The 72,089-nt window shown below is 34.7% G+C and overlaps 1 protein-coding gene across 1 annotated transcript; it reads left to right on the top strand.

Annotated features, from left to right (window-relative positions):
• The first annotated feature begins 21,439 nt into the window (after positions 1-21,439).
• LOC149559347 (cysteine-tryptophan domain-containing zinc finger protein 5-like) lies at positions 21,440-69,152 on the top strand. Its single transcript, XM_089828397.1, has 12 exons — positions 21,440-21,740; positions 54,901-54,973; positions 56,270-56,403; positions 56,542-56,892; positions 57,006-58,345; positions 58,540-59,000; positions 61,570-61,680; positions 61,789-62,492; positions 62,633-62,796; positions 63,792-63,952; positions 68,626-68,783; positions 68,964-69,152. The coding sequence occupies exons 1-12, from the start codon at positions 21,558-21,560 to the stop codon at positions 69,150-69,152; spliced, it is 4,029 nt and encodes a 1,342-aa protein (XP_089684523.1). The 5' UTR covers positions 21,440-21,557.
• The last annotated feature ends 2,937 nt before the right edge of the window (positions 69,153-72,089 follow it).

The following is a 72,089-nucleotide window of genomic DNA, read 5'->3' as shown; positions in this document are numbered from 1 at the left end:
CTGTTGTTTATTTTGAGCACGCTCTTTCATGTTCCTGTCTTGATTAGGCATTTTTCCCAACTTCTATTCCGGACTCAGCTCCAACCCAAACCTTCCAATTTGCTCAAATAATGTTGTCAACAGTTGAGGGGGCACACAACATCAGTAGAGTGCTTCAGCAACCCCACAATCCAACTTTCAGATAGACATAAGTTTTCAGTGTAAGCTTTATCCTCTATTCCTCTATTCAAATATTCTGAAATTATGTCAAATAATTTGATTTGTATTACAATTATATCACCGTACTAGTGATAAAAAATGTTCGTCTTGCATGAGGTTTGCAGCTGGTTCCCACCTAAGGAGATTGCACAATGTTTCCAAACTGTCTATTTTCACCGTACACATTACCGTGAAAAGTAGCTCTGTTGACCTGAGTTACTCTCAAACTCCAGGGCTCACAACTTCATCCCTCCATCATGTGAGTAATTTTCCTATGCCTGCAACTACTTCCAAGAGACATTTATTAACCTTCAAACTTATCACTTAGCCGCAACAATATTTTATCAACCTTTTGAAGAATATGTAGACTTAACAATTGCGAATTGACAATATTGATTTCCCAAACTGCCAACTAGTAATTGCCCTGTTTAAATCTTAATATATATTCCAAAATTACTGAAAGGGCCTCCCAGTTTTTGTTTTCGTATAACAATAGCTTTGATTTAGTATAATTTCAAAGTAATGCTCAGAATTGAGAAATGACTTTCTGATATTGTTACTACCTCCTAATGCTAGTACAACAGTCCGTAATCCACTACAGCCTTATACAATTAAGTTCTGCTATGTTTATGACTACTGCAACACCCTCACAAAGAACACGAGCCTGTATAGCAGTTTCCAATCATGTACAACACCCCAGCTAGAAGTCTAATATGGTATGGCAATCCAACAAGTAGTTTTGGGCATGTAAAGCCATGCCAAACCTCTCATAAACATAATAGGGGCATGGACATCTAAAGCTCTGATACCATGTCGAAGTTGATGAAGGATCAACCCCACAGCTCCCAAGAATCACTCACATGCAAACACCTGTCAATAGAAAGAGAAGCTAAAAGCTATGGACGTTGAAATTGCCAAATCTATATATGAGACAGTCTTGATGAGCAAAAAGAGAAATTGCTATTATCAAAAGTGAATGAATAATTTACAAAGAGATCAATCCTTATAAAAGGAGATCAAAAACCTAATAGAAATCTAACCTAGGTTGCATAATAATAATTAATTATTATATGCCTAAAGTTTAGCTTAAGTAAAATAGAGATAATAAGTGCATTAATAATTAAATCAATATGATTTAATTAATAAAAAAATACTTTATTACTCTAACATCTATTCCATCTCATAGACATAGGCATACTTACTCAAGTGTCAGTGACATATAACATGTTGTAGAAGATCTTGATATGTATGATGGACATTATTTATTGTGGACTCAAATAGACACTTTGTTATAGTTTTGATATCATTAGTTATTAGACTTTGGACTTTTTATTATTAATTATGCATGGACACTATATGATGGAAATTTAGATTTATGTGTTTTTATCTAATTATGACACAATATGATGTGTGTGTGTGTGTGTTTGTGTGTGTGTGTGTGTGTGTGTGTGTGTGTGTGCGCACATACATATATACATACACACATATATATACATACATATATGTATATGTGTGTATATATACACATATACATACATATATAGATATATATATATGTTATGTATATATATGCATACATACATATATAGATATATATATATATATATGTTATGTATATATATGCATACATACATATATATATATATATATATGTATGTATGCATATATATACATACATATATATATATATGTGTGTGTGTGTGTGTGTGTGTATGTATATGTATATATATACATACACATATACATATATATGTATGTATGTACATATACATCTATATATATGTATGTATATATATATATATATATGTATATGTATATGTATATGTATATATATACATACATACATAGATATATATATGTATGTATGTACATACACATATATACATACATACATACATATATATGTATGTGTATACACAACCCAAGCACAGAATGGACACAACAGGAAAAGGAAAATTGTATTAACTGTGAAAATAAACTAGTACATTCAGTATAGAGAAAATTGACTTCAAAACATGTCCTAAGGGCTTACAATAGCATAAATCTGGAGATAATTTCTCCTTTTCGTACCTCCTCTCAAACTCCACTCCAAACTGCCTTTTACAATGCCAGAAATCTCTTTAAATAGACCCCAGAGGGTTAAGGACTAGGAATACATTCTAGAAAATACTAGTTGGCATCCACCAACTGAATAGAAGGCTCTAGAAGCTGCATTAGAAGTCGACACAAATCCAAAAGAATCCAGAAATGATAACCGAACTTTTGGGAGGCATAACTTTTGAATTGTAGCTCCGATTGACGAACCGTTTACATTTTTGAAAAGCTCTCAAAGTGCTCTATGGCCCTATGGACGAGCTTAGCTCCTCCCCCATTTTTTGGCCCTTTTTGAGGTCATTTAATGCCCCTAACCTAACTTTGAAGCATTCTTAGGAGGTCTCCAAAACTTGAAAAACTATGATAACTTTCAAACCGTGAGGCCTTTTGACCCGATTCTTTTTTTGGAATGCTCTAAATTACAATTACATTCATATGGCCAATTTAAACCTCCTAGATCACCAAAATGATGGGTCAATTTCATACTCCTATTTTTTTGGCATTTACACGTATCCCAAGATGTTCAAATACTCTATCTTAGAACACTAATAGTGGAACTGTGAGAGTTGGAACCTTTATTTGACCCAAATGGGTATCCAAAAATGAAAACACATGAAATAGAAACTAAGTCTAAGTACATTTTTTGGGTGACACAAGATTGCCCTTATACCTTTGGATGCTCCTGCATTAGACACCTAGGATAGATTGAAAAGTGACTCTGTCACTTTATGAATGGTAGAGGAAATTCCAAATGGGAAACCTCAGCTGCTGAAATCCAAGTTGAGTCCTCGATTGGTTGTCCTTTCCACTTGACCAAATACTTTTCCTATTGCCTATTTCTAGTACTCCTACACACACGATGATCTAGAATGTCTTTTATCTCCTTCTTAGAAGCAGGAATTGGACATGGCTCTAACACCAGCTCCTCATCTGCACCATCATCATGATACTCTGTTAAGTCTGCAATGTTGAAAATAGGAGAAATGTGAATACCATCTGGCAGCTCCACCTCATATGCATTTCCTGAGTCATGTTTCTTTAGAATTTTACAGGGGCCAAATTTTTTCATTTTCAGCTTGTTGTAAGTACCGGCTGGAAATCTTTCTTTTTTTAAGTGTACCATGACTAAATCCCCTACTTGGAATTCCTTATGTCTTCTCCTTTGATCAGCCCTAGTTGTATACTCTTGATTCATCTTGGTAATGTGTGCTTGAACCTCTTCATGTAGACGCTTGATATGTTTAGCAAATTCTTCATCTTCAGCACTTGTCCTCTCCCCTTGCTCTATCTTCCTCAATTCTAGTGCAGTCCTTGGGCTACTTCCATATACAATTTGGAATGGTGATTTTCCAGTACTCCTATTTATAGAGTTATTGTAAGCAAACTCTATCTGTGGTAGAATCAAATCCCACCCCTTGGGCTTATCCCCAACTAAACATCTCAGCAAATAGCCCAGACTTCTGTTTATCACTTCTGTTTGGCCGTCAGTCTGCGGGTGATGTGTGGAAATGAATTTCTAGTGATAACCACTCTTGAGATCTATCTTTGTGAAGTACTGAGCTCCACTCAAGCAGTCCATAAGATCATCCATTCTTGGCAAAGGAAATCGGTACTTGATAGTTATCCTATTTATAGCTCGAGGGTCTGTACACATCCTCCACTCTCCATCCTTCTTTGGTGCGAGTACTAAAGGTACTGCACATGGACTTAGGCTCTCTCGAATCAAGTCCTTCCTCAATAGTTGTTGAACCTGTTTGTTTAGCTCCTCAGTTTCAGTAGGAGTCATCCTGTGAGCAACCTTGTTAGTCAAACTAGCTCCTAGGATTAAATCTATCTGATGATTGATTTGCCTTACTGGTGGCAATCCTTCTGAAACATTATCAGAGATAATATCTCCAAACTCCCCTAGTAAATTTGAAACTTCAAGTGGTATTTCACTACTACCTTCTTTATCTTTCCTAGGAATCAAAGCATAGCACATACACTGATGTTTCATGCCATCTAAAAACTTTCTTCCATCAAAAAGACAAATCCTAGCACTGCTACATACTTTTCACCTTCCTTTTTCATGGGCTTCAATTTGTGGCAAACTCCATCCTTTGTTAGAGAGTATGTGTTTGCATGTCCATCATGTACTGCATGTCTATCAAACTGCCACGGTCTACCCAACAATAGATGGCAAACATCCATCGAAATAACATCATAGAGAACTTCATCTTGGTAACTCCCAATTTTGAATTTTACTAAACACTGTTCACTTACCAGGACTTTATAATCATCTTTCACCTAAAAAATCTGATAGGGCTAGGGATGTCTCTCCCTCTTGAGCTTCAGCTTAGAGACCATCTCCTCTGACACCAAGTTATCTGTGCTACCACCATGAATGATCACGTCACAACATTTATCCTGACACTTGCATCTGGTACGGAACAAAATCCTCCTTTGTCCTGGTTCAATCTCACCACTTAGTAGGACCCTTTCATTTACCAAGGTCTCTCCTCTTTCTGCATCCTCTGAATGTGATGATTGTGCATCCTCATCCACATGAGCAACCCTAGCTTGTCCCTTAGCTCTTCTATCTACCCTTCCTTGTCATTGAGGGCATTCAAAGGCACAATGACCTTATTCATTACAATGGAAATAGGTACTACGGAAGCCTCCTCTTCCTTGTCCATGTCCTCTACCTCTTCCTCTCTGATTTCCAAAGTCTTGATCACGGGAGTGGTTGAAACCCTCATTCCTCTAGTTCCTGCTAGTACCCACATCTTCATTTTTCTTTTGAGTTTCATTTTGGCCTCTAGATGACCTACCGCTTCCCCTTCCTCCTTGTCCATCCCCTCTTTGTCTCCCTTCAAACCTTTTATTCAGCTTCTCTTCGACTCATAGGGAAAACTGGTATACCTCTTCAACGCTGGTCATTCTTACCAGGCTTAATTTCTCCTAGATGCTAGGTCACAACCCACTGATATAACGAGAAACCTTCTCCTTATTTGCTTCTACATCCCCTGCTCTAATCGAGAGTCCATAAAACTCCTTTGTATATTCTTGGACTGATCTTCCTGCTTGCTTTAACCCATGCATCTTCTTAAAAAAATCAAGCTCGTAGTCAACAGGAATGAACTGCTTCTTCAATTTGTCCACCATGCGATCCCACCTTGTGATCTTCTCCTTTCCTCTTATGTTTCTTTCCAATTGGACCTCTTGCCACCAAATTTTGGCATGGCCTTTCAGTTTGGCCTTTACAAACTTAACCCTATCTGGGTCCCTGATATCCTCATACTCAAAGTATTCTTCCAGTTCATTGATCTAATCGATCAACTCATCTGATTTCAGATTTCCTGAAAATACACCAACTTCAATTGTAGGTCTTTTTCCAAAATTAGTAATGGCCCTAAAAAGCCTTTCCTCTACCTGATTCAGAACATCCCCATCAAATTCTCCTTCTGGTCCAATTTCTTCTTCTTCATTGTCATCCTCACTGTCGTCACCTGCGGAAACATTTGTTCCTCTATGGAGCTCCTCTTGTAATGCTTGTACCTGCCTTTAGAGGTCTCTAACCTCCTCAAGATTAATAGCTCTGGCCCTTTCGCCATGCTCTCTTCGTGGAGGCATCTTCTAACTTGAACCCACAACCACACAGTCTTGGTGCAAACTGCCTCACAGTCAGCGCTCGGTCTACACACTCAGGAAAACTTGCTCTGATACCACTTGATGGGGACACAACCCAAGCACAGAATGGACACAACAGGAAAAAAAAAATTGTATTAACTGTAAAAATAAACTAGTACATTCAGTACAGAAAAAATTGACTTCAAAACATGCCCTAAGGGCTTACAATAGCATAAATTTGGAGATAATTTCTCCTTTTTGTACCTCCTCTCAAACTCCACTCCGAACTGCCTTTTACAATGCTAGAAATCTCCTTAAATAGACTCTAGAGGGATAAGGACTAGGAATACATTCTAGAAAGTACTAGTTGGCATCCACTGATCAAATAGAAAGCTCCAGAAGCTGCGTTAGAAGTCGACACAAATCCAAAAGAATCCAAAAACGGTAACCGAACTTCTGGGAGGCATAACTTTTGAACCGTAGCTCCGATTGACGAATCGTTTACATTTTTGGAAAGATATCAAAGAACTCTATGGCCCTATGGCCCATTTTTTGTCCCTTTTTGAGGTCATTTGATGCCCCTAACCTAACTTTGAAGCATTCTTAGGAGGTCTCCAAAACTCGAAAAACTGCAATAACTTTCAAACCGTGGGGCCTTTTGACCTGATTCTTTTTCAGGAATGCTCTAAATTACAATTACATTCATCTGACCAATTTACACCTCCTAGTTCACCAAAATGATGGCTCAATTTTATACTCCTATTTTTTTGTCATTTACACGTATCCCAAGTTCTTCAAATACTCTATCCTAGAACACTGATAGTGGAACTGTGAGAGTTGGAACCTTTATTTGACCCAAATGGATATCCAGAAATCAAAACACATGAAATAGAAACTAAGTCTAAGTACATTTTTTTGGGTGACACAGGATTGCCCTTATACCTCTGGATGCTCCTTCACCAATATATGTATGTATGTATGTATATGTATGTACATATACACACATATATGTGTGTGTATGCATATATATATGTATATATATATATACATATACATATACATATATATGTATGTATATATGTATATACATATACATATATATATATATATGTATATGTATATGTATATGTGTGTGTGTGTGTGTGTGTGTGTGTGATGGTTCTACATACTATGATATGATGTGTTGATTTACTTTAGCCATGCTTTATATTTCTATGATTTTATGTATGAATGATGATGTCAATGTACTTCTATGACATAAAATTAAAATTGATTAAATGCACGTGATCCTAGAATGATGATATTTATATATGTATGTATACATATACATACATATGTGTGTGTGTGTGTGTGTGTGTGTGTGTGTGTGTGTACATATACATATACACATATATATATGTATGTATGTATATATATACATATACATATATGTATGTATATATGTATATACATATATACGTGTGTGTGTGTGTGTGTGTGTGTGTGTGTGATGGTTCTACATACTATAATATGATGTGTTGATTTACTTCAAGCATGCTTTATGTTTCTATGATTTTATGTATGAATGATGATGTCAATGTACTTCTATGACATAAAATTAAAATTGATTAAATGCACGTGATCCTAGAATGATGATATTATTACAATTATAATGATGTTCAATATGATTTTTTATGTACCTGATGGATAATCAATGTATGATGTAAAATTTGAAAATGTGATGGATAATGAAATGGTCTTAAAATGCATATGTATATTAAATGATGAAGATGTTTATGGATTCCTATATTGCTTATAAATGAACATGTATATGCACACATTGATATGGATGATGCAAATATGATTAATGTGTTACTGAAAATGAGATAATAAAACTAAAAATTACTTAATGCACATAAATATTGATGATAGCCAATAGTGATAATCATGATGAATATTGGATGAATTAATAATGATCAATAAGGCTATTAATAAGTGCAACTAAATGAAACATTATTATCATAGTGAACAACTAATGAAATTTCTATGAACATATGAAATATGACACCACTAAATGAAATGCATAATTTTTTTGATATGCTTCAATCTTATTAATAAGTATGTGGTAGGAAATGTGAATCAAGGATATAAAAGACTAACTTCATCACATACCTACACATACATAACAAAGAGAGAGAAGTCAAGGAGATAAGTCATTTTCAATCCCAATTCTAAAGAACTAGATCTAGAAAGATTAGTGCTAACCAAGTAAGACAGGAGCACCAATACAAACTAGGTCTAGGGAAGAATAGGGGAAAAGATAACAAATTGTTGGAAACCTTAGATGAGATGATATACTTGAGCTAGATATATGTAAACATGTTGAGAGAAAAAAGAAGGTGAAGGACACACCTTTAAAACCTGGTTTATGCTTGGTGTACTAATCAAAATGGATAAAAATTATCAAATCTAAGACAAGTGCACGAAAAACAAAACCTAGAACATTTTTCGATGATCTTTCAGGGCCAAACTAGATGATAAGGGCTGACCTAGTCATCTTTGAAGCATTAGGGGTGACCTAGTCAGCCCTGAAGGAATGAGTGTGACACTGATTTCAATTTCACGCTTTTGAAGAAAGCCAAAAAGTGTACTCAGATTTGCAACCTGTTCGTCGATCTGATATCTGCAACCTATAATAAAAAAGGGTTTTTGTTGTTGATGGGGGGTTTCCTTGGTCAAACTATAGCTTAGGAATTAAAGTTGAATTGAAATAATTGAAATTGCATTAATGTAAAGTAAATATATAACAATAGAAGGATATCTTGAATCAAATGCAATATGCTTACTTCACCAACTAATCTGGATCAAGAAGATGAAGATGGATGGATGTAGAAGATACAACAAAGGATATTAAGTGGATTAAAGGAGAAATTCAAGATGGCTCCCTCAATTTCTTGAATTCTTTAATCCTTGATCTCTAATGGAGGAATTTATTGAAGGATGCTCGAAGACTTGTAGGGTTGAAAACTCGAGTGCTTGAGTGTGAATACTTGTTCTTGTGAATGCTTGTAGGTGATAGATTATGGATGCTTGATGTGAAAATGAGAAAATAGAAGGGCTTATAAAGGGATCATAATTGACAAACTCTTGTAGGCCTACCATCCTATGAATTAACACCTCAAAGTTATCCAGACATGGGAGTTGAATAGAGGACCCCAAATAGGGCCCAATCAAGGACACATTGCATCCTTGATTGGCCCATTAGGGGTCACTATGTCCCTAATTGGTCAAGGTGCACTACATCCGCAACAATTAGGGCTCAAAACCTTTAGGATCCCAAAATAGGTCCTTGAGCCTAGAAATTAGGCATAGAGTTTGAAATATAGCCATTTCAGTGTGAAGAGAAGATTCCAAGTGATTAAATGAAGGTAAGGGAGACCCTAGGAGGATAGATTCTACTCAAGCTTTACACCATGAAAATAAGAGCTTTTAAAAAAGGATCTATTACGTTTTACCCCAATTCCACCTAGGAGAAAGGACAGGAAAGGGAGGAAAGGAGAGGTTCAAGGAGATTGATGATCTTGCATTAAATAGGTGTTAAACCTTCACTAAATTGGAGTTCTTCCAATTTAAGACAATACAATAACAAAGTGTTTGACACTAGAAGATGTGTTAGAAGACCATAGACTCAAAAGAATGAACCAAAAACCTATAAAAGGAACATCAAATGGACATGATCTAATAATGATTCAATATGACACTAACATGCAAAAATGAAAATGAACTAAGTACATATACTACACAACTTTGAAAGCATTTTAAATCATGTTTACATGATTTTTATCATCATTGAGCTCTTTATTATTGCAAGAAAATATAAGTATCATGGTATAATTAAACCATGATGACCCCAGTACCTCTTGCATAGATTTTAATGTAGCAAGCTTGACAGGAATCTAGGTATAATTGAACTGAGATGACCCGAGTTTTTCTTACATGATCAACAAACATGAAATATTTTCCCCTCCATTTAGGAATATATATTTAGAGTTGAGGTATGTGTGACAAGTCATAATCAAAGCATTTATATGATAACTTGTTTGTACAATTTTATGCTTATTAGATGTATAAAGGAATATATGCAAAATCATCCCTATTAACTATTCATTCAACTTTATTAGAAAATAACTCATAAACAATAATTGTAATACCCCAAAATTGGCACATTGCCATATTAACCAACTTTGGTTTATTCAACTATTCCTAAGTCCTATTTTACTAGGCAATTCTAATTCTAATAATCGCTACTTGACCTAGTTGTCAAATGCAGAAAACCATAATTTGCAATAATCACACTATTTATTTAATTCTTAAGTATTGACTCAAATTAGCTACATAAACATATTGATTTAATTTAATATAATTATAAGTGTTCTACTTTAATTAAATTAAAATCACCTCTTTAGCTAATGTACAAAGGAATTAAATACATTTAATTTAATAAGATACCTCCTCTTTTTAATTATTCAATTAATTAAAGTTATTCAATTATGAGGTCATATTCTATTTTATTAAATTAAATATTCTTGAAAATGGATTAACTCAAATTATCACTAAAAAAGGAACCAATTAACTCCTTTTATCACTCAAAAAGGACTCAGTTAACTCCTTTTATCACTCAAAAAGGACTCAGTTAACTCCTTTTATCACTCAAAGGCAACCAGTTAACTCCCTTTTCATGAGGAAGTTACCTTTATGACTGGCTCTCATCTTCAATCTTGATCATCCATTTCGGTTAATCTTGACCATCGATCACTTGTTGGATTCTATAAAAGAAGCTCTCCATTCCTCATTATAGAGGATGAATTTTGGAATTTGCATTGAATTTATGCCGAAATTCTTACTCACTTTTCTCACATTTGCATAGCTTTATTTCTTTCATTGTAATATCATTTAGATTTTAAATATGCATCCATTTAGCATACTATGCTTCTTCATTTCTTAGATTAATAATTGCATTTCTCATCTAGATTAATTGCACTTTCGTTTAGTTGCATAAATCCTTCGTTCTAGAGGTCTGGTTGCTTATTTCTCATTCTGAGAGCAAAGGCATAATCCTTCTAGTTAGAAGACAACAGGTCACTCTGTTAGAATTTTTGAATAAACAATATAGTGTTTATTTCAGGATGATCTCACAGGTAATGACCATGTTGAAGTGTATGTGAGGATCAGAGGCCCCCCAATTTTGCATATACAATAATAAAAAGAAAATAGCATGCACCATCTTGGATATTCTAGTTGATGACATAAGGAAGTGATTAGCTCATGACAAAAGACATCCCATAATAGAATGAGAAACATGATAGCAATGGAAACAATATATGAATACACATTGTATAACAATCAATAGAATTTACTTGACATAGATATAAATTTCTTGCCAAAATTTTGGTTTCGATTTTGTTTGTTGATTTTATTTTTTACAAGTTGAGTTTTTGATGTAGGGAATAGTTCTTGATTGATATGTCACAAGTTAGGATTCATCATTTTGATTTTATTGTAAAGTAAAGTTTGATTTTGTTTATCATATGAAGGTTGTTTAACATGATCCAATTTTATCCTCTTGAGTAATTTTTTTTAGAGATCCACTTCCAAAACTAGGTCAAGGACATGCCCTAGTTAGGTAACAAAGTGACTTATTATGAATGGAGAAAGACAAATGATTGAATATGGATTAAGAACAAGTGGAAGACCAAGCTATGATGGGATTTTATTAAAAGTATATACAATATGGAATGGATAGCTTAGGGTTTTATTATGAGTATCTATAGTTTGTAGGGTATATGGTAGGAGACTTATTATGGGTATATACAAATGATATGTGATACTAGATAAGTTCTTATAGATAAAGGAGTTATCTTTTCACAAATAGTGTCTGTTGCCAAGGTTTCACCACTTTCTTTTATTGTGCTTTTTCATTTTCTATTTTTTAAAAATATTTTTGATATTTTTTTATTTTTATATCCCTTGCAATAGACTTTTAAACATGAAACTTCTTAAGATACATTTTTATAATGGGTTCATCCAAGAAATCACTATATGATGTTGACAACTGATAAGCATTAGACATATGCACTAATAATCATAAAAGGACCTAACTAATTTGGTTCAATTTTTCCTTTCTTTCCACAATCCTATTAATTATTAAGACTTTCACTAAGAACTAGATCATCCACTTCGAATTACCTAGACTTAAATGTGTTTTTGTACTAATGGGACAATCTTTTTTGATAAGCTTTTAAATGATCATAGGCTCTTCGTCCTCTCTCATATAACAATTCTAGTTATTGTAGTCTTAATACTCTATATTCTTCATTTGGAATAAGATCACATTATGACACTCAAATAGAGGATAATTCAATCTTGACAGGAAATATAGATTCCCCCCAAAAAGGAATATGGAGTAGCTCTAGTGGACATTCAAATGAAATTTCTATAAGCCTATAGTGTTGGATTGAGTTGGATAAGCATGTCACCATCATCGTTGACACCATTCTTAAGAATCTTAACAACAATTTTATTAGATGCCTTGGCTTGACTATTTCACCTAGGGTAACATTTTAACAAAGGGTAAGCATTTGTATAATATCCCTACAAACTACAAGTAATCAGTTGATCAAATTGTTGATTTTGAAATCTGGTTACTTATTCCTCTTTATCAATTCAGTCAAGTTAACAAAAGGTAAGCATTTTTATAATATCCCTACAAATTGCATGTCAATGTTTGAAATTTTTTCAAGGAAATATGAGGAAAGGAACAATAGAACAAAACACTATTTTGTTATCAAGAAAAGAAGCCTAGTAATGATTAGCACATTTGCAAAGACAAAAACAACTATAATATCAAATGATTTTTTTTGAAAGACTCCCAAATTGCTTGTTATATCAACAATAAATTAAATTTTTTATCTTCTCAAATTTGATCACAAGGATTAGTAGAGAAGAGTTTCATAGATTTACGATCTCCTATCACATATGTGCTTTGAACTCCAATTACTACTGTACTCTATCAATTTCCAATATTTTTTTAATGTAATTTATTATGGTATTTTTGTTGTTATTTGTAGCTAGACAAAAGAAAGACAGTCATGATATAGACCCATAATATCTACGCAATGTAAAAGAGATGAATCGACTATCAAATAAAAATATGTGAGTCATATCTAGCAAATTCCTTGTGTGTACAACATTAATTGGGGTGAAGGTGTTGAAAACATATTGATACAAGTATGATAAATGTGTTTCAATCATTGTTTTGTCATTGATGTCAAACCTACTACTTACTAGTAAGACAATTGCTGATACGATTTAAGTACTATAATTTCTTTGATTGATGAAGAAGATTTGATCAAATGAGGTAATAATAACACCCAGAGGAAAGGTTGAGTTATGATATGAAAAAAGTACAAGGATATATTAAGAAAATGATATTATAGTGAATTAATAATCTACTTAAGGTTGCAAAGATTGGTTACACTGATTAAGTTTAGAAGAACAAGTTAAACGAAATTTGTCTACCAAGCTTGATCGAGTGGACAAGTAGGTGCCAAGCACAGCTAGTGCAAGCCAAGCAGAAAATCAATTGGAGCTGAGAAAAGTCAATTTTAGTATAAGCCAAGTAAAGTTTAGTTGATGTTGAACATCAATAAACTTTAGTTTGTGTTAAGTGTTTTGATAGTGGATGTCGAGCAACATAGTATGTGTCGAGCATTAGAAGCCAATTAATTTAGAGTGTCAGCATTATGAGAAAGATCAAGAATTTGATGAATCTGAGCTAACAAGTTTGATTTCTTGGATTATGTGAACCATGTGGGAGTTAAGATTGATGAGCTGGTGGCACAAAATTCAAGATGAACCATTTTGAGGTGAATTCAAAGAGGATTGAAGGAGAAGTTTCTAGAAGGGAATAAAATGAAATGAGAGGTAGATTCATTGAATCCTACCTAATCTAACCTAACCTTAAAATTGACAATGGAGGTTGAACAAAAAAAATTCTTAATTCTCTATTTATAGAGATGGTTGGTTAGAAGAAAAGGTTGTCATGTGCGAGAACCTAAGGAAGACAAGAAGTCTAGGGTATTTGCTTCATTCAATGACCTAAGAGAAGAGACTGCATTGGCAAACAAAGCAAGAAGGCTTAAGGGTATGGATGCTTGAAGGGTGAACAAGCTATTAGAGTTGAAAAGTGTGAAAGCTAGGCAAAATAGAGGACTAAAACAGAGATCTATAATCTTCAAATGAAGTTGTAAGTTGTTGTCAGATCAAGCCTTATTGCTACTCTCTAATCATTGTATCAGTCTAGGGTAAATCCTTTGGATTAAGGTTGACCTACCACTCATTTGTAAATCCTTTAACAAGTGACATTCCAAGTGAATGTTCTAAAGTCCTCTAACAAGGCTCACTCCAAATAAGGTGATTGAAATCCTTTAACCATGTCACATTTAACAATGTGCATTGTAACCTTTAACATGGTTGGCCTTTCATAGGACATCACTTTAGAAGAGTGAGAATGAGTAGCGTGTTACTGTTGGTTTTTTTCCAAATTGAGTTTTTTTTGTCACAAAAGCTTGCACCCTTGTCCAAAGTTTTTACCTAAGCACAACCTTGTGAAACATGGAAACAACCTCCAAGTTGTGGGACTTGAACTATGAGGTTGAATCTCTGGAGAAGGTTGGCTTCCTTTGTTACCAGGGTGCACATAACTACACTTGGAGAGAAAAAGGGAGAAGGAATGCATGAAAGCAATCTACCTATTCTAACCTAAAGAAGTGATACACCAAAATAGATTGTTTGAACTCATCTCTGCACATGAATGCACAATCAACTAGTTCTAGCCTCAAAGAATATAGATTTAGACCTTGCTTAATTCAACAATTACATGTAAATCAGAAAACAAAAGAATGGTATAGGAAGAACTCCACTTAATATCATTCAAATGTCAAAGTAGATACAATCATTCAAATTACTAAACATAGACAAAACATTAATTAGAGGCAAAGAACCTTGCACAATGTGTTAATGGCTAAAAGAGACTTAGCAGAGGATTATAATGGTTCAGAGGCATGAGAAATTACAATAGTACACATGAAGCAATACTAGAGAATTCAGAAAAAAGATCAACAACTTACAAAGATTACAAATTTTGCCTTTATAGCTCAGGCATAACTAAGATTTTTTCTATCCTAAACTAAACTCAACCACTACCATTTAAGATTGTAGAGAACAATCATGCAGATCTAGAGAAAATCTAATCCTGGTATAGATTCAAATATAATGAAATCCAATATTTTACAAAACTAAGCCTTGAGAAGATAGAACCGATGCCATTAAATCACTCTAACCAAGTAGATGGATAAAACCAGAGATGATGGAGTGTTTTCCCTCATTCATTGGGCACAACATTCATTGGAGAGTGGTTGAAATCGATCATGAAGATTGAATCATGCAAGAAACCCTATCTTTCTCGCTTCTGGCTCGAACAATCAACAAAGTCAAAAAGTCAATTGAATTTTGCAATCAAGATGGGCCACGTGGGCCAATAATCCTATTTCATTTTTCTACCCCAGCAAAGTCTCAGCGTAGTTGACCATATCAACTTATCCACCTTAACACCCACCTGACACCCTTCAGAAGAGTGGACCCCACATGTTCTCAGCGTAAGATTAGAACCTGATGAAATTCCCTTTATGACCTTATGAAATTTGGCTTCATCGTAAGATATCATGTCTTCATCTTTGGCCTTATGATCTTATGACATCCTTGATGTTACGACATCTAGATCTGACAACATCCTTTGACCTCTGTAGCATTGAAGCTCAATCTTTTCTCTTCCACGATCCTATGACATCCTCCACTTTGTAACATCGTAACACTGATTTTTCTCCTTCCCGATGCTATGATAAAAGCATTTTCATAATATCAGAGATGACCCCTTTAGGGCTTCCAACCACTCGACTAGTGTTTAAGCTTTTCTATCTCCTTTTTTGATGCTACGACCCTCTGATCATATGACATCCCAACCTTACGAGCACGACGTAACATCAAAACCTTTGAAAATTTTCCCTATGATCTCCTAATCACATCATAGCATTGTGAACCTCTTAACTTTCCCTCCTGATGCTACACCATATCATATTATTAGAAGACCCTTGCTTTACTTTACAATATTACACCACATCATAATATCGTAAACCTTATGTTTTACTTTACCGATTCTACAATGACCTTGGCTATTATGATCTTACGATGGACTCCCTATCGTAGCATCTCATCTTCATAATTTGGACTCCCCAATCTTATGAACCTCTTCACTTTGTAGCATCGTAGGCCCATTGACTTCCAGCTTTTGACCATATGATATTATATTCCATGGTTTTCTTTTTAATATTAAAAGCACAAGAAGTGACCATTTATCTTTTGAATTCAAATGTAGTGATTTTGGCGAGAGGGCAAATTGACCAATAGTTTCCACATTAAATCATTGTGTCAAATGTGTTATTAAATCTATTATGTTTCATGTTTACATTTTTGAAAATTGATTTGACAGTAACCTACAAGTTTAAGTGATTGCATAATCTAATGGATGCATGCATGATGAAAATATTTTATGGATATGACAAGGCTCACTCCTAACAGGGTGATTGAAATCCTTTAATCAGGTCACATTTAACAGTGTACATTGTAACTTTTAATAGGGTTGGCCTTTCACAGGGCATCACTTTGGAAGAGTGAGAATGAGTAGCATGTTACTACTAGTTTTTTCCAAATTGGGTTTCCAAATTAAATCATTGTGTCAAATGTGTTATTGAATATGTTATGTTTCATGTTTACATTTCTGCAAATTGATTTGACAGTAAACTACAAGTTCAAGTGATTGCATAATCTAAAGAATTCCAACAAAAGGTACATTTCTCTTCATTTCTTCACCATTCAATGCAGCTAGAAAGGCCTATTTCAAGGTTGGATGAGTATGGTTTGTTTCCATAAATGGAAGACACAAAATGATGCAGGAGCATCTTAGGCTTGCTTGCAATCTTGCATGTTTGGAGGGATTTTGGTTAAGTATTGAGGAGCATTGAGCTTGGATTCTAATGAAGCTATGCTTTCATGATTTGGGATGTGTTGGAGACACATTGGAGAACCTTTCCTCATGATTTCATAGAGATTGGATGTATTGAGTTGAAGTTTGAACTGTTTTTACCTTGTTGCTGGAACTATGTTTTTTTGGTTCCTAGGTGCCTGTTGCAGGCCATATAACTAATTATCCTTAATGAATGAGAGGCTACACACTTCAATGATTGAAGAGGACATAGAGTAATATCTATGATCCAAGGCACAAGTTCTAATTCATTATAAGTTGGGAGATATGGAAATTCTCCTAAAGTATCAATTTTTGAAAGACTGTGTGACGAGTTTCTATGCATGACTTTCAAGATGGATACACACTTTTCCTTTGGGAATCAGCCTTTATACATTTAAGGATTTTTAGAGGACCTAAAGTACTACCTATGATTCAAAGCATGAGTTCTAATTCAATAGGATCTAGGAGATATCACAATTTTTCTTGGATACCAATTTTTGGACATTTAATTGTTGTTGCAAGCAAACTTGTGGCGATTTGTATTTAATTTGTGTTCTAGGCTGACTTGTGTCTTAGATAGGTATAAGAAAGGGGTCTTGTGGAGTCTTTCAGTCATTTAGTGGGGATGGAATGAAGGATAGATGAGAATTTGAAGAGCTAGAGCTGTGACTTAGGAACTAGAGGATCTCTTGGTGGACCTGCGGGTACAAGTGTGGATTCTTCTTGGTGCTCTTATCTAGTTGTGTATCTGGACTAGCTAAGATTAGTTTGTAAGTTAGATCTTGTTGGATCTTGTATAACTAATTTTGTAATTGTTATTTTTATTTGGCCCTAACTCGAAAGGCCTTACAGGCGGGCATATTGCATGTAATCAGTTATATTTTATGAACAAATTATTGTAATTTGGTATCAAATCTTGCATTGTTGCTTCTTGCTATTGTGTTTCCATTGTGTGGTTGTATTGATGGGGGATAAGACATCTCTTTGGGGATTCTCCTACCTTGCACTGCATTAGGTGGTATCAAAGTGAAGGTTGTTCTTGAGTGTGTTGACAAATCGCCAAGGCTGAGGCAGTTTACACAAGGATCTGCAAAGAAGGTTGATCTTGTGGCTAATTAACCTTTTAGATTAATGGATTTTTTGCTTAGGGTTTGCTAAAATTTTGGAAGATGTCTCCAATAAGATTGGACCCTAGGGAAATTGATGATCTTAGTGATGCTATAGAAGGACAAATCTCAAAGAAAGTTAAAGCAGATTTTGTATCTAAGATGGAGGAGGTTAAAGCCAGTTTCAGATCTTAGATAACTTTGATGAAGAGTGACGTGATTGCTAAAATTGTAAGTGCTTTAGGTGGTGTACCTAGGCATGTGGGTATTGAAAGTAGTTATGAAGAAGTTGTCGAAGACTTTGAAGTTTCTGGATCGAGTAGTGAGGACAGAAATGATCATGTGGAGAGACCTATTGGAATTAGGGCTGGTCAGTTTGCTCAACCTGGATCTCAATTGAAGCTGAAGCATAAGATGGAGGTTTCTAATTTCTTAGGTACTTTGAATCTTGAAGACCTGATTGATTAGATTGGTGAATTGGAAAACTACTTTGAGCTTTAGGATATTGAGGATCCACTCAGAGTAAGGTTAGCATAGACTAAGCTGAAGGGACATGCTACTCTTTGGTGGAAAGAACTACAAAGAGATAGAGCAGAGAAAGGTGAAATGAAGATCACTAGATGGAGGTTGATGGTGACTAAGTTGAAGGCTAATTCCATTCCTGCTAATTATGAACTTGAGTTGTTTAAGAAGTTGTTGAATTTGAAGCAGAAAGATATGACTGTGAAAGATTATACCGAGGAGTTCTACAAGTTGACTATTTGGTCTAGGCATAAAGAATTGTCAAAAGAGAAGGTAGCTCGGTATATTGATGGTTTGAGATTCAATATTTAGGATGAGGTTGGTATGCTGAATATTTCTTCAGTTGAGGATGCTTATTAGTATGCTTTGAGAGCAGAGGAGAAGCTAAAGTGGAAGAATCAAGGTAGTTCCTGAGGGAAGGAGAAGCAGGACAACTCAACACAAGCTAAATTGAAAGTAGAAGATGAATCAGAACCTATTGAACAGAAAAGGAGGATAGGTGGAGGTGGGTTCAAAGGTAATTGTTTCAAGTATGGTCAAGAAGGGCATAAATCTTTTGAATGTCCGATTGGAAGGACAATTGTTGTTGTGAATGAGGTTGCAGTCCAAGATAGTCAACCTGAGCAAGGAGAGAGTTTTCTAGCTCGACAAGTATTGGTTGGTGAGAGGACATTGGATTCTTGTTAGAGGACTAGTTTGTTTAGGACTTGTTGTAGTCTAGTGGAAAAATTTGCAAGGTGATTATGGATGGTGTTAGTATTGATAACCTTGTTGCTAAAGAGATGGTTCAAAAACTTGGTTTGAAGAGAATAAGACATCCTTATCCTTATAGGATTGGCTAGTTACAAGGTGAGCATGCTTTGGAAGTGAGGGAGAAATGCCTTGTTGATCTACAGATTGGGTAGTATAAGGATCAAGTGTTGTGTGATATTGTAGATAGGAACAATTACTTGGTAGACCTTGGCAGTATGATTGCAGGGTTGTGCATGATTGTGTTAGGAATGTGTTTACTGTTGAGAAAGGATGTACACTTTTCCTTGGGGAATCAACCCTTGCACATTTAAGGGGTTGTAGAGGACCTAAAGTACTACCTACGGTTCAAAGCATGCATTCCAATTCAATCGAAGCTAGAAGATATCACAATTTTGTTCGAATATCAAATTTTGGACATTTAATTGTTGTTGTAGGCCGACTTGTGGCATTTAATTTATGTATATATATTTAATTTGTGTTTTGGGCTGACTTGTGGTTTGGATTGGTATAAGTAGGGGTCTTGTGGAGTCTTTTAGTCATTCAGTGGGGATGGAATGAAGGATAGATGTGAATTTGAAGAGCTAGAGCTGTAGCTTAGGAACTAGAGGATCTCTTGGTGGACCTGCGAGTACAAGTCTGGATTCTTCTTGGTGTTCTTATCCACTTGTGTATCTGGACTGGCTGAGATTGTTTTGTAAGTTGGATCTTGTCAGATCTTGCAGAACTAATTTTGTAATTGTTGTTTGTATTTGGCCCTAACCCGGAAGGCCTTACAATCGAGCATATTGCACGTAGTCAGTTATATTTTATGAACAAATTATTGTAAATTGGTATCAGATCTTACATTGTTGCTTCTTACTATTGTGTTTCCACTGTGTGGTTATATTGCTGGGGGCTAGGACATCTCCTTTGGGGATTCTCCTGCCTTGTGCTGCGTCACAAAAGAAAGAGGTCATTAGCAGATGAAAATTTGTATGACATGGAGGAATGCTATTCAACTAGTGCATCATGGTTGTATCGATATCAAGAAATCTTACTATCAATTATTTCCAATGTATACAACATTAATAATGAGATGATGTCTCATAAAGTTTTAAAGGATTTAATTATCGACCACCTCATTGCCTTGAACGATGTGGGATGGGACATTTAGAGGGAGGACACAACTAGTAAGGAATCACAATGAAATTACTTATGAATCTGCACAATGTAAAAATTAATGAACCAACTCTGCAAAGTCAAATCTGCACACCACTTGTTTGGGCAACGATAATTTGATAACTATTCAACATTTGCATTTTGTTCTATAATACATGATAGATGGCTAACAATGTCCCAATGTCAATCTTTAGCTTTCCAACTCTTGGAACCATTGATCACAATAAACATATGGAAGTATTTTAGATTAGAAATGCCTACATCATAATTATACACTATCATATTTTAATATTTCTTAATTCTTAATAATTTATAATATTAAATGCTACATCATAATTATACACTATCATATTTTAATATTATTTTTTAATTCTTAATAATTTATAATATTAAGTTTTTTAAAAATATAATATATAATAATAATAATAATTAATAATTCTTAATTCTTAATAATTTTAATAACCCAATGCAATATTGTAAACCCCAAAGTCTCTTAAGAAAATATCCGTTCTTCAAGGTGATGTAACGTCGTTATCGGAGGCATTCACGAACTTCATATTTGAATTTGAAAAACGTTTTTTCAAATTGTTTCTCCAGTTTTGGAACTGTTCATAGGAGAGTGGAGAAAGGATGCCCAATTGTCTGAATTGGGGTTTCTGATGGGTTTTCCAATTCACATTTTCTCCTTTTCTTGAAACCATTTGGTCCCCAATTCAAGTCGGTCTGATTTGATCTCCATCTTCCCCTTTATAGTTGGCGTTTTGCGATGATTTAATTCAGTACTGTCTATATTATTTCTTTTGATTTTTTTTCGGAAAGTTTCTGTCTCTTCAACGTCTTTCTTGGTGGGTAATTGAAATTTTATATTTTGTAGGCGAAAAATTTGGATGTCGATTTTGTTGCTGTCTTGGGCCTTTTAGTACCATGACAAGTCGAGTAATTTAGCCATATTAGGCAATGCGTGATTCTGGCTGAGAGGGTCTGCTAATCACGCAACGATGGAAGATGCTACATTGTCTCGGCAATACAATTCGCAGCAGCAACCACAGATGTACAATAATGGAAGGGGAAATGTTGATCAATGTGACAGGAATTATTCTCAGCGACAACAAGAACAAGAGGATTTGGCCAAAGACATTAATGATATCGAATTAGAACGTGCCTTTGATCTAAATGCTCTTGTAATTTTCTTATAGTTAATTCCGTGTTAAAGTTTCAGCACTTTTTATTGACATGTTCTGATTTAGCGTAATTATTTTCCTATTAAATTAGCCCTGTCAACAGAAATACTTGATAACCACAGTTGGGCATATCAATGTGATGTGCGATCGATTTATGAAGTTTGAAAAAGAGCATTTTTTTTACCCTCCTTGGTGATGCATCACTTGTTTTCGAGGCTTTTACCTGTAACTTTTGCAACTAGTCACTTCCAGACTATCATATTAGAGTCTTTTTTTAAAAGCTGATAACTAGTGATATTTTGTTATTTTGGATGATGCCGTAGTTACTTATATAGTGTAACAATGAATTTCTTTTTGCCAGTATCCGCTAGCTTGTCCAGGTATAGTTTTCGAGGCTATATGGGTTGGTGCATGCGTTCACTATTAGGCCTCTTGTATTAGATTATGTTTTCAAACAGTCAGGCATATGGTTATGATGAACAATCTCTTGGTTTTTATTCAATATAAGACCTAGTATTCTTGATTTTTCTCTGGAGGTGATTGAAGGGCGTTGGTTGACATTGCATGTACCCAGTTTTAAGGCCACCAGTATTGGGGTCTGAATTCATACAAATTAAAAAATCATTTTCGTTGGATGATGGTCTGTTGTAGGCTAGATTGATCTGATCTCAAATTATGAAGCTTTTATTGTACTCATGTGCATACAATCTACATTGTAAGCAATCATTGATCATGGACTTTTTAAGTTCTTACAGCCATTACAAACGAACAATTTGAATTTGCACCATACTGCAATTCGAAATATATTATAAGGATTTTTTCTGTATATATCCATATGCCTTTAGCATTGGGGTATGTGTTTATAGACGTACCCAGGTAAATGCCATCAGGAAGAGTGTCAATATTTAGACGTATACCCTGTTCAAGAACATTAGAATTAGAGTTATTGTTTTCTGAGTTGTGGTTTTATTCTCTTGGGCCTATTTTTCCAGTTGGATTGAAACTAATTTTGTGCATACCTTTGATACTGGTAACACATATTAAGAACACACGAAGTAATTGTAAATGGAGATTATTATTTGCCTTATTCAAGGCATATTATGTAAACTTGGACTCAACTTGTGCTCCAGGCCAAAATTTATTAACTTGGAAAAATCTGGCCAACTTAAATGTGATTTAGTTTTTCATTTTTTATTGTGGAATTTTTTTAGGCAAAATACAGCTACAAAATATATCAACCGAGTTTAGTGGGGAGTCCGGGGACAGCACCCCTTTTGGTGTTAAGGGGCAGCACTTCTAGTCGGGTATTTGAGGGAAATACTCTTAATGGGCGTATGAGCAGCTCTAGTGGGCTTTGGGGGTTTCACACCTAGCTAGTTGCCTGTTGTGATATATAGCAGGATCAAGGGGTGATGCCTCTGCCACCAAGCCCAAATGAAGACCTTCAAAACCACACAGAGCTTTATGGTGCACACCATTTACATAAATATTTAAATGGCAAAAAAAATGTCTGTCAAGCCAAAAGAAAACATTTTTGATTTGTAGCACGAGTTGCAGTGACAGGCTTTAGTACCTTGCAAGTATTTTCCACAAATTTTGGGCACACTCACCAGAAACTTGCTGACAGAAAGTCATGAGTTTACTCAGCAAAAACTTAGGGCACAAAACTAATGATGTGATCAAGTTTGCACACAATGTTTCAAGTCTGTGCACATAGAATCCAAATTTAGATTAGGGAGGATCGTGTGTCCAATTGGACTACCTACTAGAAGTACATGTAAAGTATTTGACAATTGCCAAAAAAAACACAGTTGTTGATAACCAGTAACAACTAATTTCTGACAACCATGCACAAGCTCAGAAGTGATTAATACATAGTTGGACACAAAAAGACTAAAACATAGTTGGACACAAAAAGACTAATAGACAGTTGGACACAAAAAGACTAACATGACATCAAATCAAGCTAGAGCGACATCATTCCCTTGAAAAAGAAAAGGCGGAATCTAAGTTGATAAAGAGAGAGTAATATTATTCAGATCATGTACATTAGGGAAGCTATCAATATTTTTCGGTGGCATTAACAACATAATCAAAGCCTAACTTTTTCTCAACAAAATACTAATGCAGATTCTTGGAATGCTAAACTTCTAATGTGTTACTTTGTTGGAAGTAGAAGGGAGAGCTTACTAATTACACATTGATGATCATCACATTGAGAATGTTGGTTAGGGTAGAGGGAAAATATTTGCCAGTGGCTATGCAACTTAATGAATTCCTGTGGATTGTAGATGGGGGTGAAACTAGAGTATTCCATGGCATGACTTCCAAAACAATTGATTGAAGTGCCTCTTCTTGCATGATTCTGAAGTTGATTGTGCTGTTGCAGCAATCTTTGTTCAATTCACAACCAGTTGTACACCAGAACTTTGTCTTTATACAAAAATAATTGCAACAGTGTAATGGTGCCATAAATGTCATTCGTGGCTTGTGTGTTCCTAGGACTAAAGGAGTGCAGAGTGGTAACAAGTGACTCAAACAATTCAAGAAAGTGAAATTTGAACAGGAGCATAGCAGTATATTGAATTCTAGTTGGAGGACTAGACCATACAATGTAAGAAGTGAGCTTCGGTTGAGTGTGGCATAGATATCTGTTAAAGAGCAAAACAATTTCCACCATATGAAGGGTGTATTCATAGTGGATTGCTTGGCCAAATGCTGAGGATCAGTTGGCTATCCACCAAAGCAACTATTAGATCTGATGATAGTGCTTTTCTTTTTGTGGTATACAATTGAGACTTTTTCAACAATTTTTAATACAAGAGCGGTGTAGGACATAAACTATAGTTCCTTCATATTCTATTGAATACAATATTCTAGACCTAGGGCCGGAAAATCACTTTCATACCTTTCAATGGGAGAACCTTTATTTATTTTCTTTTCAACCCATTGTAAAATCACATGTCCTCTACTTTTAAATTTTTCTTCACATGTGACTTGTGTTACACCATTGTACCATTGCAAATTGGGACCACCACTTTTCAATGTTAGTTATACGGTTTTGGCAGTAGAGTGTCAGTACTGAGCTTCAAAGAATGTTTTGAGTTTGATGAAGGATCTTTAAGTAGATATGTTTACACTATATCATCAATAACGGGTTACAATCAGGTTTTAAAGATTAAGACCTTTCACATACATTCGAAATCATCAATAACTGGTTACAATATAGGAAGTGGAAGTAGATAAATGGTGGTTGTTTTCATTCATTTTTGCAAACCAAGGATAAAATTTAAGTAAAATAAAATGTTACATAAACATGTTTTGTGAACCGTTTCAACATCTTCACATTTTGCCAATGCCTATGAAATTATAACTGCAACTCAAGAAATTGTAACACTGTCATTTTCTATTAGATGCATGTGCAAATTATTAAGTAGCCATCAAGATGTTTTTTGCGGCTAGTTAAGCTTAACCTACTGGCAGTTATGGCATTAACTTTACATTTGTGTATAGCTGCTATGAGTTATATTGGATTTTCATTGTATTTTATTTGAATGTTTATTAATGCATAGCTCTAGGAACACCCTCTCAAGTTTGAGTTGAGCTCAAAGAGTAGGAGAGATCCCTCACTCTCATAGTTAGCCTTTAACCACCCTAAGTGTAATATCCCTTGCCCAAATTGACTGATTTTAGCTCAAGGACTATTGTCAAACACTTGTATGCTGCCTTTCTCTTTTCTGATTTTTTGTGTTTTAGATTGTTTGATATAGTTTGAATGATGCTAAAAAATTTAGAATGCTCGCAAATGATATTACAATGCCTCTTACAATGAACTAATATGCAAGTGCAGTTCTTTTTGGTATTTTTTAAATGCATATACATGGAAACTAGATATGGAATGCATACCTACAGCCAACTGACATTTTGATAGACAATTGGCATACAACTATTATGCTGATCATATATACTATTAGATGGACATTTCATCAAACAAATGGTATGCAACATATATCTCCTTTATTGAATTCATTCCCATGTAAAATGTTGCTATGAGTTTGCCAAGACAAATGGGCTTACAAAAATGACTACCATAATGCCAAATCTGATTCTGAATTATCACTTACAACAACAAAATTATATGCCTAAAATTACAATGCTAACTACTAATAGCTGCAAGAGGAACCTAATAATAGTGATGCCCAAGGATGGAGATGAAAGTTGCAACCGGAATCAAGCATAAATATTGTAGCGCAACACTGCTCACGTGTACTGTAGCAGCCAACAATAAATGTATTCTCCAATTTAAACACAAATAGAACTCTAGAATGAATCTCTCTTGAATGCCAAATTCAGTGGATATTTCACCACCTCAAAAGGTTGCAACACTGAAGAATTGATGCTCTCCAATAGCTAACTGAAATTAGAAATCCTTAGTTTTCTCTCCCAAGTTTATATCAAATGCAATTGACAATAATCAGATGCCTAGCACTGAAGCTTTCGCCTCTATTTATTCTTTTCCCTCACCCTTCTAGAAGGAAATAAAATATTATTGAATTGCACTCTCTAGAAGCTTCCCCCTTTCCAAGGCAATAATTAGTTGTACTTTTAGAAAATGCACTCTCCAGAAGCTTCCCGCTTTCCAACACAGTAATTAGTCGTGCTTCTAGAAAATTAAATTAATTAAATATAAAGTCACCTTTTAATTTTTATTTATTTAATGACTTTATAAGAAATTAATTTAATCAATTTCTCTTTATTTCTCCACTTAACTTTCAGAGAATGTAAAGGCTAAGAACTCCACTGAGATGCTAAAAAGATGGGGACATTATAGTCCGCCCTTCTTGAAATTGCTTGTCCCTAAGCAATCTCAACTCTAGATGTTGCAAAATTTCTTCACTCTCCCAAGTGGCATCCTCGACTAGCAAGTCCTTCCACTTCACCAAGTACTCCCTGATAGTACATCTCCTCAAATTCCTCTTCTTAAACTCAATGATAGCCTTTGGTACTAAAACCAATTTCCCCTCATCGTCCAAGGGTGGAAACACTGTAGAAGGAACAATCTGACGCCCTAATGCCTTTTTGAGACGTGACACATGAAACATATTATGGACTGTGCTCTTTGCCAGCAAATCCAACTCGTAAGCCACCTCTCCCAACTCTCCTGATCACCCTAAAAGGCCTATAATAACATGACTTAATTTTTTCAGCACCACTCTTCTTGAGGGTGGACTGGCGGTAAGGTTATAGCATCAAATACACCATATCACCTACCTCAAAAGTCCACTTAGTCCGCTTCTGATCAGCATATTGCTTCTGTTGATTCTGTGCTTTAGTGATATTATCCTTAAGAGCCTTCACAATGTCCTAGCTTTCCTTTAATAAGTCTCCATCACTGGGTACTCTACTATCTCATAAAAACAAATCCATGAAACTGGGTGCCTCATATCCATATAATGCCATGAATGGTGACATCTAGATAGACATGTGATAAGTAGAATTATAACAGTATTCACATAGATATATCCACTTAACCCAAGCCTTATGTTGTCCTGCTATGTAATTCTTGAGGTATCCCTCCACCCATTTGTTCACTATGTCTATTTGACCATCTGTCTGGGGGTGCTAGCTAGTACTCGGAGTGAGTTCTGTCTCTCACAATTTGAACAACTCTTGCTAGAAGTGACTCATAAACCTGCTATCCCTATTGTTGACAATGCTCCGAGGTAAACCATGCAACCTAAATAACTCTTTGAAGAATAAATTTGCCACCTGTGTAGCAGTGTATGTAGTGTTGATTGGGAAGAAGTGGGAAAACTTTGTAAGCTGATCAACGACAACATATATACAGTCTCTACATTGGGCTCTCGACAATCCTATGATGAAGTTCATGGATAAACATTCCTACTTCCTGTCAGGAACCGGAAGTGGCTTAAATAAGCCGGTTGGATAAGAGTGCTCTTGTTTATTATGCTGGCAAGTATTGCAACAGCTCGTCTTTAAGCCCTTTCCAAGAAAAATGCTCATGAATCTGCCGAGAGGTTTTGTAAAAACTTGGATGTCCTGCTATAGGTGAGTCAATATAAACTCTCAACACCATCCTCTTCACCTTTGACCCTGGCACCAAATAAATGCGCCCTTTGTAAATGATGATGTCATTCACAAGGGTGAAATCACTATTCTGGATCAATCCATCTATGAATCTCGATGCTCATGAACCCTTTGCATACTCTACAAGGATCAAATGTCTCCAATCCTTTGATATATCGGTCATCAAGCTCAAGTGGGGTCTTCGTGACAAGGCATCTGTTACTAAATTTTGTGTCCCCTTGAAATAGGCAATATTAAAATCATATGCTTGTAATTTACTTACCTGTTTTTGTTGCTTGTCGTTAAGATCTCACTGCCCCAGGAAATGTTTCAGGCTATTGTGGTCAGTTTTTATGTTGAATTTGCTACTCACTGAATACTGCCTGAATTTGGCCAAAGCATGCATTATGGCCAACATTTTCTTATCATAAATGCTGAAGCTCCTCTCAGACCCCCTGAGCTTCCTACTCTCATAAGCAATCGGGTGCTTCTCCTGTATAAGCACCGCTCCAACACCTTCACCAGATGCATCACGATGCAACTCAAAAGGTTTGCTAAAATCTGGTAATGCTAGCACTGGACAAGAAGTCATCAACTCCTTGAATTTATCAAAACACTCCTGTGCCTCAAGAGTCCATAAGAAAGCCCCCTTTCTCATCAAGTCCATCAAGGGTGCTGCATGCCTGGAATATCCACTAACAAACCTCTTGTAGAACCCACACAACCCCAAAAATCCTCTCAATTGTGTCAGGTTCACTAGAGTAGGTAACTTAATAATAGCACAAATCTTTTCAGGATCCATGCGTACTCCCTGAGCACTAATAATGTGACCCAAATATAATAACTTTGATAATCCCAAATCACATTTGGACTCCTTTACATACAAGGACTCCCTGCTCAGAATGCTCAACACAGTGTCTAAGTGCCACACATGCTCATCCCATGTCCTACTATACACCAAGATGTCATCAAAGAAGACTAACACAAATTTCTTTAGTTGATGCGAAAAAACCCTGTTCATTATGGACTGAAAAGTAGCTGGAGCATTAGTTAGCCCAAATGGCATAACTACAAACTCAAAATGGCCACAATAAAATCTAAATGTCATCTTCTCTATATCTTGCTCTCTGAATCGGATCTGATGATAGCCTAATCTCAAATCAATTTTGGAGAAGAAACATGCTCCATGTAACTCATCTAATAACTCATCAATTTGTGGGATGGGGTACCTATTTTTTATAGTCTTCTTGTTCAGGACCCTGTAATCTATGCACATCCTAAGAGTTCCATCCTCCTCCACCAAAACTACAGAAGAAGTGAAAGGTGACTTACTTGGTCTAATGTGCCCCATAGCCAATAGTTCTTTGATGGTTTTCTCGATCTCATCCTTCAATCTCTTTGGATGCCTGTAGGGTGTGATCATGATGGGTTTAACACCCTCCTCTAACTCAATAATATGCTCAATACCTCTATCTGGAGGTCTATCTGGTGATATTTCACTGAAAACCTTGTAGTTCTTGATTCTCAGGTCCTATATGTCTGGGTGATATTCTGATTTTTGCTGCCCCTGTGATGGCATTAAAGTGCAACAGGCTGCCCACTCAACCTGGTCATGTCTCGACAAGCTCTCCATGTGTCTGCAAGACATCATCCTAAACTCATCGTCATGAATGGCCTTAAGTATATGGGTCTTCCCCTCTGACCGAAGCTTCATCTCCATATCTCTCAAATTGAGAGTGAACTCCCCTATGTCATGTAATCAAGTCATACCCAAGATCAAATTTGTATCACCCATGTTAACAACATAAAAATCTGCTTTAAAATCAAAATTGTTGATCTTTTGGGGTAGACCTATAATCTTCCTGTCACATTTGAGGATGTAGCCATCAGCTACCCTCACTCTCAAACCCTCAAATTGCTCTGTCTGTATCCCACGCCTCTCAATCAATTTGGAATCAACAAAATTGTGAGTAGCACCTGTATCAAGCAAAGTAATAACTCACTGACCAGCTAATACCCCTCTCATCTTGAATGATCCCTCTTGTTGTACGCTAGTGAGATGGGCCTCCTTAAGTCTACCCTCAGTCTTCTCATCAAATATATCATCTGTGCCTTCCTTTTCTTCAATTGATTCCTCATTTTCAGATTGCTGGACTAAATTTTCAGAATCAAAATCCTCATAATAAGTCCACATAACCTTGTTTGCTTTCCCCGTTGGCCTCAAAGGTCAGTCATGGTTCATGTCATAGGGTCCTTTACAATAAGAACATAGTTTTTCCTTCCTTAAATCATTCAATGTCTCTCTATCCAAAGGAGTAAATGATTTATCTTTATTTTCAGCTTTTGTTTCATTCCTCTTAGGTTTCTTGAAGAATGGTTTGTCTTTGCTAGACGATGCACCCTTTGACTGAAATTTATTTACCAGGGCTGCTTGTTCCATACTTCTAGCCTTCTTAATCGCTTCTTGCAAGTTGAATCGATTAAAGGCTTTTACCCAACCCTTTAGTGGTTTGGATAATCCCTCCGTGAACAAAACAACCAATCTCCTATCTGATATATCTAGCACCATAACAGATAGCCTCTGAAAGTCACTAATGAAATACTGCAATCTGCCTGTCTGTTTCAACTGTGCCAACTCCCTGAAGTAGACTTCTGGATCCTTCTCATTAAACCTCTCTACCAACTTGTCCATGAAGTCCTGATATGAAGTCACTTGGTTATGCTGAAGGGTAACCATCCCATGGTATCACCAATCATGTGCAGCTCCCTCTAAATGTAGTGTGGCATATTTTATCGCCTCCACTTTTGTCATAGGCCTAGTGCTAAGAAGGTATCAAGGTTGTGAATCCAAGCTTGCACTATCATTTTGCTACTCCCATCAAATGTAGTCAAGGAAAGCTTCCCTGTAGCCTGCTTGAATTCATTATCCTTGTCACAAGGTCTCCTATTCTAACTGACTGCATGGAAGTGTTCTCTTCTTTGGTTCACAAACCTCTCAAAAGTCATTCTCTTCCGTACCTGCGATGCAAATAATTCGTATTCATCATTAGCGGCCATAAGGATATCTGCAAGTGTCTCATCCTCAGCTTCCTTTGTTGGCTCTTGTACTGGTTCCTCTCTGACAAAGGTAGGACGTGTGGGCCTGTCTGCTGTTCTAGAAAGAGTTCTATGAGCTCTAGGTGATCCCACTGCACTCCTGTTATCCCCTTGTTCCTGATTTCGTCTGTCCTGTGGGTTCATGCGCTCAACCATGGTGGTGAGTGCTTGCAAAGCTTGAGCCATCCGCTCTTGTCCTATAATCATTGCTCTGAAAAAAATTCCCTTGTTTCCTAATCCTCATTCCTATTGTCTCTTGGTGGGCTACGCTGTTGCCTATCACCCATGTTGTCTGTTGGTCTATCAAAATCTTGTTCCCTGTTAATCAAAGCTCTCTTGCGAGTGTAAAATCTTTGAGAGCCAACCCCAGATGGTTGCATGTGATTGCTAAACCCTCAGGATGGCAAGATTTAACTCTGATACCAATGTAATATCCCTTGCCCAAACTGATTGATTTTAGCTCAAGGAATATTGTCAAACACTTGTATGCTGTCTTTCTCTTTTCTGATTTTTTGTGTTTTAGATTGTTTGATATAGTTTGAATGATGCTAAGAAATTTAAAATGTTCGCAAATGATATTACAATGCCTGTTACAATGAACTAATATGCAAGTGCAGTTCTTTTTAGTATTTTTTTAATGTATATACATGGAAACTAGATACATAATGCATACCTACGGCCAACTGACATTTTGACAAACAATTGGCATACAACTATTATGCCGATCATATATGCTATTAGATGGACATTTTGTCAAACAAATAGTATGCAACATATGTCTCCTTTATTGAATTCATCACCATGTACAATGTTGCTATGAGTTTGCCAAGACAAATGGGCTTACAATAATGAGTATAATAATGCCAAATCTGATTCTGAATAATCTGTAATGTCCTCTTTTTAGCATTCATAGCATGATGTTGTCGTTAGCCTATTTCTCCACAGTCTCGTAGGCTAACCAGGACATTAAAGGGGCTTAGAGGCCATTTGGCCTAGATAGTTTCAGTTGCAGGTCTTTCTGAGGGGTTTTGAGGCAACTTTGGGCGTACTTACTATTTATAGTAAGTCATCTTGGACATGGGCGGACATCCAATGGCAACGGTATGTCGATGGTAATTGTTTAAAATCGACAAGAAGACTTGTTTATCATTGATAAGATTTGTTATGCATTGATAAAGCTATTTTATAAAGTTAAATTTAAATATTTAACTTTATTAATGCATAGACTATAGTTTGTGGGAAATATTTAAATTAAAAGAGTCCCCTTTATTTTATAACACATTGGAGACATAAGTTACATAAAGGGAGTTATGTTTTATCTAACATTGAGAAAACGAAGGATGGAGCTCTTGTGAGAACACTATAAAAGAAATGGAAGAGCTTCTTTTATGCACGGTTGGAAATATCAAAGAAATTGAAAAATTTTCTGGAGATTATGTCTCAATAGTTTGAAGGACGAAATCCCTTCAAGCTGGAAATCTTGACGCCATTGAAAGATATGGTCATGAGATTCAACAGGGTAGCAGTCCGAAAAAGCAGATACGAAGAAACAGCCCGAAAAAGCAGGTGGAAAAAGCCATCCGTAAAAGTAGTTCAAAAAACAGATCCGAAAAAGCAATTCGAAAAGGCAAATCGGAAAAGCAAAGCAGAAGGGGCAGCATTGGAGAAAATTTATTACAGCCATCTACAACCAGGTTCCTTTATTAGTATTGCTTTCTTAGGTGTTATAAGTTTTAGCTGTAAGCGTGCATTATACCAGCATTATCATTTTGTAATCCATGTAAATGCCAAAAGTCTTGGCCATATTTCATGAGCTTTGTATTAGAAATTTCATTGCAAATTAAGAAGATAACAGTTGCTGGTGTCATTTAAGCAATTCAATATCATTATTTATCAGCTAGTTAGTTTGCATACCAACTGTTTGTAAAAATGCCAGTTGGCTGTAGGTGTTCATTTCTCATGCTTAGATCATATATATGCACTGAATACTGTCAAAATTAGTAGCACACTCACGTTAGGTCATTGTGTAGTCCATTTGGAGTCTTCTAGCACAAGATTCTCATTGATGCAAATTGAAAAAAGAGTAATTTAAAGCCAGCTGAAATACTATATCAGTCATAAGTCCCTTGGATGTGAATTGTTTGATGAAATTCCTTGAGCTTTCATTAGCAGTTTTTGAGAGCAGATTTGTGGAGGGCCATTACAGTGGTATCAGAGCTTGCTTGCAAAGTGTTTGACGAAATGTCAAACAACTGAAGTATAAAGATTTTTGGTGTTTGAAGAAGTTATAACCTATTGGGGTCATTACATTATCAATTACAATAGCAAAATTATATGCCTAAAATTACAATACTAACTACTAATAGTTGCAAGAGGAATCTGATAATAGTGATGCCCAAGGATGGAGATAAAAGTTGCAATCAGAATCAAGCATAAATACTGTAGCGCGACATTGTTCACGCATACTGTAGTAGCCAACGATAAATGTATTTTCCAATTTAAGCACAAATAGAACTCCAAAATGAAGCTCTCCTGAATGCCAAATTCAGTGGATATTTCACCACCTCAAAAGGTTGCAACACTAAAGAATTGACACTCTCCAATCGCTAATTTAATTCAGAAACTCTTAGTTTCTTCTCCCAAGTTTATATCAAATGCAATTGACAATAATTAGATGCCCAGAAATGAAGCTTTCGCCTCTATTTATTCTTTTCCCTCACCCTTTTAGAAGGAAATAAAATATTATTTAATTGCAGTATCTAGAAGCTTCCCCTTTTCCAAGGCAATAATTAGTTGTACTTCTATTAAATGCACTCTCTAGAAGCTTCCCCCTTTCCAATACAATAATTAGTTGTGCTTCTAGAAAATTAAATTAATTAAATATAAAGTCACCTTTTAATTTTTATTTATTTAATGACTTTATAAAAAATTAATTTAATCAGTTTCTCCTTATTTCTCCACTTAACCTTCGGAGAATGTAAAGGCTAAGAACTCCACTGAGATGTTAAAAAGATGGGGACATTACACTAAGTCTGTTGACGAGTATATATTTACATCTTAAGACGAATTCCCTAGCCTTGAAGGTGGAGAAAAGCTCTAGCATTTGGGAGAGTGGTTTTGGGACCTTACACAACTTTCCACATGCATTAGAGTATATTGAACACAATGTCTTATATTTTGCGAACTTAAGAATTTCAATTACAGCGTAGCTTTTTGCAACTCCAATGATCTGCAAACTTGTGGATTTAACAAGTAGAAATGCATGTATTTCCAAGATTGTGCATGAACTATGAATCTCGAGGCCGTTTACTTAGCATAAAGAGACAAGACCCAAGAAAAGACAAATTGACTTTTTGAACCATAACATAGGATTTTTTTATGAAAGGAAGGATTGAAATTTGTTAGGAATCAATGTTAATGCTCACATGTATTAAAATTATAGTGTCACAAATCACATGGCAATTATAGGTGTGTGAGAGTAATTAGTTGGGATTGTATTTGAGTTGTTAGAACAACTCATTATATGATTAGGGGTTCTTCCTATAATGTAGGATATTAAACTCCTATATATTTGTGGAATGTATTAGGTGCTGAAATACAATAAATTTTTTATATGCACTCCGAAATAGAGTCTTGAATCTCTCATAAAGAGGGTTTGAAATATGAGCTTCTTGAATCCTCTTGGTTGTAGGACTAGAATAGAATATGTGCATGGAGATTTCTGTTTTTTGTTAAAAGTTTGCAGAAATTATTTGGCAGATCAAATCCTCACATATATAAATTGAAGAGTCGTTAATGACTAATTCGAAGGTCTTGGAGTTGCCTGAATTGCCATTGCCAATTTTGTGAAGCCTCAAAGAGTAGACTGAGTTTGGTCCGGCTAAAGTAAATCATGGTGAAGCATAATACTGTTATGTCCAATGGGCATTTCGAGTGCAATGGAAGCCGTTGAAAATCTAGTACTTGTGGAGGCTACTGCCAATGAAGATCCATAGCATGTAAAATAAAAAATTTGAGATGCCAAATGAAAAGAAGCCTTACCTTATGGAGGGTTCAAAGTCCGCAGCTGTTCATCCTCTTTATGTGTAGATGATTACAGAAGCAACTACAATGCTCAAGGATCCCTATGCTCTATACCTCTTCATTTTTAGTGGTTATAGGTTTCAATAAATTATAAGACTAACAAGCCTCATTGGTCAAGATGGCTATCTTTACGTATGCATTGATGCAAAGGGCATGAGAAGGAATATAGACAAGACACTCACAACATTTTACAAGTGTAGAATCTATATATGGCACAAAATGAAGAAACTATAGACTGATGGAAGATATATGCAAGATATATGGTAATATTTGTGAATTGTATTGTATGTCAATTTCAATTTCTCATCAATCCATCAGTAAGATGATTGCGAGGAAGGTAATATAGCTGAAGTAATAAATACATAGCCTAACAAGGAGAAGAAGATTGTGTCCAAGAAGAAAGCCCCCAACCCCAAGGATCTCATCCTAAACCCAAAGGATTGGTTGTTGAGCCCAAGCAGGCTGCTCCCTCAAAACATTAGAAAGCAGGTTGCCTTGTAAACATGGCTAAAAAGTGAAATTAGCTGACTTAATTTCTAATTATATTAGAAATCAAACTTAATATGATAGTTTGAGTCAAGAATCAAGATGTTTAGTATAGGGTCCATCACTAATTGTCATCTCAAAATGGCAGTGTTATTTTGTTTCATAAAAAGTAAAAATCTTCTTAGTTATAGTTGGAGCACATGATTGGTATTACCTGCCACTCTTGTAAGAAAATCATAAGAAAGGGCAATAACAAGTAGCAATCTTTTTGGAGGCAGGAGGCAATTGAGGTTAGAGGACAATAACACCTCTTATCAAGCACTAACAACGAGCTCGCTTTTGGTATTAGTGGCATTTCCTTTCATTTCCATTTTTGTGTGATGAATCCTCTCGTGGCGATAAATATTATGGTGGAAAAAAAGCACTGGCATAATGTAGTTTGTGGATCTTGAAAAGGTTACTAATCCTGAAAACCATATGAGGAGAGTGGATGAGCCTGTTCTTGTTTATCTCTAGGTTTGTGCCTATGTGAAAACCCTGAAAGGTTGATGCAAGTTGTCTTTCATTTGAATCAAGATCATAAGCCATAAGAGCTGGGCTTACTGCAGTTGAAAGTGTTAAGAGTTTGAAAAGAGGAGAATGTAGACATTAGCAATATTGTAAATGGTTGTATAAGAAAGCAACTAGTTGCATAGATCCTCTCATTATCATACTTCTTCAAAGTTTGGTCAGTAAAATGATAGAAATATTTGATATCAAAGGAGCAAATGACTCCTAAAAATGAGAGATTAGCAAAGATGTTTCAAAAACAAATATGGTCAACAACTAAGAAGTTTTAATAATTGATACGATCAACAATTAAGAAAGCAAAATGAATTGAAAGAAAAAAAATGTTTCTTAATACCATCCTAAAGACATATTTGACCATTATACTAATAATAACAATATAATTTTGCCTTCCCTTAATGGTCTATCTACTAACTACACCAGTTTTGTCTTGAAATTTTACAAACTTATGTGGACTCAAGGACTTGGTAAGAATATTTTAACTCTTATCCTTCCTTGTAACATATTGGCACATCATTGATCGATCTTCTACGGGTGGCATATGAAATAAGAACAGAGCTCCACATGTTTTATATGTTCGTGAAAGACTAGTTTTTTTGCAAGCTTCAACACCCCTTGTCTGTGACAAAACAAGGATGATGGCATTGCTTGAGGCATTTTCATGTTATAAAGCACCCTCAAAGCTAGACTACCTTATATGCAGCTTTCATAGTTTCCCAATGTTATACTTCCATCAAGAATAGAGCTACTACTCATTGCTTCTTACTAGTCCAGGTGACTGCACTTGAACCAATGTTGAAAACATATCCAAAAGTAGACTTTCTATCATCAACAAAACCTGCCAATCTGAATTTGTGAACCCAACCACCCTAGGATCTTTGTGTTTGCTATATAGAACACCAAATTCATGTGTCCCTTTCATATATTTGGGTACCTAGGCAATAAAGAAGAAAGCCTGAGATTGTCATATCGAAAGTTTAACTCAAATTCCATTTGATTCACTCAAGCAAATGTGCCCCACTATTTGTAATGATAATATATCATCATTATAAATGACACGAATAATGATATCATTACCTATGGTTTTGACATATAAATTAGGATCTGAAGGACTTCTTTAAAACATTGCCCATTCACATACTCACTAATCTATACACATAATGCTCGGGTGTCTGTTTTATACCATAAAGAGCTTTCAGTAGTCTACATATCAGATACTTTTTTCCTGCAACTTGAAAACCCCAAGGCACTGTAATGTATACTCCTTCCGCCAAATATCGATTGTGGAAGGCACTCTTTACACTCATTTGATAGAGTTTGCATCCAAACTGTGCTTCCATGACTAGTATGAGACAAATGGTACTCATCTTTACTATAGGAGTTAAGGTCTCCTCATAGTCTATTTCTTCTCTTAATTGTTCCATCAGCTTTGTACTTTACTTTGTACATCCATTTTTAACAAATGGTTTTCTTCCCTGGTAGAAGATCTAAAAGAACCCGAGTATTATTTTCCAAAAGGCTTTGATGTTTGGATTTATTAGCCGTTTCCCATTTAGGTTTACCTTTTGCCTTTGAATAATCTTGGGTCTCATAAACACTTTGAATGTTAGTCATAAGAGAAAAGTTCATTGTATTATGATTACTCTTACTGTTGGATGATGACCCCCAACCAATTCATCATCCTGAACATCACCAACAAATTTCTCACACCACTTTGGTTGCATTGTAGAAACACCTTCATCCAATTTAGTATGGTCACCGTGACTTGGGCTGCCTTGAACTATATCATCTGGATGCTAGTCCAGGTTGTCTTGTGTAAAATCTTCTAGCACTAGTACATTGCCTAAGAGATTCCAAAAGTTTTGAATCTTCACTAGAATCCCCTAATAGAAGTTGGACACCCAAATCTGAAGCCCTTAAAGGCGGCTGATCTTCAGGACCATTGATGTGAGAAAAGAGCTGAAAATGCCTACCTACTTCATCGGTGATTACATCATTACTGAAAGTTATTAGTGCCCACATCAAGTAGCCAGTATGCTTTATGATTGTCACTGTACTTTGTAAGCATTATCTTCTGGCTTTTGGAGTCAAGTTTGGTTCAATTGGATGCAGTTGAACCAAAAACCCAAAGATGGATGACTTATACTTTCCTCCCAAAGCATGCTTCTTTTGGGATCTTCTTCTTGACAACCTGCATTGAAGATTTGTTAAGAAGGTATACAACGCAAACTTCCTCAGCCCAAAACTTCTCGGGAACATTTTGATCCTCCGACATGTAGAGGGCAATTTCCATAATAGTACAGTTCCTACTCTCAACCACACCATTCATTTGAGGGGTATTGTGTGTGGTGAATTGACAATTATTTGTGTTCAGAACAGAAGTTAATGTATTTGTTGGAGCAAAATTCAACCCCATTGTCAGACCAAAGAGTGATGATTTGACATCCTGACTCTTTATGCTCATGATTGAAAAATTTTAAATTCACCCAACACATCTGATTTTGCTTTTAGGGAAAACAATTACACTTCCCTACTGAAATCATCTACAAACAAAAGAAAATACCTATCACTAGTGACCCGATGTAGTATTCATTGGTCCACAAATGAGCCAGTTGAAGGACTTTTGATGCTCTCCAAGCTTGTCTTTCGAAAACAGAGTCTATGCTGCTTCCCTGATTGGCAAGCTTCGCAAACACGTTTCTTCTGCTGGATCTTAGTTAAGCCTTTTAGATAGTATTTTGAGCCAATGAAGAGAGGTAAGATAGGTTAAGATGCCATACAGCTGATGCCAAAGAGTACTGATAGAAGACGAACTTTTTGTAGCCAATTCATGATCCTGAAACTCTTTAGTATCAACTAGTTGATATGACCCGTGATATTTGGTGCCAATTGTAATGGATTTCTTGGATATCTTGTCAGCAATATGTTCCGTGCATTGAAGATGATGTCCAGCTTGGGACTATGGCGTATTATTGAACACATTGAGAGAAAATTGAACTCCATGCTTGAAACAAATCATACATTGGAAAAAACAAGATCTCTCCCTGAAGAGGTTATCTGAACATTGCCTTTGCCAACAACTGTATACTCTTCACTACCAACGAAGATTACTAAACTAGAGCAAGCCTTATGCTTCATGAACCAATCTCACTTGTTTGTAAAATGATGAGATGCTCTTGAATCAAGATACCATTTAAAAGATTTTGCATCATTTGTTGGTTGTTTGGTCATGATTGCATATAAGGTTGACTCCTTTGAATGCTTTGTGACATGAGCATTTTGTTGGGACCCTCCGTGGGTGGATTTTTGATGAACCAACTTTTTGCAGTACTTCTTATGACCGAGTTTACCACAGTAGTAACATATAGTAGATTTTAGATTCTTTGAAGAATCAACAGGTCTGTCTTTTCCTTTCTATAGAGTGGTCTTGCCTTGCCTTTTTCCTTGGCTAATAAAGACCCATTCGACACTTATACCATTGCTCCTACCATATTGCTTCTTTATTTGTCTTGTTGTAAGATTTGTTGCTCAAATTATTGAACTTAAGGTCAAAATTGTTGCTTATTCAGTTTAGTGTCCCATTTTATTGTGGTGTGTCTTCTGGAGATCATTTAGGACACTCCGATTCAAACTTGCTATTTTTATTAAGTCACATGGATGTTTTGCTCATACTTACTATTTATAGTAAGTCACCATGCGATCAATTGGCATCATATTTGTTGTTACATCCCAAATTTTGACCCAATTTAAAATGTTCATATAGCCGTTGAGGTTTCACGTGAAGTCAGTTGACAGTTAAAATTTGTTACAATCATGTGAAATGGTAAGATGGTTAATTGTTATAATTTCATATGAAGATGAAATGCTAGTTAACTATTATGATAATATTTTAAAGCTATTTTTGGGAAGTTGATTATTTATCATGAATTCATGGGAATTGAAAAGGCGATTAGCTGTTATGATTATTTGTGATTAATAACTTGTTATGGTAAAATGATTTAACTATGGAGAATTTCCTTGTAGGGAGCACGTTAAAGGGGTGGAAGCATGTCAAAAAAGAATTGGGCACATGGGCACCATCATCATTGGGCAAATAGGTGTGAATCTTGAATCACCATGCCTAAGGGTAAAAGACTAGGCAAACAAGAGTGTACGTTGGACAATACCATGAGCTACTTGGATAACATATAAAACATTTAAATATTTAAACATAATCAGAATTCGTACCTTTATTTTTGGTATATTTGCTACATCCAAAAATCTAGATGCAAGGTAGTTTCAAGGATTTCCAGTGTTATTTGTTCAATGCTTGACTGTGAAGTAAAATAAGTTTATCAAATAGTTCATTCGATCAAGCATACCAAGTTATCTAACCATGTTAAGTCTAAAATCGAATACATATGTCATGTTATGATTTCCTTCTCGAATCAGCTTGTCTTTTAAATCTGAATTATAATCCTCTGAAATTTATTAAGAGAAGTCCGTGAGTCTTAAGGATGGCTTATGCTAGTACTAAAATATTATCTTCCATTAGCTGAGTTCAGCAAATGAATTGATATCCTCTATGAACAAACACCCAGGACTCCCCCCGGCTGGATGGCCAAGAGAGAGGGTGAAGAGGTGGAAAGGAAGTTTTGCAAAAACAAAGAACAGGAATCAAAATTGATATGATAACTTTATTTTTAAAGAACTATTCAATAAGCTCATGTTTGTCCAATATGTACCTTGTTGCCAAGTCGAGTGGTGGAATTAAGAACCAGAATGCTCAGTGGCTAGACAAGGCGTTCCATGTCTATTCCAGGTAGGGAGGGTCTTTCTCGAATGAGATTTGTGGGGATATTTTGATGGTTTGCGATTGGGAGGTTAAGCCCCTGACAATGTCTCCCCTTGCCACAAGATGCCAAGACATGCACCAGACAAAGATGAGTTATGCATTCAAAAATTTGTTGGTAACATGTATTTTTACTTTGATGATGTTTATACAAGTAGAAGATATGATGGATTGATTTATATCATCGATTTAGTTATTTCCTTTAATGAAAGTAGCTTTCCTTGTCAATGCAATTGGTAACCACTTAGATCGGTTGATCTTCCAACTGAACATGAAATATATCGATATGCAAGAGATAGGTTTATCTGATGGATTGGTATTTCAGTCTTTCATTTATGTGAATAATGAATATGAGCATATTTTCTAATTGAATGTTATTACCATAGTTAGCAATGGAAGTTGAAGGGATGATACGGTGGCATTTGATGCCTTAAATGATACAGTGGTATTTGATGTCCTACATGATACAGCGGTATTTGATGCCCTAAATGATACAATGGTATTTGATGACCTAAATGATACAGTGGTATTTGATGCCCTAATTGATATAATGGTAATGGTGTTTCAATAAAGTGGTATAGCTATTTGTTCCTAAGTGGCATATATGTGTTAACCTGGGTTTTGCAGAAGCATCCCTAGACGGATTTCTATTTTGAATTCTACGACATGTAGATTTTTCCCTTGTTAAGATCATTGATGGTGTTTTCAAATTGTTAGTTATGAAATTTTCTATTTAACTATTTTGTAACCATTAATCTCATTCACATGAACATAACTGTTATAACTATCTTCCTATGAATATGAAGTATTAACTGTATTTGTTTGATATGATGTGATGTTAGTTAAGACCCAGGAAAAGAGGATGTTACATCTATACTTGGAAAGGGGATGGATTATTGCCATGAGTCGACATTGGAAATTAGTAGGGGTTGAATAGTTTTAGTTAAACTATTATAGTAAAACAAGCTTAACTTGTATATTATTAATTATATTAAATGACTTTATGATATGAAACCTAAGTCATTCTAATAAAGCAACTTTGTGAAATGATAATATAAAGTTACTTTAACTAAATAAGCTCTCCAGCTTGTTCGAAAAGCTTCTTCATAAGGAGGAATTAGAAGTAAAGAATGATTTATCCCACATTGAGTGCGGAGGTTCACTTGGAGTATAAATGAACCTTGTCTTCCTTCAAGAGCAGGCTATGTGATTATCTTATCAATATTACTTCTCCATTGTTGCTGGAAATTAGTGACTGGTCATTCTAAGGAGGAAACTCTTTGGAATATGATGTTGGACGGAACCTTAATTTCCCATTGAGAGGCGAGTTCATTTCAGAACTCGCTATTGGACTTATTAGTGGAAGTTTGGATAAATAATGCTGTTATGAAGCGTGGGAATCGCTAATGAATGACTCCTTTGGGACATCGACTGCAATGAAGATTTAGAATGCACGAGCTGAGGAGTGGATTGGACAAAAGTGTAGTATTTGTTGAAGAAGAAAGCATTCAGGCTGTCTATGGTGAGATCACTTTCAGAACATTTCAAGTATGACTAGCTATATCTAAAATCTGCTGAAGAATAAAGAACTGAAGCATTTCTTCTGAGGAACATACATCAGTCATTCAAGAATTATCACTATGGATATTAACCTTTTGCACACACAGTATGCATTTGCAGTAAAGAACTACATATACATTTAGGCTGGAACACATTTTCTGAGAGAGAAATTACATCAGACCAATTCACTATGGCTGGAAACTTCATCACAACCTTATCTTTTTAATGATTGCGGCTTCAGTCCTTGAGACTCAATCTAGTATTCTTCATACTCATCATTGCAATTGTGATTCGTACCATTCAGAGGTTGGTGAAATGAACATTTAAAATTTTGTGATTCTGATTTCTGTAATAGCGGATTATAATCTTCATCTTTTTATTGTTTCCAGCACTCTTGAATGTTTGCCAACTGTTTGTTATAAGGCTGTTGCAAAAGTTTGATAATTGGAGGAGCCTTCTTGGAGGTTATGTCTTTGTGTTTTGCCTTTACAAGAGGAATACTTGATCTCTATTGTCATACAAATGTTTGATCGATTATCAATTTGACATTTATTGCTTGACTTGCACTTAGTGCAAAAGATGCTCTTCCTCCACTATAGTTCATTGTCTTCTATGGATGGTGAACATTTTGCACATGATCAAGTTTTATCAATGCTCTGGAATTCTGCTTTTTACTTGACTCTTCTCTTTGGCCTATACAAATAACACTCACTTCTTTGACTGACCTTGCTTTTGCCTGTTGTTTAAATGCTCATATGCTTAATGATAGCCATCCACATTTGCGGCAAGTTACTTAGAAGCCTCCTCTTCTTTAAGGCTTGAATTTTGCTCTTCAGTTGAGCTTTATGTAAAAGTCAGCTTTTCAATTTCCTTCTATATGTAGGTTTGTCTTCTTATACTTTCTTTACCTTCTGTGTCTTGTCTAGGATTTCTTTGCTTCAAGTGCTACTTGTTAGGTTTTTTCTATGGAATGCATATTTCAAAATCTATCTTGGACAGGAATTGAAATATACAACCCATCATGTTTGGAGACTTTTTCCTATTCATCATATTTGTGACTAGCTTGGATATTGAGTCTTTAAAATTCCTTTGCATATTCTTTTACATATGATTTGCATAGATTATGGGGCTTCTTGAACAAGGCTATTGTGAAGTTTCTACAATATGAATGTCCCCTTGAGCTTCTTGATCATGTTGAACTCGATTGCATGGGATCTTTTTTTTGGTCACAAAGTCGCACCACTATGCAACATGTGCTTTCATCTTTTACACATTTGTGGTTCTCAATTAATTCAAAGTAAAAATGTTTCTCCAACTATTGTTATTTACTCCACCAGTCCTTCTATATTTAGGTTACCTGAGTAGATCTTGAGACAAAACCTTGGTTTGTTTTCAACAACGTTCATGATGGCTCTAAAAAACTTATCTTCTATTTTGATTTATTCACCAAAGTTAAGGCCTAATTTTTGAGGGATAGTGCTATCTTCCCTCTTGTCCATATGAATGTCCTTCATTATTGCTCTTTTTGGCGTAGTCTCCATGATTTTGAGCTTCACCTAAATGATTCTCTACATGTCAGCAAGGTGTTTTCAACACACAAAACTCTTCCCACCCACTTTTTTCTACTCTTCTTCTTATCAGAGACAAGCTCGGACCCTTGGTCGCCCAGGGCCTTATCCTTCGATGCTGGATTTCTTTGTACCGAGAAAGGATATTTAGTCCTTCTCTTATTTTTTGTTGTTCCCTTTCTTGTTTGCTCTTTCTCGGACACCATTTGGTGTTCTTGTTGGGTTGTTTATCTTCCCTGTTGTATCTTCCAGCCCCTTAGACCCTTTGTTGGTCTCTTGTTGGACATTAATATTGTTATCTTATCTTATCTTATGTTGGCCATTGCTCTTTGTTGATTTGAAACACAAAATTGGTAAAACAATAATATAATTGTTTTGGTAATGATCATTGTTAGGATTTCTCCTTTTCGTAGTTAGTTCTTATTTAAAATGTTTGTTTTGCCTCTCATTTCTGTTTCGATTCTTTTGAAGACTCTGCGTTTAATCTCTATATAAGAGCTTTTGTCTCATTTGTTTAATATTGAATATCAATCAATTATCATCTCACAGTATCAGAGTAGAGGTTGGTTTTTTGGCAAGTTTCTCCAATAAAATTCGTGGTTTAACTACATAAATAAAATTCTTAAAAGTTTTTTGCTCAATTTTTTTAAAACAAAAGTTGTTGTCTTTTGTCGGATTTTTTAATAGGATAATATTAGTGATTTTTCTTGAACATTTTGTAAGGAAATTTATAGAATTTTTTTGAAGACTTTTTTAATAGATTTTTTGCTTCAACAAAAATTGAGTATTTTTAGTACAGGGGTTTTCATTGTTTTTTACCTTATTCAAATTTGTGGTTTTTTGCTTTCATTTGTGATTTATCAAGAACAAAAATCTGGTTTTTGAAGATTTCTTTTTATACCAGTGAGGCTTTTTTTTTGCGATTTTTTCATGAAAAATGTGGGGTCTTGTTTTTTGTGTGAAGTTATGATTAGCGTGGTAGATTTTTTCTAGTCGCAAGGGTTTTTCATGTAATTTTTCCCAAACAGATTTTGTAGGTTTAACATGTTTTTTCTTATGCAATGTAACACCAGTACTGGGTACGTCAGGGCAATGAGATGCCTGGACGAGTTTCCGGGATGGGAGGACAATGGGTCTCAATTTTGAGACGACGGGGGACGACAAAGAGGGAACGATAGGGCACGAAAGGGTGTTGTATACTATACATGTAGAACTTGAAATGCTAGTTATGAAATTTAGATTTTTTTAACATGAACAAGAACCATTGAACATTTGGCATAGTAACATAATACATACCTAATAGTAACCTTTAAAAATAGAAATTCAAGTACCCATCCTAGCGGCAACATGGTGTGGAATGACAAAGGTGGGGGTACTCTAAGCACTCGATTCGGGGACGTCTCGGTGATGAGTACTTCGAAGTTTGGAGGAGGGTGTGAGTCCCCTAGGTTCACTGTTCTTATGCAAAAGGGTTTTGCCCAATTTTTTCCTAAACATTGTGGGTTTGTCCCATTTTCTACCAAACAAAGATTTTTGACAAATTTTCACAAACTTGTGGCTCTATCTTTGAAAAAATATTTTGATGATTGTTTACAAAATTGTGGTTCCTTGCAAAGTGTTTCTAGTCTCACCTAGGGTTTCTAGGGTGAGTGAAGTTGTTGCAAATTTAGTGGAGTTTTTGATAGTTTTTCACAAAATTGTGTGCAATCTCGACGTTGCATTGAGGGTTTGATGATTTTTCCACTAAATCATGGTCCTAGTTTGCAATGGTTTCTTTTGATGATTTTTGACAAAATCACGATTCTAGAGCTTTTTGTCATTTTTTATCAACAAACATTAAATTTTTGAAGTTGAACTCGATTCTTGTGTTTGGGTAACAAGAGAGATGGCTTGGTTTGTAATGTTCCCAACTGGAACCTTCTTAATTTATTTCAATTTCTTGATTGCTGACGTGTTTTGGTATTTTCCTTTTATTTTTCTCCACAACTCTCCATGCTGAATGGTGATTTCTCAATGTTAAAACTCTCTATATATAGTTTTTAATTCTAGGCGTTGTGTCTTTTCATTTATTATATAATAATAATATGTAATATAATCATATTAATAATTAGGTTATAACATATTAATAATTTATCAACTATATTTCTTTTAATATATTACTACATTGAGAAATAATATATTATTCTTAATAATATATTAACAATATATCATAGAGAAACTTTTATTATTTATTTAAAGAAATTAATATACAACTTTTGATTAAATAATGTTTCTATATTAAAATATATCTTAACCATAATATCATTATATTAGATTATCATTTCATACTTTAATATTGCTATTATAATACGGTATATGTATGATATTATTATATATGATTATAATATTATATTATTTATATTATATTATTATTAACTTTATATTTTCATCTTAATACATTATCTAGTTATTACATAAGTCTCTTTCTTATTCAGATGTTGCATTTGATACTATGACATTAAATTTATGATCCTATATAATATTTATATGTACAATTATCATATATTATTATTAATAGATAATATAGTATTATTATTTCATTCGATATTACTATATTTATGTAGGTAACATATTATTATTTTTATGCCAAACTATATTATTTTATATTATAACTCTTTTATTTCACTATCATGATTAGGGGACATGACAATCCACCCTTCCTCAAATTGCTTGTCCTCGAGCAATAATCACTTACACCTATGTTTTCTTACAAAGTCAAAATATATGGTATATACTAGGATGCAAGAGTCCATAAGACATACATGAATTTTATATCTTAATCATAGTTCCAAGAATCACGGCGATTCATGCGATTCACGCGATTCGGCGATTCGATTCAAGCCAAACGATTTTTTGTGAATCGGTGAATCGAATCAGCGATAAAGGGTTTATGAAATAAGTTACTCACTAAATTTCAAGGGTTTTTTAAATTTTCCGATTCATGGCCGATTCGATTCCGATTCATGGCCGATTCATGATTTGATTCGGCCTTGCCGATTTCGATCCGATTCCGATTCTTGTTACTTTGATCTTAATGCATGAAAAAAATAAAGTGTTCCTGAGTTCTTGCAAACATGAAGTGTACATGAAGAAAGCACATAAATACATGAAAACACGAAGCATATGCGAAGAAGACACAAAGCATACACAATGCAAACAAATGAAGACACGATGTAGACACACAATACACATGTTATGCAATTCCTTGATTGTGAACCTGCAACCACAAAATCATTAGTACACATTCATATACCTATACCAAGGAGTACAAGTTGGTACATCTAAGTATACTTTCAAAGAAGCTAATAGTTTTAATTAGGAAAAATAGCTCCATTGTAATGTCCCTACTTGTAAGGGCTTATAATATTGTCCTATTTTTCAAAGGAATCAATCATTGCATTATTTAAACAAAATAATTCTTCATATATGTATATATACATATCCTATCGATTACATTGTATGTGTAGGCTAGGTCACCCGAGGATTGGACAAGGAAATCACATTAAAGGCTTGACAAGACCTTGGTCCTCGCCTTTCAAATGGATACCTTCCATCCCTCATCATGCCTAGATGCTATACCATACCACAGTCCTCGAACATTGTGGTGGGGTCCCATAGCTCGATAAAACTAAACCCAAGAATCAATATATACCCCTCTTACCTTAGGACTCAGCCCTACCCTCTTATCCACCTAGTTCTTACTGATTAACATAATCTTGTGATCATTTTAGAATCGGTACTTCTTAATGTTATACCTTACTAAGTCTAAGTCTAAATGACAATAGTCCATTCTTTATTAATCTCCTCATTCTATATAGTTTACTAACTTCTTTTCTTCCTAATAAAGAAAATATTTGAAATAATATTCCATAGGAATATCAGGCTTTGTTATATTAAATAATAATAATTATTAATTGAATGTATATAAGTATTATACTAACTTAAAAAGAAAAGGCATAATCATCATGCGTACCTTGGATGCCCTTCCTAAACATTATGGTGACTTTACTGATTGAATTATTAAAACCATTGAGATTACCCCTTATTTTTAGGATCATGGCCCCACCTGGGCATTACTCTTTTCTGAGGGTTTCAAACTATGATTCGGTTGTTGTCTCGTGCTATGTGGAATATTTTCATTGTTTCACCCATCTATTATGTAGGGTATGGCCCTTATTTATCCATTTTATAAATTTTATGGTCTGAATTTCTTGTGGATCCAATTTTTGTATCATTCAAGGATTTGGATATGTGATTGATCCTCATAATGATTGATATAATAAGGATTGCAGGTTTTCGATCTTCGCCAAATAGGAGGTTGATGGATGCTTATTGATGTGGCTACAATGTTTTATTGTTTTAGTGTCCCATTGAAATGAAGATCTCTATTGATAAGGTTGGTATTGAATATCTTCCTCTTGTCTTATTGATAACAATTATCATTGTAATTTAAGTGATTTGTTTGGTACAACTTCAATGTTCGGCGAAGTATTTCAGGGTTTTATCAATATGCTGGTAATTGACAAGTCGATGTCCATGCAACATTCTCTTTTCTTATTGATGCATAGTTTTCAATATAGCTTTGTGTCTCATGATATTGTGAGCTACATTAATAAAGAGGCCACTGATATATATATATATATATATTTATTTATTTATTTATTTATTTTGTCTTGTCGATATGTTTACTTGTGATATAAACCCTTTATCATTGTACTATGGTGAATTTACAAACTTATATAATTGGTAATGTTGAGGAATGTGCTCCCTTGTACCAATTGTAGAGATTCATAAATGAGAAGAATTAATTCCTTGTTTGTATCCTCATTACTATTTGTTCACTAGAATAGTGCATTTGTTTATTATGGGTTTCTTTCATCATTTTCCAAATTACTTTTCTTATTTTATCGTTTCCCTTCCTTTGAAATTCTTTGTCTCTTCTTCATTGATGTTTGTTGGCTATCTTTAATGTTCAAATTTCTCCATTTTATAAATGGTCATATTCAAGTCTTCTTTGAACGGTGATAATAGAAGTGCTCACAAGGGATATTGGTTTGAATTAGCAAGAACATGTCATGAGGGATCAATTGATGGATTTCAAACCTCAAGAATATGCAATGGTGATCCTTAATTTGATTACTAATTTCATGAATTCCAGCAACAACTAATATGATATCTAACTACCATTACTCTATTATTTGACCATAATTGTTTTCCCAAATTATAGTTTGAAGTTGTCGCCTTGTCAATATAATCATTGTGCGCTTGCCTGTAATGTTTGGGTGATAGTTTGATGTTATATAAAACATGATGCAATGTTTCAAATGCTGCTATCTAAAATTCATTTCAGCCATCTCTCCATCTCTATATTGAATAGTTGTGGACTATAGAATGCTCATGGGTTCATATTGAGGAATTTTATCCTACATAATCGAGTCTTAAATATTCTCTTTTTTTCTTGGTGGCATTCTATTGCTGAAAGTTTTTTCATCCAGTTGTTCGCCAACTTCAATGGCTATTCATAATTTATTTCAGATCACTGTCTGTTTATTGTCTTTCACATTTGGTATTTTTCTTTTTATTCAAGTCATCTCACTTCTCTTTTATGCATATACACTTTTAATTATTATTATATTTTATCTAGATACATTCTTCATGGGATGGTAGGAAATACTTCTCTGATACCATTGTAATGTTCCCAACTGGAACCTTCATTAATTTATTTCAATTTCCTGATTGCTGACTTGCTTTGGTATTTTCCTTTTATTTTTCTCCATAACTCTCCATGCTGAATGGTGATCTCTCAATGTTAAAACACTCTATATATAGTAATTAATTCTAGGCGTTGTGTCTTTCCATTTATTATATAATAATAATATGTAATATAATTATATTAATAATTAGGTTATAACATATTAATAATATATCAACTATATTTCTTTTAATATATTATTCTTAATAATATATTAACAATTTATAATAGAGAAACTTTTATTATTTATTTAAAGAAATTAATATACAACTTTTGATTAATAATGTTTCTATATTAAAATATATCTTAACCATAATGTCATTATATTAGATTATCATTTCATACTTTAATATTGCTATTATAATACGGTATATGTATGATATTATTATATATGATTGTAATCATATATTATTTATATTATATTATTATTAACTTTATATTTTCATCTTAACACATTATCTAGTTATTATATAAGTCTCTTTCTTATTCAGACATTGCATTTGATATTATGACATATTAAATTTATGATCCTGTATAATATTTATATGTTTAATTATCATATATTATTATTAATAGATAATATAGTATTATTATTTCATTCAATATTACTATATTTATCTAAGTAACATATTATTATTATGCCAAACTATATTATTTTATCTTAGAACTCCTCTATTTCACTATCATGATTAGGGGACATGACAAGTTGGAAGACACTCAATTTGTCCTTGAATTTTGTCAAGTCCAGAAGTTCTGTAGAAAATGGTTGGCTGATTAGAAGCCCAATGAGGGAGGGTCTCAGCAACAAGTTTATGTTGTAGAGAGTTTTGAAGAGGAGTTAGCCTCCTATGCATATGGGGCCAAATGACTCGTAGACCATATCAAGTCTTTTGTAGGGTAGTTAGTAGAATGACCATTAAGAGAAGGGAGTTAAAATAACTAGGTAAATTTTCTATAATGTTCATTCTATTAGGATCTTTCCTTTTTGTGGTTAGTTTTGATTTAGATTGTTTCTTTTATGTCATCCGTTTCTATTGAGAAACTTTGCATGTAATCTATATTTGAGGAGCCTTTGTATCCTTTGTTTAATATTGATACCAATTGATTAACATTTAAAAAATGCACAAATTACTTTGTTATGGAGCTAAACAACTCTCTCACAAGACTTGGCTTTTGCTATAATACAATTTTACACAAATAGAAAGCAAGTGAAATAAATAATTGAATAATAGTTGCCCAAAGTTACACAATGGAAGCACAAGAAAATAGAAGAACAATAAACAACTAAGGAAAATTTGTAGGCATGTTGTACATTTTATGGACTCTAAAATAGATGAAAACCTAGTTGATCTATATGCCACCAGTTGGTGTGAGTTTTCTCATGAAATCAAATACTCAATATTTCGAATGAAATACCAAAAACTCAACTCTCTCTTGAATAAGGATGTTCATATGCTAAACAATATAAATGGATTGTGTGATCAAATGAGACAGCCTCAAGATTCCTTTTAATAGCGGACTTCCACTTAGTTTGGATGATGTGATACACTCAAAGGGACTTATGCTATTCATTCAATGGACACTAACTACTTCAACTTACTCTAACTGAATTAAACATAAGAGAAAGGGTTTAGAAAGCTAACTACTCCTAGAAGGCGAGAAATCGTGAATGTTTTTGTGACTCTACTAGACTTAGTTTAGCTATCGACATCAACCAAGCTAGTGCAATGTCCTATGGAAAAAATAAGATGTTCAAACTACTACCATTTCATTAACACCATCCATTGATGCATATCAATGTACAAGCAATGATCAAAGTTAAGTTCATAGATATGCCATTCGACCACACAAGACAAACTTACAGTCAACAAGCATCTAGTGGTTTGGTCTCAATGAGTTCACCAAAGGTGCATCCAAAATATCTTCCATTCAACTAAACACTACTTTTAACCAACATGAGATAAAATCCTATTCTAAGTAAATGTAGAAACCACGCAATATTCCAAAGCAACACAAGTAATCCCTCATGAATGTCAACAATGAATTAGCAATTACTTTGGTAGTAGTATGACAACAATTTCAGCAAGTCTTCTCCTACTCTCCTCTACCTCTAAGCTAATCTCCTTAATCCAATGAGTAACAAATGAGATGGCCATGGTCTTTTAGAGTTGTTCAATTACAATGAAGGGCCAAGATTATGCCAACATTACCCTAATCTACCCAATTGCTACAACCATTAAATGCTCATCAAATTACATGAAGACACCACTCTATGGGCATATAAGAAATTCGCAGTGCTTTTGAGAGCCAATGGGAAAATAGATTAGGTAGAGGCATGATGGACTTCACATGTTTACTTGGTATAATCTGATTGGCTGTGCTTGGACACGTGTAACTCGAGCCTTCTGATTGGTTGAAGATGAGTGTAACGACACCTAATCATGCTTGCCTTATAGACATGATACGTATTTTTTGATACTCAACATTATCAAGCCTCCAGTTGTGATGGCATAATCTCAAATTTCCTCCATCTTCTCAAATTGAAACTCTTCTCATTGCCATGATTTTGAATTTGTGATGGTACTCCATGCATTTGAATCTTGATCTTGGATTAGGAAATTTAGGTTGATGATAATTTCCTCATGTAGATTTATCTTTTTTCTTTCATAACTTGTTCTTAAAAATCCATTTTCTTAACCTGATCTTGAGATTGGATTGAGATTTCATTTTTGAACCATTCACTTGCTTTTGGAGTCCAAAGCTTAATCTTGCTACCACTCTAGGTTCTCCAAGCATCTCCTTTTGAAATTACCTTGCAAAACAAAAAAGGTGAATTGGATCAAATTTTTGAAATAGATACAAAATTCTTTTTAAATTCAGCATTTTTCACCTTCAAATTATTAGAGTTTTTCACCTTCAAACTATTAGAGTAAGTAGTTGAAAGCAACTTTGGAAATTTCTACTCTTAAAAGTTAATTTCAAACTATTTTTACATCTAAGTGCTCGAAAGTCCAAATTTGATAGCGGACAGCTTATTTTCAAGTGAGAATTGCCACTCTACAAGCTGGTGGAAATCAGAGGCATGATGCTCCAAGTGGGACATGTAGTAGGGGCATTTTGACCTCTTTGAGTCTCAATTCACTCTAACATTAATTCACTCTTTCAATCAAATTTGTAATTTGGTTTTTAACTTGGAATATGATGTTTGGGCAGATTCTTAGTTCAAGTTAGAATTTTGATCACTAATTTCTTGCTCCTTAACATCTCCGATCATACCCAAGTTTACTATTTTTTGCCCTGACTTGATTCAATTTTAAATAAAAACTTCATTTTGCCTATGAAACATTTAATTTTCACCTTGAAATGATTATTTCCCAATGCCACGATGCCCAAGGAGTTGATATTTTCACAAGAAATGAGGGCAAAAATATGAGGGTTGTAGAGATTGAGAATCCTGATAGGAGGTTGGATTCTGACCTAGTGTCAGATACCGACCCTATGTCAAGATTCAGCTCCTTTTACGCGCACTTTCATCTTATTCAATCTGTCAACTTTCTTGTTTCCAGCATTCACACCAATCAATTCACAATGCTAAGGCAGAGTTGTCGAGATTGAGAATCCTGACAAGTGGATGGATTCCGACTCTATGTCAGGATTAGTTCTGATTCTACTTTTGATTTCTCAATCTATCTTTTAGCCTTGTCATCCCTCATCACATGCATTCAAATTCTTTCTAAGGGTCTATCTTCATGGTTTTTCATTCTGATTTGCTTCCTTTATCAATTGAAACTACCCAACATCTAATTTCCATCCTTATTTATCTTTAAAGTCTGATCAACTATCTCCAAGATTTTGATTGATTTTCATCTTTCATCCTCAATTTCTCTTGTTTTTATCATCTTTAAGTTGAAATTTTGCATTGGATTGCCCCTAGACTTGGGCAGTATTTGACTAATTGTTAGGATTTCCCATTTAAAAAGGGTAGAATTTTCAAGTTTGTCAGAATTTTACATAGATAGGGTGGAATTTTGGGGTCCCTTGAGATTAAAAATCCTGAGAGGTGGTCAGATTCCGACCTCCTCTTGTGATTATCTCATCACATATTTTATTTTTTAACTGCCAAATCCCTTAGATTGAACCATCCCAACTTGATCTTCTTACTTTTGATTTTTATATTAATGATCCTCTCACTTTTTCAAATTTCCAAAATCCATTTGTATTCAATGGTAGATTCTGGCTTTGACTCTCTGTAATTTTTTGGCATCAATTTTCTAGAAGACTCCATGATCCATCATCAAGATGAGAGAGAATGCTGGAGATGAAAATTTGTAAGATGATGGATATTATTCATCGTTATGATGCATATCATCTGAATGCTATATGTTGTTCTTCCACAATCTTAGAACTTCTCATCTCCAGCACTCTCATCCTGATGATGGATCATGGAGTGTGATCCAAAATGTTGATGCCATAAAATTAGATATGTTCATTTCCAAAGCTACTATTGAATATTCAACCTATTTGTAGAGACTCTCTGCTGTACTCTTTAACCCTGTTTACAAACATAGTTGTGCCTAAGAATCACTTTTTTCTCATTGTCAGCTCCAAATCTGACACCTCATTCTCTCTATCTGTTTGTAGTCTTAGACTCTCAAACACACATGACCAAGATTACACACAACATAAACTTCAAAACATAACACAACAATATGGAGCACTTTTTAGATATGCAACATTGCTCAATCCCTATCATGCTGTTGCACCGTTTTGTTTTGGTAACCCTTGCTTTATTGTCCTCTTCTCAGTTGACACAAATTCACAGTACTAACACAAATAACAAAACTATGGCTCTTATTGGTTGGCAGGGTAAATAGAGCAGATCCTGGTTGTCTTTATGTTTTCCTATGTTTCTTTTTTCTCACGTGCATAAATATTTCGTATTGTCTTTTTTGAAGAATGATATTACAATCTGGTGGGTTGAAATTGCCTACCGCTGTCATTTCTTATTTTTGGGAGTTCATATATTGTCCAAGGAAGCTGAAGTTGCAAATTTGTAGAAAACTAACCATGGTTTCTTCCTTATGATGACAGGAACGTAGACTTAGTTATTGTTTTGGGCAAATGCGAAGTCACTTTGAAGGGGAATACCTTTGTGAAAAGCGAGGTATGCTTTTTCTCTTATGTTTCACTTAAGCATTTGAAGTTTACAACTGGTCGGTATATGTTTTTAGACTAGTGATTCTTAGTATGTAATCTGATTTTGGAGCTCCTTTTAATGTTTTTGCTTTTGGACTTTATACCATGCCATTATAACTTGATATTCTTGGTTAGTTTCTTTGGCCATTTAGCAATATAATTTGTTTCTGATTAGAGTTTCAATTTTGCTCTGATTCTTATTTTCTTTTGTAAGGATGCTATCCAAGACTTTGCATAGTACAAATGTATTGTAGAATTTGAATAGTCTGGCATCTCTTTTAATATGGTTAAATGTTTTCTTACATGGCAAATGTAGAAGATGTCTCCTTTGTTATCACTGTATATAGGTTCTTAATCATTCCAATGATGCTTGCAATCATTAGTGCATGCATGTAAATTATGTCTTTCAGTTATTGATGAAGGCATTAAGGTCCGGGACATTTGTTTTTATTTCATGGGTCACAACTTTGCTACAAAATTGATTTGTCATTTAGGCCAATTAGAACTAATTCAGTCACGATAATGATCAGACTTCCTAATCTTGTAACTAGTGCATATAACTTTATTGTCTCTGACAAACAACATTACCCTGACAACAAACAAAGAATTATGTTTTGCCCATTGCATATCCATTTCTCATGTTAGTATTTGATTACTTTAAATATTTATGCTTAATTTGTATACAGGTACAGATACCCTTTGGGGATCAGGTGTAAACATCAGATGTAGAAACTGCCTTCTGAACTGATTACTGATAATATTTGTGCTGAATTTTGTATGAATTTTTTTGTCATACCTTTCACCTTGAAAATGCAATGCTAAATGTAATGTTGTTTGGGTACATTTAACTATGTTCACATCCGTTTGACAATCTTTGTTTTTGTTATATAGTTTTTGATTTCCTTAAGGATAAGATTATGGTCAAACAAAATTCGCGTATTATTTCTTAATGGCAGAAAGTCTGGATATCATTTTGTCTCCTATGTATTGCTCTGATTTGTAACTCAAAATGCAATTAAATTTGTGATTTCTTATAGTTATTTTAATTTGTACTACTGAATTAGTTTTAAATCCTGTTGGTGGACTTTGTGGAAGAGGAGTATAATAATGTTGTTCTTTGATATGCATAATACACATTGTGTCAACAGATGTAATACATCAGCAAATATGTTGTTCTGTAGTGGCCTTAGGTTAATAACTTAATAATAAGAAAGTAAAATTGTTTCTGTTTTAGGATTAACCTTCCATTGTGTGAATTGTACAGGGCCAAAGTTTGGAAATTATGGCTCCTTTTTACCAGTACAAGAACATAATTCTGAAACACCTAAAGAACAAAATAGTGCTGGGCTAGTGCACAATTACAATTACCAAACAACTGCAAGCGAGGGTGCTGTGGAGGTACATTCTATATTTGTTGTTGAAGATTGTTTCTAAAGCTATTGTAAATACTGAAAGACTGGTGGAAAAGCATTGTATTAATATAGTTTTTCTCTCTAGTTCAACTTAAAATGTTTTCTTATGATGTGTATGTTGCAGAAATCTTCAAGGTTGGCAATCACTGATGGAGCCTGGAGAAGAGATTCAATTGTTTGCATAAATTCATCTCATAATGATACCACATTACATGGATCTACAGAGGAAACTTTGGCTATACATGATGCTAAGGTTGATGGAAAGCTCCCTGTGGAGAACAAACCTACAAATGGTGTCAAATTGCATTTCAAGTTTGGTTCTGATATCATTTCCCACCAAACAAATACAGTGATTTCCACTGGCTTGGGCCTTAAAAAATCATCTTCAACATCACTAGAAAGTCTTGATAAACGTCAGATGGTTACTACCAGGGTGGAAAGCCCTCCTGATATGAGTCCCTTATCAATTATTCAAGTAAGAAACTATAATTCAATCTTTATTTGCTTTTCTTCTAAATAAAGTCTCATTTTGGATTTTTGTGTAGATTTGCAATGTGTTATTGATTGGTTCTGGTTAATTGGGGGCAGCTTATGACATCATATGAGGTGCCTGGTGGTTCTCTCCTTTCGCCTCTTCCAAAGATATTAATGGAAGGACGGGGAAAGGAAAGCATGTTTTCCAATGTTATTAAAAGAGCAGGGAAATCACATGTTAAAAAAGCTTGCCAAGCAAACAGTATTGGCTTTGAATGTGGGAAAGTAATTCAAGCTCCGACACCAAGAAAAGAGACCACTGCCAGCATTTCTGAATCAGAAAAAGAGCAATATTCTGAATTCAGATGTGATAAACTGAAGAAAGTAAAGACAGATATGGGAACAAAGTTCAGAGTATCTAAAGCATCTTTGGTGTCAAAGGATTCATCAAAATTTTCAATGAAGGAAATGCATCAAAGAAAGCCAGATATGGGAATTGCTCATAATGCAAAGACAAATATTCAAAGCATAACGAGTCTATCGCTTGAAGAACCAAATGTTTTAGCTAATGGAAAGAATTTCAGTGTTTGTCTATCAAAAAGTGAAAATTTGGAGATTACTGCTGCTCCTCAACATCCTTGTATGCCATCTAAGACAGTAAAGGGATCAATGCTAGGTGGGGCAGATGGGCCAGAAACAGCAATCAGAAAGGAGAAAGGCCATAAGCACGTTGTTAATGTAAGAAAGATTGATAAGTCACTCAATGAAGTGAGTAAGTTAGGTTTTTCAGGAGCTAGTACTTACAAGGAAAAGAATGTGCTGGATGTTGAAAATAAAGGAATTCCAAAAGAAAATGTTCTCAGACGTGTAGCCACTCATGAATTTGTCAGTACAGAAGATGTAAAGGGCGTGGACATGGAAAATAAAAAAACAAATGGCATTAATGTTAATAAAAAAACAATGAAGCAAGAGAGCAAGGTAGTTTCAAAAGGAAAATTTAAGAAATCATTAATTGAAAAATCAGTTTTTATCAAAGGGCAGAAGAAGCAATCAAAAAACAATAGCAGGGACGACATACATGGAAACATTGCGAATTGTACGAATGAACAATTTGTCCACAAGAAAGAAATCAGCATGGCTTTTCGCAAAGAGAATACAAAACAAGCAAAGAACAAATATTTTGCTAGAGAAATTTCAATTGGTATTGAGAGGGGAAAGAGAAGGGATGTTGCCAATGAACATGACCTGAAAAAAATAGAGCATGCATCTACTATCAAAGCTCACGATACTAAGTTGTTGTCAGAACAAGCTGCAACTCAGAACACAGCAACCGACGCTTCTGGATTAGATGATTGGGTGTGTTGTGATGCATGTGGGAAATGGCGCTTATGCCCAATTGGACTAAAGATTCCCCTTCAACAAGAAAATTGGCTTTGCGACATGATGTTTTGGCTGTAAGTCCTTTTGGTTTTCATTGATACTGGGTTAAATGCTAGTTTAAATATGTATATCTGTTCTCAGAGGGAGAAATTACTCTCTGATTGGAAATTGTGCATTTGTTTTCTCTTTAAGAAATAAAATCAATATAGCTTTGCATAAGTAGTCATGGGAAATTTGACTGCCTTAGTTTGTTTTTTTGTCTGACCAGGCCTGGGATGAATCACTGTAATGTCCCAGAAGAGGAAACAACAGAGGCGGTAGAGCGTCAAAATGCAATTTCACAAGCACGGATACCTTCAGAAACAACTCAGGGAGAGGATCAACTTCCAGCTTCTCTCTCAACAGCTATGCTTGATCCTAAATCATCAAACCAGATATGGCCAAGGTCTTTACAGTCAAGTATAAAGATTGTCAGTAATAAGAAAGGTTCAGTTCAGAGAAGTATGCCAAATGTTTCAGGCACTGTTAAGTTCTCAAATTCTTTTTCTGGGAAGGACTATTACTTACCTGTAAAAAATAGAATTGACCAATACAAGAGTTTTATGGAGCAAGAAGAAAGTGCTGTAAGTTTTTCACAGTCTAAAGATGGAGGGAAGTCAAATGGTGTAATCAAGCAGAGAAATAAAATTAAAGATACGGCGATACTAAAAGAGACATCTGGAGGTGAAGGTAATGTTCTTTTTAGCTCCTATTCAAATGAACTATGTTGTCTTTACAGATTTAAAATATCTGTTGTTTATGAATGGTAATGGAACTAATATCAAGCTTTAAATATGCGAGGCACAATAAGCCAATGCATATTTCTTGACCAGTGCAGGATGCAGCTAACTCTCATAATGCATCATATAGATTCTTTGCATTTGTCATTATTATATTTTGTTCTAGACATTGAAAGAAAATTCCCGAGACTATTATAAAAATTATAGATTGACATTTAAGACCTGCACAGGTAACTTCAAGAAGAAGTTAATAACGCTTTCAATGTTTTAATTGTTTCTTTCTTCTTTGAGGTTAGCATGTTACCTCCATTACATAATTTCCTGTAACATTTTACTTTTGTATCGAATTTGAAGTCAATATGCATAGTGTTCTGGAATGAGGATGTCTGTGCTGAAATTTTATTTTTAGTTGTAAATGGTTATGTTGCTTACTCAATCTTATTCCAATTAATTTAATGTTAACTTGAGACTATCTGAGACTATCTGAAACAGATATACACCTCAATTAAATCTAATAGCAAAGTTTGAGAAGGCAGAAGAAAACAGTTGCATAACCATTATGAACAGTATTGTACCCTAGGATGAGATTTCCAGTGATTGTATCTAACAGAAGAAATATTTGCATGTAGAACCCAAATTTGAAATAGCAAACAAGAAATTACAACAATAAGTGATTTGTGACACAGAGATGCATTGTACATTGGAAGCCAAGGGCAAAGGATAGCCTGTAATAGTCTTGTCCGATGAGGTGCATACACATTTATTTACTTAAAGAAGGCTAGTACAAATAAAAAGCTTTATTAAATAAAAAGTGACTTTTACATTGTAGTGCTTGAATATTTGTGAATTTTTCATGTAAATTTTTAAGATAAAATTTGGAGGGGTTCTATACCTAGTCTCACCCAAGCAAACACAAAAATGGAGTGTCCCCTTTTGGGTTTTTCCTAAATCTTGCTCTGAAATCTTAAGTTCATTTAAAACAAGAAACTTATCCATAGTTAAGATTATACCTATACCAATAAAATGTCATTATCAAGTCTAGTTTAGATCTTGCAATCATGTTATACAATGTTTAAAATATAATTCATAAGGCAAGTTATTTCTATAAGGGTTAGGTATCCGATAAACATAAGTGCATATATATCAATAATTATCTTAACCTATTTAGATAAATTGTGCCTGAGCTTTTAAATTTTGGAACCAAGCCATCAGTTGTTCCAACTCCCATAAATAATCATGGTAGGTTTTGGAGAGCAAATCCACAAACAGTGCCTGGAAACTTATTCAACCAAATTAAGCCTAAGGGCATGCAACATCCAACTAAGAAAAATTATCCCTTGGTCCTGTTAAGGTTCAGTTGGGCTTGAATACAGTTCATAATTGCTACAGAGTACCATAGTTTCTACAACAGTGAAATTTGGGAACACTTCATTGTTTCCCTTGGCTTCCCCAAACCTGCTTAATAGGCTCAAATTGAAAAATATTAAATTGGAGATCTGTGTTTGTAAAGCTAGCCAGAGAAATTTTTCAATTAAGTGAAAGTGTTATTATTATGAGGTATTCAGACTTGAAGATTCTATTTAATCCAATGCTCTACATGTAATTATAGAATTAGACTTTGTGTGTGTGTGTGTGTCTATATTTATTGTCATTACAAAATATAGAAAAAATTGATCATGTATGTCAGTGCGCATATAAAATATCAATGTAGGGATGGGCATGCTCTGAAGACTATAATTATACCTGCAATTTTGCCTTTCAATTATCATCCATGTAACTACTATCTTGTAGTGGTGTGTGATAGGACATAGATCTTAGTAAATCACTGCTGAAGTAACTTGGCATATTTGACAGTCGCAACTAACAAAAACTGTGAAATGCATATATCATTAGTTTGTTATAAAATCCTGGCGGTTGTTTGATCTAGCTAAAGTATTCAGTCTTTTCAATCAGAATGCTTCACAGGCACCTCTTATATGAATGTTTGCCTCTATTATCTTCAGATCTTCTCTGGCTTATCAATCATTTTATGGTTAAACCATGTTTGAATTTTAGTAGTTTAATTGCATAAATTATAACTTTGGTCCTTGCACCACCTGGGTTATAGATTGTTCAAGTTAGATTTGTAGATGGAAGGTGTACACTTCTGCATGGCACATGTTGCTGCAAGTTACTGAATGTAATAATTGTTTTGAAAGCCAATCTTCAAACACCAAAAACAATTCTTACAGATGGGACGTATATAGGGTGAAACTAACTTACTATGTCAATGTTTCTGCAAGAAATGATACTGTGTTATCATGATCTGTTTTTACAGATAATTATGAGTTTGAAACTTTGATATGAATCTGCATTTATTGGCATGAAATAAAAATAATTGTTTTCCAACAGTTTTAGAATATAGATGGTTATTTTCATATAGTGTTTTTCCTTTTGTAGATAGATCATTTAGTGATTAGTGAGTTTCTTGTCGTTGTTTTTGGATGTAATTGTTTCAGTTTTTGGTTGCCTCGTGACAGCCCATGAGCCTGAAGTAAATCGTGCACACACTTTAAATGTTAAGCATAAGATGGATAGCGAATTAAAGGAGTGCAAGTCTGCAAAAAAAATGAAGGCGAAAAACCATCCAGGTAACAGCTGCAAATTCTTTGAAAGCATCATCCAATAATTGTCATGTATTGGAAAATATTTTTCTAGTAGAAAAGATTACATAACCTTTTTTTGTTATTCCATGGCAGTGCATGATGCCAAAGGGGTTGATTTTTTGCCTCTGAAATCAAAGAAAACAGGTAACAGATTCAAAATTGTAACAAATGCTGCATTAACCAAAGAAAATGGTGTAGAAAGTTTGAATGGAGAAAGTAAAGTTGAGGATCAGCAGCAGGTAACCAAGAAAAGGAAACTCATGGAGCAGAAGAAAGGAAAGGCAACCCATCAAGGGGTGGTAGAAACAAATTGCATGGTGGATTTTGAAAGAGGGAAGGAGGAAGGCCAACCTAAGCGAAAAAAAGTAAAACCTTTAAAGACAGAATCTATTCAGCCTCATGCAAGCAAAGGAAATAAAGATGAACAAGAGCAAAAAGTGAAAACTGTTTCATCAAATGTAGAATGCATTCTTCATGAGATAGCAGAACATAGCAACCAACAGTCAAAGGAGCATGGATTAATGCAGATGTTTTCTGATCATAATAAACCTTTGAAAAAGGAATCATCTTGTTGGCCTCCATTTGTATCTTCTACATCCAATTCATCTAAGCTTTCATGCTATACTAAATCTCTTCGCACTAGACCTGAAAGACAAGGATCTTCAGAGTGGAAAGGATTTGTAGAAAGGGATGTTGAGGGAGCACTTGTAAGTTCAAATAGGGAACATAAGTCATATATGGCAAATGCAGCTTTAGAAGAAGGCAAGGATTTGGAACAGAAAGCAGATAGGATTAAGGTTTGTTTTTGTTTCATGTAAATTACCCATACACTTCATTCTTTGGATTTGACCAAAATTCGTTAGGATTTTTGTGTGATCTGTGATGTGTGAATTAAAGTCTTTTTGGTTGGTTAATTCTTTGTTATTGTATGATCCAGAGCAATGGAGGCAATGAACTTGAAGCTGTTGGTTTCTATTTCCGTGCATCTTTAAAATTTCTACAAAGTGCTTCAATTTTAGAACCGCCTTTGAGTTCTGATAGTGTGAGGCACTGGGGAAATAAATCTATGCCTTTGTTCACATACTCTGCTAGGCTTTCTGAGTAAGTTCCTTTTAGTTGCATTTAAATTTTAATGGTTGGAGTTGATCGAGCAAATTCACAGATTATATGCATTCTAAAATTGTAAATTTTAAAAAAATGGTTTGGGCTAATTGTTTAGTTAAATGGACAGAGCTTCTAAACAGAGAACCTTTGATATCTGATAAGTTGTCTTCAACTGTAGTAGGAAGACCTTTGATACCAATTCAGAAAATGAGACTCAATGGTTGAAATTCACAGAAGGTTTTTATTTTTTTCCATTGAACTTATAAATTCTTAAAAATTTGTATATCTAGGTTTAGACTATATTGACCAAGCTTCCAAGTAAATTCAAGTTTAGCAATCTCTACCAGGAGTAAGATTTACCAAATGAAAATCCATCCTTGAAGCTTGCTTTGAAGTCTTAAATTGTAGTTACCACAGTTTGTTCCTGAAATTTTCTCAAGTGACAGAAAATTGATTTAATATCTTTTGGTCAAAAAATGCACTTTTTGTGTATGTGTCTTCAAGTTTCCCCATCAGAAAGAGGACTTGTAGCTCAGTGGTAGAGAACCCCAAATTGCGCATGGGAGGCCCTAGGTTCAGGTCCTTGCTGGTCCATGAAAAATAACATGGTTACAAAAAGGACCGTTCACTTGGTTGTAGGGCACCCTAACATGCACATGAGAAGTCCTAGGGTCAATTACTAGTTGGTCTTTGAAAAGTAACATGTTAGTCCCCTTTTTCTATTAGCTATTATATATATGTGAGGTTACATAGTTTTAACAACAAAATGTGTTTTTCAGAGTGAATGGACCAGCTAAACCTAAAAGCTTAAAAATTTAAGGACATTAAAGCTTCTTTGTAATGGAAGATTGCTTCAATGAGCTTTTTAAACTTGAAGTTCAGACTATTTTTGTTTCTACAGTATGTTAAAGGTCACTGAGGGTTTATATTTAATTATTCACTTCCTAATTCTTGACTACATTGATTATAAAATATTCTCATTTTTTTTATAGGGATTGTGCTAAGGTGTATGAACGGAATGGAAAGTGGGCAGCTGCTGCTCTAGCCTACCAATGCACAGGATTCGCATGCATGCATGTTGTGATGGCCAAGAATCTGTATTTAAGCAAACATAGACAAGAACTTAAATCAGCTGCTATTATGTTTCCGACAGGTTAGTTTTTGTTTACACTTTTAAGAATTTAACATTGTATTCATTTGTAATTTTGTTGATTTAAATTTTTTAATTTGTAATTGCCATGGCTGAGAGGACCACATTGGGGATTTCTATGCTATGGAAGGGTGAACGCTTATTTGTTCTAGACATACTCTGTTATTGTGTCAGACGTTACCCATATTCAATGTTCTGCAAGATAATGGAATTGACAGTCTAACCGTAAAACATGAAGGTACAGGTGAAGGAAAGCATTGTCATCATAATATAATTTCAGCTGATATGCATTTATCTATAGTTATCTACTAAGAACTTCGTACTGTCTAGGTAGGGTTATTTAGTATTTTATATAGATTTTTCATTCAAAATATATTTGAAGAGTTCAAGTTTTTAACACTTGTCTCCTGAAGCCCTTTTCTTAAGCTGTCCTCAACCTAGGTTTTGGTTAAAAATCATTGATCTATAGTATAATAAGCGATCATTTCAGAGGGTTTAGTTGTAAGCATCTTCCATTCTTACACACTTGCAATACATATCAACCAAGGAATTTCCAACAAAGACATTTGTGTCCACCCCGGTTACTATAATATAACCATGAAGACTCCTACCCATTTGCAGATCTCGATCGTTAGTCATTTCCTCGAGAAGAAAGCAAACATCGAAAAATAGAACTACATAAATGTTAAAATTAACAAAATTATGGAGTGCTATAGAAGTTCAGAAATGTAGATGTTTAAAAATAGAAAAAACTAGAAGTTCCAAAATAATGCCACTAAAAGAAAAGACACTATATCAGTATTTGATAGCCATCATCATTTTGTAAGCTGTTAAGTTTCAAATATTAGCCGCTGTAAATATCTGCTTAATTTTTTTGAATTTTGCCTGCGAGTTTAAGACCATCTGATAAACAGAATAGAAAGAGCTGATTTATATTGCAATAAATACAATACTTTGACAGCAAATATAAAGGAAATGCTTGCAATATTCACTTTTAAAATCAAGTTCAAATTGAAAGTGCAATATAAAGACAAAAGTGAAGATATCCAGATGGATAAGTCTGATCATAAACACAAATACAACATACCCATTTGCTGGGAATGAACATAAATGACTGCAGTAATAATAATCAGCATGTATAAGCTCCATCAACCCTAGGTTCTTCACTAAAATGCTTCAAATGGTATGGTTGGGTCTAGATCTGTCAAACAACAACTATGATCTTTAGTGAATGCAGATATTGTCTCCTTAAACCCCAATGGCTGCTCTAGAATCTTCATGTTGACCCTCAAGAAGTGATATGGCTGGGTGGAAACGGTTTGGCCAGCAAGGAAGGAGTTACAACCAAAAAAATAGAAGTTTAATCCTTCTCAGTCTTCTGCGAAGTTCTTAGCGAATTTGATATCCAATAAGCTTTGCAAATCTAAAAACCTAAATTCCAATACTACCCAAATGTGACCTTAAAATAAAATCATGAGATTATACTCCATATCGTATCTTTCAACAAGATGAAGAATGTTGCGAACTAGGGTTTTTGGTCTGGCAAACCAACGACAAAGAAGTAATTTTCAGTAAATAGAAGCAATATCAAAATCTTTTTTAACATCCCTGTAATATTCTCGTTCCTTGTGTAAGGATTTCCGCTCGTTTGACCAAATTACCAATTGATGGAGACGAATTGTAGTGGCCATATAATGCAAGAAGATGGTGTACAGTTCAAAACATGTATCACACCGAATTGGGAGGGGAAAACAAAGACCATACGGTATAATGGAGCTGGCCGTACAATATCTTGGAGCTGACCATACGGATGGTATAGGGAAGGATGTATGATATGCAAAGGCAGGTTGTACGGTGGAGGTGTGGAGTCCGTACGATAGGAGTATGGAGATGTAGTCATATAGTGAAGGGGTGTGGAGCTGGCTGTGTTGTGCAAGGCCGTACGGTGTAGGGAGGAGGTCGTACGGTGTAGAAAGCAACTGTGCGGGATATGGAAAGAGGCTATGTGGTGATGTATGGTGGAGGCAAGGGTTATGGAAAGTGTACGGATGGTATAGTGTCGTGTGGGATGTAAGGTATTACAAGTTGCGCCAATGATTGAGATTGTGCTCAGAGTTGGCGTACAAATGATTGCATTCGTCAGAGACACCAAACAATGCTAGTACAAGTATTGAAAACCAAATCATAGATTGATGCAGATATGAGTATTTGCAAATAAAGATAGTGCACATAGAGAAACAATATTAGCACTTCAGATTTGCCAAATACAATGATAGATAAAATGCCGCTCTGATTCGCCAGATCCAAGAAAAACCATACAAACAGAATAGGGTGAGGGCTGAATCCCACTTAAGTCAAAAGAGCCAAGTAGAGAAGATCTTTCACTCTTGAAATGACGAACAACAAAGAAATCCCAACAAGAATTCGCTGTAGAGAAATAATAAACCAAATCGCATACCTACTACTACCTACATGTTGTGCTTAAATACTTGTCGGGGAAACCTTTCCGAGGGTGTACAAAGATAGCTGACGGCCACACCTACCTACAGACAAAATTAAATAAAAAATGGGTCCGAGATATACTAAATCAATCGGAAGCACAAATACAAATATTATTAACTTGTGCCCCATATTAATAAATTAAAGTAACTAATTAAAGGTCCTTTTGTTATATTATTTAAATTTTTGGGACCAGTTAATTAATTAATTAAATTAAATTATTACATTCAAATTTGGGGACATGACAATCCCTAAATGAGAGTCCTATTCCTTCTTTTGTAGCTTTTTCGCTGCTTTTTCAGGAAAAGGAAACACTTTTTGCTTTTTTGCTATCTTTTTGAGAATATTTCTCATGCTTCTTCACTATTTTTCTTGGAATAGCTTTTCTTTTTCATTGTTTTAAAAAATAGCTTAATTTTTTCACTATTTTTCAGGAATATTTTGTTCGCTTTTATTTAATAAGAAGCACTTCCATTTCCAATCTCCCATTGTAGCAATAAATAATAAAGGCCCATTCATTAAAATAAATCATCTTCAATTTAATGTTTGGCCTCTATAGTCCCTTCATTAAGTAAATAAATAAAAATAACGATAAATTTAATATATAATATTTAATTTAACTCTATTAACATATAATTTATCATCATTTAGTGTAAAATCCCTGGCCTATATCAAAGTTGGGATGATCATCAAAATTGGACCTACCATCAATACTAAAAATAGCAAGTATGCCAACTCTGTTGGAGCTGATAACTAACTTACTAAAAATAGTAGGCATGAGAGAGTTAACCCAAAAGGCTGTAGAAAGAAATGTTATGCTCATTCAAATGTCTAAATATGACATCCCACCTGATACTGCTTCCAAGATTTCCTGATGCTAATCATTAGCGCTTGGGAATCGGCTAAATAACCTAATGATGCCACCATGCTGAACTAGCTTAGGAAGGGGACATTACAGCCACCTAGAAAATGCAGGTGGGAACTAGGATGGGAATGCCATTATTTAGAAGCATGATACTATGCCGTTCAAAGGTTAGGAATATTAATAATTATCAGTCAATCGATAATAGTTTACTGGACAAACATCTTACTCCTGATCATTAGTTTAGTTGATCATTTTAGAGCATTTAAACAATCATGTGTTTTGATGGTTACATCTAGTCATTCCATTGAGAACAAAGAAAATAATAAATATCAAAAAGTAAAACCAGTTAAATGTTTAAATGAACAAAAAGTATGGAGTTCTATACAACCTAAAAAATTTAAAATTAAAAATAGAAAAAACTATAACTACTGATGAAAATTTCACTGAAAGCAAAGACATATTATATTGGTATTTGATAGTCATCATTATAGTGCAAGCTGTTAAATTTTTAATAATAGCCACCTAGAAAAAGCTGATGAGAACCAGGATGAGAATGCCCTTATTTAAAAACATGATAAGGTGCCACTCAGTGATTGGCAATATTAGAATCAATCAATAAAACTTCAGTGGAAAAACATCTTAGTCCTTTTTATTGTTTCTCTCCTTACTAATACCTTGCTGGGAGCTGAGAATATTTTATACTAGAAAAATCTGTACAATTAAATGCAAAACGTAAAAACAACCTCAAGTCCTATTGTATTTCTTTAGTGCTTTTAGCCTCTGCCAACAAAATATCGACAGTTAGGAAGATAACCAATGTGATTTATACATAAAAGAATAAGAAACTTCTGTAGGAAGCTCTTGATTTCTAAGAGAGATTTGAAGAAACTTCATCTGAAGTCTCTTGACTTCTGGAGACATATTACTGTGATACGGAGAAATTTCTTATGCTCCCATCCGTGTAACTCCCTCAAGTATGCCAACTGTTTAACTACCCAAGTTTCCCAACAACAAATTCTAACTAATTAAAGAAGATACTGCGAAACTAGATTTTCAGTGAATTTTTTGGATTTTAGGCATCAGAATTCTTGATTTGTCCATTATATGGTTGAAATTCCAAACTTTTTGTATGACAATTCTAAGATTAGTCTTTTCTGTAATGGATAGTATGTGCAGACGGAGAGACATCTAATGCCCAGGGTAGTTGTTGATTGTCATTGTAGTAAAATGTAGTAATGTATACTGAGTTGTGTGAACTTATTATGATTTATAATTAGCATATTTACTAGTATTTAAACTTTTGTTTGTGCAGGTGAATCTCCTTGTTCATTAGCGTCTGATGTTGACAACTTGAATCGCCATGCATTAAAAGTAGTGAATCAACAAAAACGAGTTGCATCTCTAAATGCATCAGGAAATTATGTGATTGATACACAACACTGCCAACACTATAACCATTTGTTACAATTTGTAAGTTGAAAATTGCCTTGGGGCATTTGGTAGATGATACATGTTTTTCTAGAATATGAAATTGCACTGTGATATTGATCCATGTAATTTAGCTTTGTTTTATCCTCTGAACAATTTTTTGTACTTATTTCTCAGTCTCTATTAGTTAAAGCATGTAAGAGAATATTTTTATACTTGCAGGTTGATGATGCTAGTGCATCATTTGCAGCTTTTGCAAAAGCAGGTAGTGCTTTGGATGCTGCTAGTGATTCAAGTTATAGAGGACATGAAATATCTGTAGTGAAAAAGGCTATCAATCTGAACTTTCATAATCTTGATGGACTGCTCAGTCTTGTAATCCCTCTCATGGAATCTGCATCTTTATGTTGACATCTATTATGGCTTCAACAACAATTTTTGCAGAAATAAGGAGGTAATAAGGATTATGGAGCAATATGCATGCAATTATTTCTACCATTTACTTACATGAGTAGGTTGTGTATGAGTTACGACTAGTGTAAATTATGTAAATTACTATGTTATCTTGCTTGAAGAATCAGAAATGTGCAAGTAGGCAGGATTTGAACTGTGAACGAAAAATGCATGTATCCTGAAGCTGTTTGTAAGAGATTTCATGTGATGTTCTTGATATAAAATATAAACATTACTTTTGAATTCCTTCCTGGATCTTCAGGTCAACTTCATATGAAGTGTTTTAGGAGTCTTATCGTTTATGGAATGTACTGCAAATTCTGAAATATTTTCAATCAATATACATTTGACTACTAATTTTCATTCTCTCCTCTAAGGGGAGTTTACATACTTTGAAAGACATCGATGGATTCAATTTGACTCATAATTCGTAGCTCTAGATTGTGACACTTTTTTTTTTGATACAGGGGCAAACATGCCCGAGTTACCCAATAATTCATGGCTGGTTATTATTCCTCAGTCATTGGTGGTTGGATAAGGTGTATTTTTTGGCTCTTCAAAGCATTTTAATTTTTATATTATTCATGATTTGGTTAATAAATTGGGCATCATTTTGCATTGCAGGTCTTGTTTTAATGTCTCTGTTCTGCAAGATTTCTTGCCAGTTTTATTTTAAGCCAATCTACAAATGCTAATACAGCTAATAGATTCACTTACAAATAAATGTGAATATTAGGACACCTGGCAATTGATATTTTTTGTAAAATAAAATTATTTAACTGTACTTCCGTGAGAGAACTCTGTAAGATCGGGATGGACATGAACAAGGTATCAGAGTTGTGCAAAAATGCAAGTTTATACAATTTGTAATTTTCTCGAGTGTAAAATACTAGATAATATGTATTGATGCAATTTTGGTGACTGACTATTTTGTGAAGCTTTCCGCAAAAACTTACATACAATAAAATAAAATTATAATATGAAGGAAGAAAACCATTTTTGCAATTTAATACCAGTTATCCATCTTTTGTTTGTCTGGGAATATCTGTTCCCCATTTGCACTTTTTCTTGTTGGTAACTTAGCAAACACATATTAAAAGAGCAATTTATCCATCGGGTTCCAATTGTGGAGTGATAGATTAACCTTTACAGATTGCTACTTTGTAGAATAAAACTGTATCTTAATTAAATACCAGGTTTTCTTTTGGGGCCCTATCTTTGAAATTGTGAGGGTTTGTTTACAGGGTCCACATCTCATACATATCTTTGAAAGGACACTGCTTTAACTAGTGCCCTATCGGCAATGGATATTGCTGTAATTGCAGTTCATCCTGAGTAGATCCTTCTTGCCACCTCCAACTTCACTTTTGGGCCTAGCAGTTATACAATCTCCAATCTGTGCTCCAACTTGAATGCTTATTCTACCTGTTTTCTCCTCTGGCCAGGCATCTACTACAGCTCTCTTCCATCTCCCTTCCGCATCCATTTGGTGTGCTCTAGGTTAAAAACTTATACTTCAATGTACTCCAATAGTGCATCTACGTATTCCCCTCTCTCTTATATGCATTACTCAAGCATGCTTCACTGACATCATCTACAAGACTATTGCTCTTTATCAATTGATTAGGGATCCTCATTTTAGCATGCTTCCTAGTGCTAAGATGTTACTTAGGGAGATATGAAGGTTTTTGAACTTTTATATCCAATGTGAGAACCAAACAGCTCTAGCAAAAACTGTAGAAACATCTAGATTATCACTTATATTGTTGACAATGTTAAGTTGCATTGCCCCTATGTTTTGTCACGGGGGCATGTTGGTGTTTGGTTGAATGTAACCATTTGTATGAAAAGTTTGTAAACAATTGTCATGGAGGAAACCCGTAGGACTTTACAAATTAGATAGATCCTAAAGTAGTAATCTTTCTATAACAAGGACCAATCATATTGTTTACAATTATCAAGGTGATCTTATTGAAAGAAGCTCAATTTTTCTTTGTTTAAAGACAAATCATGATGTAGACTGGAACATGATTTTAGAAGGCTCGGCAAGCACCAACTGTGTTCGTTTCAATTATCAAGGCCAGTTTATTGAAAGGGGCTCATTTTTTTTTTGTTTAGAGACAACGGAGGAGGATGGATGGTGATTAGAAGCGGATTATTTGTTTTGAATTTGAACAAAATGTTTTGACAAAAAATGTAAAGTATGATAGAGGAGGCATTAGGCTTTTGGAACCCCTTAATAGCTTTCATCCTCAAGTATTATATACTTAAAAATGCTATAGAGCTTTTGACCAATGTGGTACTGATCAATCCTCTTTCTTAGCCTTGGTTAACAAATGGGTGGACACAAAGGATAGCTTAAACTCTATCCTCAAGCTTTCATAGTGCCTTCCCTCTCCTCTCTCCTCAATTGACCTTGATAGGAATGTTGTGGATTTCTAACATTATTTTCCTTGCAAGGTTATAATCTTATTTTATATTTGCATATATTTTTGTTTCATGTGGTATTTAATAATGCTCATACACGTACATTTCTCGCATGATTACTTTAAACTTTGGTTACATGATTCTTTGCAGACCAATTGGAATTATTTCGTCTACATCCCCACATGTTCAACATTTTCATGCGCGTAAGCATAGGGAAGGCTTGTTTCTTAAGGCATAACCAAAGCTTTCTTCCTTGGGGTTTTAGTCATACTTTTACATAGACTTCTTTGTTGTAGGTCTTCTGAAGTATTGGTTTGATGGTTTTTTTTTTTTTTTTGGATTATCTAACTTTTAAGATTGTGTATAATGACTCTTTGTGAACCCTTTGGTAGGAATTGTGATCCCATTTTAAAGGGGATGCCTAATCTCTAAATCTCATCGAGATCATTTCAAACATGTCGAGTTTTG

The sequence above is a fragment of the Cupressus sempervirens genome, chromosome 5 (assembly GCF_028749045.1).
Source record: "Cupressus sempervirens isolate cs-2001-9-10 chromosome 5, ASM2874904v1, whole genome shotgun sequence".
Classification (NCBI taxonomy): domain Eukaryota; kingdom Viridiplantae; phylum Streptophyta; class Pinopsida; order Cupressales; family Cupressaceae; genus Cupressus; species Cupressus sempervirens.
Note: the sequence above shows the minus strand (reverse complement) of the source record. Positions and strands in the feature narration are given on the sequence as shown.

What these genes read in the sequence shown, in the direction of transcription:
- LOC149559347 (XM_089828397.1), top strand. Translation starts at nt 21,558, where the DNA reads ATGGAAGATGCTACATTGTCTCGGCAATACAATTCGCAGCAGCAACCA. An exon ending in GAAGGCGAAAAACCATCCAG is followed by an intron (nt 61,681 to 61,788) that starts GTAACAGCTGCA and finishes ATTCCATGGCAG; the next exon opens with TGCATGATGCCAAAGGGGTT. An exon ending in AGAAAGCAGATAGGATTAAG is followed by an intron (nt 62,493 to 62,632) that starts GTTTGTTTTTGT and finishes TGTATGATCCAG; the next exon opens with AGCAATGGAGGCAATGAACT.